Here is a 72089-nt window from a genome sequence, read left to right as displayed (position 1 = left end):
AGAGAGGAAGAACAGCAGCCAGTGAGAGCTGCAGAGCTACGTGCACTTTGACTGCATCCAATACTTGAGGTACACTGAATTGGCCAGTGGTCAAAATGGACAAAGATGTCAGATTGATGTTTCTATTTTTGCTGGTAAATTTGCACCTGTGGGCTTACCGTTGATTGTATGGAGGATTTCTGCATGCATAGCAGGAGAGATAACAATAAACCTGTCCTAGAAAATAGATGCATTTGTATGAACATGCAATCTATTTGAGAACTCTTTCCCTCCATGCACAAAACAGACCCAAAAGATAATTAGAGATAAAACTACTCTGTGGTTCTCAATACAGAATACAATTATGAAACTGGTAAATACGACTTCCTCCAAAGCAATACTAATTTCTTTCTGATTGTGATTCATAATAGACAAAAGAAAACCTGTATGTGTACTGGCCAAGACAGAATTAATTTTCTTCACAGCGGCACACATGCTGCTGTGTTTTAGATTTATGGCTAAAATGGTGCCGTTACTATGTTATGGCTACTACTGAACAGTGCTTGTCCAGCATCAAGGCTGTCCCTTTTTACCACTCTACATTCCGTCCCTCCCTCAATCCAAGCAAATAAGCTGGCTGTGGGCAAGAAGCTGTTAGGAGACAGGGCCAGGATAGCTTACCTAAACTGGCCAAAAGGTTAATCTATATTCTACAGCACTATGAACAGCAATAAAGAGGAAGAAAGGAGACAGTTGCCTTCCAATATGGTCATTGTTAATGGCTGGGCATCAGTCTGACATTGGAAGGTGACAAGTAAGTGCTTTTGCAGACCTCTTTCCCCCACCCCTTTCCTTCACCTATCGAACATTCTTTACCTTGACCCACAAGTGTTCTTGCTGTTGGTTTTCCTATTCTCTCCCCTGTCCTGCTGGAGGAGAGAAGAGTGAGCAAGTGGGTGCTTGGCTGATGGTTGGGGGCAACCCACCACAGCATGGTAAGGAGAGGCTGATAATGTGATCAGCTGAGCATGAAATAATGACTCCGTATAGAAATTGAAACTATTGTCAGATTACTCTGGTAGACCTGCACAGTAACTTGCCTGCATTTCATAAACCTCTTAATAAATGCACAGGTGGCATGTCTCTGGCATTAGCATCTTTTGTAAAACATATACCCTATCATGAATATTTCTATCAGTAGTTATCTGGCAGCTGGATAATTACTGTAGTCCAGGAAGCTAAATCATGGAGAGCATGAAGTATAACTGGTTTTCATAGTAAAACTTGGTATAGATTCTGACTCACTGGTTCTGGTTTTCATATGTATTGAATTATATATGCTTATTTTAGGGCTGCAGATAAAGCTCTACTGAATTGACCTCTAGGGCCATTGAAAAAACAAATGTGTGGGTAATACAAGATAAGGAATTTTAAAAGCCTTTACCTTATTATTCCAGTCAAACTGTGATTCCTTTTAAGTCATTAATACAATAGATATGACTGGTTTCATATCTCCACATAGAAGGAAAATCATAATAACCTAAGAATGATTTTGTAACAAGCTCTGCAGAATGAGCTATTTGTACATTAATGGCTCAGTCTTGACATTTAACATTATTACTTGCTAAAGAATGAATATTTCTGAATAGATTTTTTTAATTTCCCAGGAATAGATGGCTGGGCTATGTTATAATCTTACACTGAATCTTATGAATTTGTGCGGACATTGTGTTCATAGGATTGCAGAGCTGAACTCACTTTTTGAATGGTAGCGAGTATTCCATAAAATATACAAAATTGCCAACCTGGTAATTATGAACCTTTCAGCACAGAAACAAAACAAAAGGTAGCACTTACAGATAACCTCACTGTATCACTGAATCATGCAGGAGGAGTTCCAGTTCTAAAAGCCTTTATTTTTCCTTTAAATTTGACTAATCCTTTAAATTATGCCTCCAGGAAAGAAGTTTGCAAACTCAGAAAGAATAACATCGTTGTAGATACAATAAGACATAATAAGGTAGTGAGAGGACAGCGTTGTTCCTGAAAATATTAATACTTCCTAATGAAAACCCTGTTGCATGATTTCAAGCATGGTAGAAGTAGTTTAAAATTGACTTGACCCCCATATTGAAAGGACTGCAATCATGAAAGCATTATAGGTGTATCTTTGTTTTATCATTTGTCATGTAAAACAACATACTTTGTTGTTTTAGTTCAGCCCTTCTCTGAGCTTTGTTGGGTAGGAAATATTTCTGTGCTATGGCATTGCTACCACTGTCTGGATAAGCACCAGCTGCTCTTTTACATGTGCACCTCTACATTTAAACATACAGTCAACATTGAGACATGCTTTCATGGCTCAGTCTTTCCACCTGCTTAGTTAGACTACTTAGATGAGCTTTTGTAAAAACTAGAAATTGATGTCCTCATAGACTTCCCTAATGCACAACAAAATATCAACATCTTTGTTGTGGTTTAAACCCAGCTGTCGACAAATTACCACACAGCCACTCACCATCCTCAGTGGGACGGGGAGAATTGAAAGAATGTAAAACCCTCAGGTTAAGATAAGATCAGATTAATAACTAAAGTACAGTAAGCTACTACTACTAATAGTAACGATAAGGGAAATAATAAGGGGAGAGCATATAAAACTAAAAGGTGAAAGAAAAAAAATCCAATAAACACAAGTTTTGCACAATACAATTGCTCAACACTTGCTGACCAATACCCAGCCTGACCTGAGCAGCGATCTGAGCCTTCCAGGTGACTCCCCCCAGTTTATATACTGGGTGTGACATGCTCTGTGATATGGAATATCCCTTTGGGTAGTTTGGGTCAGGTGTCTTGTCTCTGCTTCCTCCCAGCTTCTGCCACCCCTCCTCACTGTCAGAGCATGAGAGACTGGAAAGTCCTTGATCGGGGTAAGCATTACTTAGGAACAACTAAAACATTGGTGTGTTGTCATCATTATTCTCATGCGAAAGCCAAAACACAGCACTGCACCAACTACTAGGAAGAAAATTAACTCTATCCCAGCCAAAACCATGACAATCCTTCAGTTTGAAATACTGGTTATGGAAAAGCCAGTTCCACTCAAAACACAAATTACCAGCAGATTGAATGAAATAAAATGTGGCAACACATCCAATGTCTTGTTTTGGCCATGGGCCACTGCCCCAGATACCTACCATAACTGGTGTCAGTAAGATGAAAGCTAGGAAATACAGAGTTCAAAATGAAGCTGAAGCAGGTGCTCTTTCTTTGCAGGTATTAGCTACTGTGACCCTCATCCTGTCAACAGCTCCATATAGCGCATGAGCATAGGTCGGTAACATATACAGAATGTATCAACACTCATTTGGCTAGAGAACAAAAATAGTTTCAGGAACACTGAAGCTAGCACCAAATGCCTGGCTTACAATCTTCATACATCACACCATCATCTCACTTACAAAATCTGTAATGTTGTGAAAATACAAGCATGTGTGATTTTTTTGCATGCATCAAGACTTCCAGAATCAATATAGAGGCCAACTCTGAGGCAATACTTTGAACTAGTTACAGAGAGCATGACAGCCCAAAGACAAAACATCATCACAGACCTGAAAAAATAAACCTTGAAAGATTAAGTCACTGTGGTTTATTAACTGTCCTAATTCCATAGAAGCATGACATTGGCACTGCAGCCACCTGTAATGCAAACCGAAAATGAATGACAAGTTCAAGTTAGAACTGATGCAAAACATTGTGTAAGTAAACCCAAAGCTCCTATAACCAGCTGTGCTTAATTCCTTGAAACAGTAAACTGCAAAACTGCTTGCTCACCATATTTCCCTTAATGAGCATTTCCTTTAATTTTCATTTTTATTCTACTGTTAGTTCATGTATTAAATGAGGATTAGGAAGAAAAATGGAGTGTTTCCTAGCACTACTAACTGTGTGCTCTTCTGTAGTTCAATTATTCATGCCTGCACATAAAAGAGAGAAAAACAACAAACAAGTAGGTATTAAAAGCAGAAAAAGCACTCGGCATCTCTTCAGACATTTGTAAAGAGAACTTACAGGCACAGGAGCTTGATGACTAACTCTTATAAAAAAGCAAGTGAATTTGGTGTTCACAGAAGTAAAAGACCTCCTTTGAAAGTCTCACTTTGAACTCAGATCCAGAGAAAGTATGTAAATTCTGATATTCTGTAGGTTTATTGGTCCTAAGACACCTGCTCTCTAATCTTTTATTTCTGACCTTATCTTGTATAGAAGTCATGATCCATGCCAGATTGTCTTATTTTATAAGAATCATGCAGAGAAACTGGAACACTACAAGCATCCTGCAAATATAAAAATTGAAGTAGAATTTACAGATGAAATCGGACCCAGTACCCAAAGTTGAGACATGAAGATCATCAATTGGCCATGAAGTTTTCTAATATTTTGGCATTGTCCTGGGTTCAGCAGTAGCAGTTCTTTTTCTCCTTCTTAGTACCTAGTGCAGTGCTGTTTTTTGTTTTTTTGGTCTGGAAACAGTGCTGATAATGCCGATGTTTTCAGTTGCTGCTCAAATGTTTGGTCTGGCCAAGGACTTTCTGAGCCTCATGCTCTGCCAGGGAGGAGGGGAGGCCGGGAGGAAGCAGAGACAGGACACCTGACCTAAACTAGCCAAAGAGGTATTCCATACCACAGCACGTCATGCCCAGGATGTAACTGGGGGTTACCCGGAAGGGCAAGGGACTGCAGGGTTGGATAAGGTATTGGTCGGTGCTCGGCTGGGGGGAGTGGGGCGAGTTATCGGTCGGCTGGTGTTGAGGTGTTGTATTCTTTCCTCTTGTTATTTCCTTTATCATTATTATTATTGGTGGTAGCAGTAGTGGTTTGTGTTATACCTTAGTTACTAAACTGTTCTTATCTCAATTCGTGGGAGTTGCATTCTTTTCGATTCTCCTCTCCATCCCTCCGGGAGCAGGGGGAAGGCAAGAAAGGGGGGGAGTGAGTGGATGAGCTTTGTGGTTAGGTTTAAACCATGACAGGCATAAATGAGTGAAGTTTTCCAGAGTATTTTGCTGCAAGTGCATACATTTCTCGGAGCAGAACCCAGTTCCAGTTGCTCTCAGAAATCTGTATCACCTGCTTTCAGACAATTTACTAGTATTTCACTCTTTTTCTGAGGTAGGTTCATGGGCTTTAGGAATTATGTGGAGAGGTAACATCTGCTACTGCCCTAACAGAATGAGAGCAAAAATTTTGCTTCTTCGACACACAGAAAAAGCTTTTTTTTCTGTATTCATCATTAATCATCTCTCTTTGTGTGAAATTTCTTGCTAGACTCAAAGCAAATATACATTTAAAATATTTATGTTGCAGTGACTTAAGTTTTTTATCTTCTGTAGTAAAGCTCAAGCACCCGAGATATGTAGCCTGTTTTAAAATTTTAACACAAGCTTTTTAATTTGGTTGTTTTTTTTTTTTCTCAGCTCTACAATCTTTTGTCACTTTTTTAATACAACTGGTAAATTGAAGAAATCATGAGGTTCCTATTTTTATTTTTTTTTATGTAAATAAGCCAAAACACTCGTGAAAGCTGTGAGACAAAAATGCACTTAAATTTGAATCCTGGTTTCACGAGTGCCTCTACTGAAACTGTTACAAACCCGGAATCACAGGTATTCAAAGACTTCATTGTAATTGTATATATAATGTTTGCCTGCTTTTTTTTTTTTTGCTTTTTTTTTTTTTCTTTTTCTGGATCATAGCATTATAGATGGATGATTCACAGTGACAGTGTTCCAGTCAGAGCTGTAACCAGTTTGCAAATGGTTTTAGTTATGTTGGATTCATTGTGATGAAGTCTCAAACAAATCTCAATGTTAGTTTTCACAAAGGACAAGCATCTCTCACCCACGCGTTTAGGCAAATATTCTTTCAGGCTTTCCTGAATCTTCATTGCTTAAAAACCTGTGTAATTTTGAAGCTTGATCTGCAATGTGTCAGTTTGTTTTAAAAAGATTCTTCTTTGAGTTTTGCACTGGGTGAAAATTTGCTTGCATCTGTAGCAATGTAAAACCAAAGTAACCAACCTTGTTTTCACAGCTTTCACTGAACTTAATTGAAAAATGATGTAATTCGCTTAATTGGAAATGGTAATTTAAAATTTACAAAAGCAATCTAGATAAATTGAGCACAAAATCACCACATTAAATGATAGCTTATAGGTATATCATTAGCTGTCCTGATACCATGGAAGTTAATGTAGAAGTCCTAAATGCAAACATAGCTAACTTTCTTTAATTTTTAATATTTAAATAAACTCTGCTGGCCAGAATCAAAGCCAGTTTAGACAATAATAGAGGGAAAAATTGAATTGCACAGCACACATGCAGCAGGTCAACATTTACCTCAGCTTTGATGCCTAAACATCATGTCATAAACAGCTTGTTTAAAATTTTTAATATCTTCCATTATCTTCCCTCTTTTTCTCTTTTCATATCCTCTCCATCACTCAGCACTCTAATACATTTACCTTTTTTATGCTTTTCTCAAGCATTTATTATATGCTTCTCACATGACTCTTTTTCCAGACTTTAATTTGTAACTTGCTTCACAAGCTCTCAAAGTCTCATCAACTTGATTTAATGAAGCGTTTGTGAGAAAAATTAAACACAAAAGGGAAAAGGACTTTGTCGTGGTTTAACCCAGCCACACAGCTCATTCTCTCACTCCCCCTCTTCTTTCCCTCCTTCTGCTCCTGGAAGGATGGAGAGGAGAATTGAAAAGAATGCAACTCCCACAGGTTGAGATAAGAACAGTTAAGTAACTAAGGTATAATACAAATCACTACTACTACCACCACCGATAATAATAATGATTAAGGAAATAACAAGGGGAGAGAATACAACACCTCAGCACCAGCTGACCAATAACTCACCCAACCCCACCCGACCGAGCACCGACCCATACCTTGTCCAACCCTGCAGTCCCTTGCCCTTCCGGGTAACTCTCAGTTTACATCCTGGGCATGACGTGCTGTGGTATGGAATACCTCTTTGGCTAGTTTAGGTCAGGTTTCCTGTCTCTGCTTCCTCCTGGCTTTCCCTCCTCCCTGGCAGAGCATGAGACTCAGAAAGTCCTTGGTCAGACTAAAACATTTGAGCGGTAACTAAAAACATCAGTGTTATCAAGTGCTGTTCCCAGGCCAAAAGTCAAACCACAACACTGCATCAGCTACTAAGAAGAAGAAAAATAACTGCTACTGCTGAACCCAGGACAGACTTTCAAAATTTTCAAGATCAGATGACAGTTTGTTCTGCTTCAGAAATGCTTCTTCTGAATGGCTAACAGGGATTCTGTTGGAACTGCAAGCTAACTTTCAATGGATGATGTCATTTTTATATTTTGTATTTCTTCTGGTTTTCAACTTTTTTCATTTTATTTTTATTAAACCATTGGTAGAAGTCCTTGAAAGCCGGTTCTTTTGCCATTATTCTGAAATCCTAGCCATATAACTCACTTACAAGTTGTATGTCATTCATAACATCAGATTACTATTAAATTCATCCTGCGCAATAAAGATTGTTCTAAGTACATGAAGCAAAAAGTTTTTGAGACAATTAATGGAAGTGTTGATAGAAAAGTTTTTGTTTTCCATCCTTTTAGGTATATAGAGAACCAAATTCCACTGGAGTTCACTAATGAATGATTAATGTAAATGCATAGAGTAACAGAAGAAAACTGCTCCTTATTGAACAGAAATACTAGCAACATCTTAGGTAGGAAAGCTAAGTATGCAATTATTTACCACCCCAACATGTATGCTTGTAAAGAAAATAACAGTATAAAATTGTTCTTATTGTGCTATGCTGAAGGCCTGGATAACTCACAAATCTTTGCTTAGCAGAAGGTTCTTCTCTAGAGGCCTATATCTGCTGGCAGCAGGCAGCAAACTGGCTCTCTCCAACATTCTGCTAGTCTCTAATAAAAACGTTTTAAAAAACTGTACACTTTGATGTCAAATAGAGCCAGGCAGATGTCTCAGAATGAGGGTATTGGATGAATGTAAGAAAAATGGGCACATATACATGGCATTGCATACCAAACAAAAGTTTTTGGCAATTGTGTGACTACAATGCTAGCCAGACCCAGAAGCAAAATAGTGAGAGGATATTATCTGTTGACTACAATTTAATGCAGAAGCTCAGTAATTTTCCAGAAAACTTCCACAAATCAGAAGCTGGATTAGATAGTTGTTTATATCATTACAGGAGGGCTGCTATGTTTATATCATTACAGGGGGTTCAAGGATACCTTTTTTTTGGTGTTAGAGTGAAATCTGGCAAAGCTACTTTCCTTTAATGATGTAACGTAGTGAGAAATAAAATATTTCCAATGCTAGTTTGAAAATAAAAGTTCACCTTAGGCCCAAAATAATTAATGAGAGGATACCATATTCAGACAATGGGGAGTCTGGACCAACAGAACCAGTTTACTGTAACAACATGGCTGATTCTACTGCAGATCAAAAATATGTAGTGTCATGCAAGATATTTAAGAAGAAATATAAGGAATTGTTTTACCTAAAGGTTTGGTTATCCATAAATTCTCTTCTCTGTAGCTATTTGTCCCCATAAAGAGGTATTGTTAAATGGAATTTGAGATGACAGAGCACAGTAGATGTTAATTTAATGACATTTTCTATTTACTGTGCATAAGAAACACATGTTTCCTGGCAATTCAGTACAGTTGTTCTTAAGATTTCTGTCAAAAAATGAAGACATCATGATGGCAATTGTTCTTGGGTTTTTTCAGGATTTTATTTCTGACTTTCCTACTACAGGCTTACTAGGTTTTCACTCTGCTTTAGGAGTGAATAAGAAAGTAGGACTCAACTTTTGTCTTAAAATTATTCCCTGCTTTTCTGGGAAGAAGCCAAAACGATCAGGCTCTCAAATGGCTTGTCTTATTGATTCAATTATCACTTCCTGGGCCATTCTGTGAGCTGAACAATGGAGCTATACAGCCTTGATTTTCATCAGTTCAGTTGGTGGAATGCTTTTGGTGATTTGAGCACTGTGATGAACAAGCCCTGAAGTACTTTAGAGTGTTGCTCTATCTCTCCTAGGAATGTTCTTCTGCCCAGAACTATTGCAGTATGTTGTGCAAAATCTTTGTCCTTTCTTAAACCATATGCGGATTCCCAAATGCTGACTAAACAGGCAGCTGCCTACATACAACAGATGTAAAATCTTTCTATACCAGTCTAAGAATAAAAGGGCATTTAACTGGAACAGAGAGCTTTACTGCTTTTGTTTGCTCTTGCAAATATTGACTGGACGGTTCAGCTCAGGTCATACTTTAAAAAAAAACAAATTTCCTGGGGTATAGTCAGGCCACATTTACTCTTCAGATATTTTGAATTGTGTTTTTTTACTGTCCCTTGGGCCAAATTATCTGACCACTTCCTGACAAAACCAGCCAGTTTGAGCTGGCCTTGTTGAAGATTAGCCTAGAAAAGTTGTTTATTTTCTTACTTTTGGTTGGACACAATTGGCTAAACTATATTTATACCTGATAAAGATGGGAAGCAGAATAGAGCCCTAATACAGTATGCTAGGGTCTTAAGAAATCATTCCAAATTAGAGCAGCTCTAAGGCTGCCCTAGGCCAGCTTTAAGCAGCAAACCAAAGCATATGCAATATAGCATATATACAGTTCACTTTTATTGATCATTAATTTCCTCTGCAACAAGAGGATTTAGGCTGAGAAGATAATTTGTTTCAGTGTACTGTACATGATAGGAGTCAGCCATAAGATGAATTCTGCTGCGTAGCCACAGCACTTCAAAGCCCTTTACCTTCCGTATCTTTAATGTCTGACTTTTACATTGAATTGCTGTAGTGTCAGTGGGTTGGATTTCCTCACGCTGACAGATCTGATTTTACAGTCAAATGCTTTGCCCTCATTCCATTACTTTTAAAAATGAGAAACTCTATTGCTCTTTATTTGTGGACAGTAATCAGCTTCTAAACCACCCCACTGTACCATAAAGATCTGCTGAGGTATTGGTATCTGGGTCGAGTGTTAATGAACATGGAGAATTAGCAGATGACGACTCTGGCAGTAACTGCTGACCTGTCCCTGACCAACTTGTTCCTCTGATCCTTTCCTATATATTTAGATACTTATTTAACTTTTGCTATATTTTACCTCTCTCTCTTCTCCACGCCACCTTTTTTATTTTATAGTTGAAACATCTGTTTCCATGTTTCCTGTCTTTTCAGATTATCTTCTGTGAGTTGAGTGTAATGGCAAACAGCTTACTGATATGAGGAAAACCCTCAAGCACTAGAACTTAGCTGTGCACTGCATTTAGGGAAGTGTGACTTTGACATTGGTAGTTTAGGCTGACTGAAGCTTTATGAATGGCATGTGAATCTTCTGCAATTGTAGCCTTAAGTATTTGAAATATTAATTGCAATGGATTACCTCCATATGAAATTCTCTGGAGTAGCCTTTCATGTTTTCATGTTGCAGTTAAAATTATACTACTTTGACATTAGTAATACTTTTATTTCCCCATGGTAACCATTTCTAGATATTTAATAACCTTAAGAGGAGATTATTATAGGAAAATTACATAAGCATATACTCTTGAAAGCTTAAAATTATTGGGATCATTAGAGTGGAAAGAAAGGCCATGCAAGAAACCTGAAAAGAATAGCCAGTACTGATAACGGTTTTCTATATAAATTATTTTAATTTAATCTTATCCAGAGATTTTTTTAACAGTTAACATCATTAAAAGACTAAGCCATTCATCATGAGTTATATGTTTATTTTTCTTCTGGTGATATACATATATATGTGGTAATAAGGCAAACAAAAGTAGCCTACTACTATATTTTTCTTCACAGTTCTCTCCTTTTCTATACCTTGGCTTTCTCAGGTGGAAGATCAATGATTTTCTACTCTCCTGCCATGTCTGCAAATTATTAGTTATCGAACAACAGATAAACTGTCTGAAATCACAAATTTGGGCCTCTTAAATATGATTATTCTGAGGGACTTTAATAGATCTTCCAACTACAATGTTTACATTTATGTCACTTTTTTGTAAATGTTCTGAAAAATTAATCCAATTTCAGGAAAATTTACCAGAACAGTCACTTCAAAGAGAGAATTGCAGAATATTATTACAAAATGGAAGTTTACCCCTTATAGCTATAAATATTCATGCCTGACTAAGCTGAGTATACTCACTCAGGAATGGGGCAGAATCATGTGATCTATGTGCTGAATTATCTCAGATTCAACTATTCCATGGTGAATATTGTATAATTATGTAAAATACTAACTCTGGTCTGTCTAAAATACTAAGTGAAAAATTAAATGCTTGAGGAACTCATGCAGTATGCCTGAGTTTGTCAGTTTTATTACTAAGGTTTGTTTCCTGAACAGCAGAACTTCCATTAGGAAAATACCACATCAGGACAGACCAGGGACCTTTGTGTTGATAAACAAGAATCTGGAATTAAAAATATTTGTTACTCATATTCTCATAATCATAGTGAATGCTGCCCCAGAATCACATGACAATACAAGTGCAGAGAAGCCTCAGGAGGTCTCTTGTCCAAGCTCCTGCTCAGAGCTTGGCCAGCTCAGAGATCTGAAAATATTCCAGGGCTTTGTCCAACCCGGTATTGAAAACTTCCAGGGGCATAGAACAGCATAATCTCTTTAGGCACTCTGTTCAACTGCTCAACCTTTTTCGTGATCTAATCTTTGTGTGTATTCCATTCAGTCTGAATATCCCCCTGAAATCTCTCATCTTATGCCCATTGCCTCTCATCCTCACACTACACAAAACTGTACACACAACTGTGAAGAGTCCGACTCTGCCTTCTCAATAACTTCCCCATGTGTTATACCAGTCTCTGCTATAACTGAATTGAGACAAATATCACAAAGTGGTATGATTTCATAGAATAATGGAGTTATGTTAACTGTGAACTTGATGCATATTTTTCCCTTACCTCCTTTTACTATGTTAGATATAATTCCTTGTCAATATTTTTGTGTGCTATGTATAAAAGACATACTGGGCACAAATATATGTATGTGCACATACATAGGAGAAACACCTCTCTGGAGTCAATCTATATTATAGAACTCCATCTGGAGTTCAGCCTTGTCTCAGATGAAGCTACTACATATACAAGACTGCACAGAAATGTATGTGATGTTTTTGGGTTTTGATCTTTGGAGACATGATACCATCAATGCTTTCTGAAGTGTGCTCTGCTGTAGTTCAGGATTGCATTTAAATATTATTTTATTAGATAGCATTTTATTCAGAGACTTGTTCTCCTGTTCAGACTTTTGCATTTATCAGTAAATTATACTATCTTGAATTCTCTGCCTGGAGACTACAATCTCCTTTTCTCCCACCCCTCCCATCCTCTTGAACTTAGGAGCCTTCTATTGTTTTATTTTTATTCCCCAAAGTGTAAAAAGTCCTGCTTTGTTGACAGATTTACTGAGCTGGGGGACATCCTTGGTGATCCAAGTAATGCTGCAGGTTTTTCACTTTAACAATTATTTTGTAGTTTTGGAAAGCATAAAAACAATTCATACTGTACACCAAGTATCCCTCACCCAGGTAAAATATTGATTCTTTTGTGGTACCAAACAAAATAAAACTGAAGATGATGTTGACTGCTCCAGGCTAAACATTATTATTATTTTTTTTAAAGTTACCTTGAAATGGAGAAATTTTTTGAGTTGTTTTTCTTCTTAGATATATTCCTCCATCTCTTTGGGAGATTATGCTACTAACAAATATATTCTCCCAACTTTTTAAACATGATCAGGACTTCTCAGGACAAGGACTTTAAAAATCGAGGCTGGTGTGTTGCATGACATGGTCAGTATGACCTTGTCCACACCATGTACAGAATCTTCCTAGACAGGATATGTTTGAGAGAGAGAAGCTGAGGAAACTCCTATCAACCAGCATATTTTTTTTTTTTATTCATTGGCAATAAAAAGCTGTGACTTTAAAAGTTCATTCAAAATTCATCCTTTTGCATGTCTGTTGTGGTGGGTCAAATTGCCCAGCTGGATTGATGTACAGGATACTAACAAAGCAAGTTTAAATATTTTCTTAAAGATTGGATTTAAGGAGGAATCTAATATCAATTTTTAGGAGCTGGCATGATTGTTAGAGTTATTCTTTCTGTATAGTATATAGTATAATAGACATATAATTATATAAACATATAATAGACAAATAATATACTGTCTATAATAATTATAGACAGTAATTAATTTTCAGTGCTACTTGGCCTCATAATAGATGGCCATGATTTTGACCATAATTTATTATGAAGATTTGTGGCAGACCTCAGGGTAGATTCTCTTTTTTTTTTTTTTTTTTTTTTGCTTAAGCCACATCTGTGCTTTATATAGTCACCTTTGTGATAACAATGCATATCCCAATGGTCCACAAAGGAAGAAGGAGCTAGTAGGAAAGTTCTAACAAAGTAGCTTTATTCCTTCAGCATTTGAGAGAGCTATCTGTTTCGAAATAAACAAAGGCTTACAGAATACATTCTATTAGTTGCTGTGAACCATCACAGAGAACTGATTGTCTCTCAGGCCAGCCTACAATAACTAATCGCTCTGGCTTGTCTCCAGTACTATCCAGAAAGATTTCTTCCTTAGGCAATGTGATTTACAGTCCAATCTGGCTATCCAGACAGATATTCACTCTCCTGAGTAATACAGAATAAAACCTGTCTCCTTTATTCAACCTAACCTCTTTTTTGCAGAGGGAACTTCTGTAGAGATACTATTAGACTCTGTCTAAACTTTTTATTGCTTCCTCAGCTGGGGATGCCAAAACCCTCTCCATTGATCAGACAGTCCTCCCACAAAGGCCAGTGGGATCACAGTGAGCCAATGAAAGAAGAGCTGAAAAACTACATATCTTCTTAGCCATCTGAGTGCTCTGGGCTATAACAGGTACTGTAGACAGCTATCAGTGTTTATTATTTGCATTCTGATAGCATCCAAAATGGGACCTGCTGTGTTCACACCCCCATAAAGTCAGGGTTGAAAGATTTCTTTCCCTTTTTGGTATTTCCTTAGTACCATCAGCATTTCGCATTGAGTTCTTGACTCAAAGCACTTACAAACACCAGAAGCCTGTGCTTAGTATGTATAAATAACCTGTTTTGGGCTGACATTTTACACTGTGAATTTCACTTTTCTAATTTCTTTTTTTAAATAATTATTTTATATTCTAATGATGTTAAAACTCTACTGTTTGTGAGTTTTAATGAATAAAGAACTAGAAGTCTGGTGGTAAACCTCCATCATCATTAAGATGTAGAAAAAACATCTAACCCCACAACCATGGGACTTGCATTGTGATGTTTTTCTTCATGCACTAAAGCAAATAGAGGAAATGTCTACAAAGTTATGCAGCCAGACAAACTAAGAATGATTTACTGTGTTTATTCATGCTGATTTCATTAGTTTTTGATGTGCATTTTGTAGAAAATATTCCATGAACAATTCCAAAGTAGAAATCTACTGTACAAGAAGGATGATAATAAACATGACTCATTAAGTGGGCTTGTATTTAAACTTAAAATTGACCATGAGAAAATACAGTTTCCTTCTTGTTCTGTTGCCTGGTAATAAAAAAATTAATTGAACCATTGATATGGTTCACTAATCCAAAAAAAAGAAGCAGAAGGAGATTGGTGGTTAGCAATTTCAACAAAACTAACAGTGAGAAGATAAGATGATTTGCAAGGTCAAGTGAATGTTCAGAGATGAAGAAAGGACAAGCTTTACTAAAGAGAAAAGCATAAAAGTCCTTGTAACTCAGCAGAGCAATAAGCAATGTCTTTATTATTTGACTGGATCAACACTCAGCATGTTGTGCCCTATCTGAATCAGCAGCAAACTTCCCACTTTCTCTTCCTGTGCACACTTTGGATACTTTGAGATGAATCACCCAGCCCTAAGACACTGATGAGAAAAGAATTACTGGAATATTCATTCCTGGTGTGCTTAAAACTGTTTTTACCTCATGAAGTGTATATAGCTTCTAATTTCCTTGAAGTTTATTTAATGTTTTCAAAAAAATAACATTGTGAAATACCAGTGAAGGAAGTTACATTATACATAGAGCAAACCACTTCATTGTCATTATCATCATCATCATCATCATCATCATCATCAGGTACCTGAAGCCTGTGTGCATTGAGACAGATTTAATTATGGAAAAGGAGAACTAATTACTAACACAAACAAACAAATTATTTAAACATTTCATATACTTTTTTCTTTTCAGCAAACATAAGGCGAAGTGAGTTTGTACTGTCTCCACTCCCATCCTCTTGTCATTTACTTTGCAACTTCAGCACTCTCCTCAGAAGATTTTTGTAGTGGGATGTCTCTTCCCTCTTTCTTTAGATTTGTCACTCACCTGCTCATTTGTATGTGTTCTTGCTGTGCTTTCTCTGAAATACGTGTAGGACATTATTTTTAAAGATACTTGTTTGCACTTCAAAGAATCTACACACCAGGGTTTCCAGCTGGAAAATAGCTCAAGAAAGACTCATAATCTAGAGCTCGCTCTTGAACAAAAAAAAAGATATTGAACTGAAAATTTATCCTAGGTTCTGCAGTAGCAGTCATTTTTTCTCCTTTGTGGCTGGTGCACTGCTGTGCTTTTGTTTTTCAGGCTGGGAACAGCTCTGATAACACTGATGTTTTTAGTTGTTGTTCAGTAATTTTTAGTCTGACCAAGGACTTTCTGAGTCTCATGCTCTGTCAGGGAGGAGGGGAAGTCGAGAGGAAGCAGAGACAGGACACCTGACCCAAACTAAGCAAAGAGGTATTCCATACCACAGCACGTCATGCCCACTGGGGGCAGTTATCCAGAAGGGCTAGATCACTGCTCTGGTCAGGCTGGATATCAGTCAGCAGGTGGTGAGCGGTTGTATTCTCTTCCCTTGTTATTTCCCTTATCATTATTATTATTGGTGGTAGCAGTATTGGTTTGTGTTATACCTTAGTTACTGGACTGTTCTTATCTCAACCCGTGGGAGTTACATTCTTTCGATTCTCCTCCCCATCCCTCCCGGAGCAGGGGGGGAAACGGTGGGAGTGAGCGAGCGGCTGCATGGTTCTGGTTTGCCAGCTGAGTTTAAACCGCAACAAAACTAAAAGTTGAAGTGAATCTTCTCAAACACAATGTACAACGCACAGCGTTCACAAAGTCTAATAATAAGCTTCATTATTTCTGCTCAACACTCAGCCTTTATTTTTAGTGAGGTCGGTAACTGTTATATTTTTATGTAGCAAAGCATTGTATTTAGTGAAAAATATTGCCATTTTTGCCATCAGACTGTCTGTCCTTAAATATTAAACACTTGCCAGAATGTGAGTCCTGGTTGATTTAGTATCTAACAAGGACTTATGCAACGTACTTATCTTCAGCATGGGCTCTTTAGTCCATGAGGGCTTGAATGTGCGCAGAGGAGTTGAATGCTAATGAAACTGGAGAAACAATGTGCTCTGCAGAGCTCAAGCGCTGGCTCGGCTGCCAGACAGACCTGGTTAGCCCAACTGGCACCTGCAGTAGATGTTCCTCTTTAGCAACATTAAATCTGCCATTAATCTGAAGGTTTCAAAGTGCAAAGCCTAAGTTTCTGGTGGAGCTTGAAGAGTGTTACTAACAGGAGAAACTGGTATAGCCAGTCTTGTTAGGATGATTATATGTATAAAAATGAAATGCATTTTTTGTAGCAGTTATATTATCAAAACTGCTCTGATACCAGCTCACGAGCAGGTACCTATTAATGCCCTGCAGACACAAAGCAAGTCACATTGACTAAAATGGGTTACAGTGCAAAAACGGAGTGCAAGACCAATATGTATTTTCTAAGAGGTTGAGACTAAGTCTCCACAAGAATAATTAGAAGCTGCCATAATTAACAGCATTAGCTCTTTTAGACCGTAAGTATTTATTCATGCCTTGAGGTTCCACTGAGTCAGTGTAGACTGTGTAATGAGTAGTGCATGGGGAGCTGGATCAGGGTTCAAAAGGATCAGGTGGCGTGATGGTGGGTAGCCTTTTGGTATGGCTTCAGACAAGTGTGTGTCATTGACAGCCATCTTTGCTGCTGTGCCAGAAAGGTTAGTGCAGAAAAGACTAAGAAGGAGTTCCTTGGAAAATTAACTTCAGAGTAGTTAAATTTAGGGAAACTAGCTTCATGGAAGTGATGAGAAGGAAGCAACTTGCTTTTTTTATTATTAATATTTTATGACTTGGGGTTCTTTCTCGAGTCCCAGCCATTCAATTTGTTGGAGGAGATGAGGTCTCACCCTAACAACTAGTGCATGGAGTAGCCCTAAATCAGAGGCTTCCATGAGACTAGAGCAACTTGTCTGCGTTGCTGTGATGGAAAGCAGAACCAGACTCTGTCCTTCCTTTCCTTTCCCAAAAGATGTATCATAAGAGATAAAAAGGAAACTGCAGCCAGCAAGAGATCTCCTCATATCAAGTGGTGCCTGTGGTGGCACCAAAAAAACAGTGAAAAGTGGAATTAAAGGAACACTGTTTGTGAAAGAATCTTCCTTCTAAAGGCTTATTAATAATGATTGAAAGGTAAAATTCCATCAAAATGCATAATTTTAAGTAGCTGCTACTGGATCTATGTTTAGGAACTTTATTACCTTTCTGATCAAGGGATTCTCCACCTAAAATTTCCCCCTCAAAATAAATAAGAAGTCTCCTGTACTTTTCAGAATCAATATAAAACATTTTAAAAAAGAATGTGGAATGTTGATAAATGTATGTGAGTCAAATGCTGCATATATTTAACTGAAGATTTTCTTAATAAACACTTTTCTATAGAACAGGAACTTTTAGACAAAAATTAACCAGGAAGATCATGGAATAAAAAATAACCATATTAGTCTAAATTGTTTATTACAGTGAGGGAAAACCTGGCTTAAGATTTAGAGGATCAAATACATCTTTACCTTGCCATTGAAAAGAATAAATAGAAAATAAGGACAACGCTATGTAACAGAAAGCAGAATTTGGTCCACAGCTTCCCTGCCTGCTAACATGTTTTCTCCATGACACGTATTCTCAAGATGACTTTACTCCAATTTTGTGACATTTTAGAATCCCTTCATACTTTCTCCAAGCATGAGCTTGGTGGGTGCAAAGCATAAAAGAATGAGCACAAAGACCTATTCTCTGCTGCTAGGCATGAGATTTTATGAGAGACACTAGACTTAGGAATGCCAGATGCCTTTCTAAATAACTGACAACTACAATGAAGTGAGGGCAAAAGTCATTCCCAACAAAACTATATTTAAAACTGCTAACCTGCACAGCCTTCATATTCTAGGAAACATGTCTGAGATTCATCTTAAAAATCCTGCTGTATGTTTCCAAGTTCAGTCATAGGCTCCAGAACATTTTTAAATGAGAGGTTTCCTGAGCCAGTTACTGCACAAACCTAGCTATACAGAAAGTTACATTGTAGTGATGAAAACAAAACATCCTATTATAGCAAAGCTAACTTAGAAACCATCTGCAGCCACAAAACTTCTAGCTGGACTTAAGCATTGGAAAGATTTAGTTTCATTTATGATCTAACATTGTGCTTTGCTCAGAGACATATCAAGAGCCAGATTAGCTGTGGATATAACGCTAAATTCCAGTCAACACATAGGCAGAAGGAACAAGACCACTATCCAAAGGGTCTGGTGGTTATAGGCCAAACCGTTACGTGGGCATCAAGCTCAGAGGCCAAAATCTTCACTGCATGAATATGCCCTGCTCCTGCCAAAGTCATTCAGAGCAGCACGCCAACATTGCAAGGCAGAGTGGTTGACAAAGAAACGAAGACATATTTCTGCAGAGAAATCTTTCTTATGTTCTTTACGAGTATTGTTTCAGGGGGGTTTTATAACCCTGCAAAGCTGTGGGATATTGAGAAAATAGATATTGGATGAAACTCTGGTTCCATTGAAGTCATTGGGAAAATTCTTACTGACTTCCCCAGGGTCAGCTTCCATCTACAGTACGGTCACTTGTGTATTCTTTCTTGGTGACACCCAAATAAAATGTGCTCTGCTTACAAATCAAAATATGTTTTTCTTTTTTTTAAGCTGTTAGCTTTCAGCTCAGCATGGGAGCAGAAATACAAGCTGTGCTCTTCTCTGCATCTCCTATTATTACCTGTCCACAGTTAAGCATTAGCTGGCAATTTTGTGGCTGATACACAAAGCAGATGAAAATCCAGATTGTTCTTCCAAATTTGTTATAGCTGTAAGCTGCCTTTAGTGATGGTGGAAGAATAGTAAGCAGATATGTTATGTACCTTCATCCACATTGCCAGATAGGAAGCCAAATGAAATCAGTGGTACGAACTCCCACCTATTAGAAAATTAATATAACTCCACAATGTTACTGTAATTTAATTCCTACAGTCCTGTAGCTGGGTTCACTGCAGCAGCTATTTCAGTGTACCTGATCTCTGCAGTTTTCCGAATTACTTCAGTGACAGCAGAACCAAGCCTTTGATAGTTAACACCAGTACCTGCAGAAACACACAAGAAGAAGCTGATAGTTTAAAATATTTTTTCAAACAAATGTTCCTTTAAAGAACTCAAAGTAGAAGAGTAATATTCATATGTATGAGCATTTTTATAATAACAGTGATCTGTTGAGAGAATTCTGCTTTATCTACTGAGGACAGAGAAATGGAAGGTGAGAGAGGATGAGTAGAGAAAAAAATAGAGTATTCAGTGTATGAAGAGGAACAATTTTTCTTCTGCAGATTGACCAGTAAGCAGGAAATGTCTTGTATTTGACTTAAGAGTATACGTCAGGCAATTTCCTTATACATGGAAAACCTTAGTCTTCAAGTTGTATGCAGGGCAGACAAACTAGTTGGTCTACACCTCAATCTCTATAGCTATTGAAGATCATCAGTATGATAACCTGTGAAGGATGTCAGAAACCTTATATTTCCTTCTGTGATAAATGTTTCTAACTTGATTTCTGTCCTGTTTGAACAAAGTCAAGTTTAAATGTTTTCTTTTGCCACAGAATGTTAACATCAAGTTGACATTATATATAGAATAATTTCACATCAATCCTCAAAAAATGGAAACCAGAATAAGAGGAAATAAAGCAAATCTTTCACATTTTTTAATCAAAAATATTGCTAAAATTGAGTCATTCCCATATAATTTATATTTTCTTGGAAGAACAGTTCTCTTAAAATCTTTTGACCTTTCCTATTTAAACACATTAATTGTTCTGCTTTTCTTACTTGTTTCTTTTTGCATTACTACTCAAATAATTTCAAATTGTGATTTGTACTTATTTGGCAACACAAAGGACTGAAGCCAGCAAGATCTATTAAAAGAGCCCTTTTCAGAAATTATGTCTTATTAACCTCATCCTGAGGCATTTTACTGTGATCTCTTTGAATTAATTTAATTAGAAAAATGTTGTTCCAGAATTAAAGTACATTGAATAATAGTCAGTTGTTTTGGAAGCTGAATGACAAGAAACAACTTCAGCCCTTTTTTTCAAGCTACTAATCGTTTTGTTTATTTAAATTAAGAGAAGTGTATGCATACGGACATGTTATGAATTCTCAAGACTATATAGCATTCTTTCTGCCCAGCAACAAAGATTTTTTTTTTTAATTAATTACTGTTTCTTTTCACATATTTTTGTAAATGGAGAGAAAAAAAAATTAAACCATAAAGTATTAATTTATTAAAAAAAAAACCAAAACAGAAAGAAAGGCTGGTTAAATGGCTCTTCAATTAATTGGAGGCCGTTATCCTGCTTAAAACAAGAGTGTAAGTCACAGACACGGCCTGTCCTCAAAAGCCAGAATGGTTATTATGATCCATCTCACAAGGAAATCTTAAACAGTTGGCAGCCTTACTTTTAATGAGGATACTTGCTTGTTGACAGGCTCTGGGATGAAGCAGTATCGTGTCTGTCCAAAACCACAGAACATTGTGCCTTGAGCTGGCATTACAGCAAAACCCTACTGATTCAGACCTGGAGTGACAACACTTACTGCTTTCTTCTATGTGAACAAGGAGCACTGGAGCAGGCACAGTACTGACATGTAACCAGAACCAGCATCTGAGAAGGGCATGCTCTAAATCAAATCAGAAAAGGAAAGCACAAGGATTATTTCTATCTTACAAATGGGAAATGCAGAAGGAAAATAAGAGCATTGTGAGAGGACTCGCATGGTCTCAATGTGCCTAAATACCTGAAGGAAGGGTGCAAAGAGAACAGATCTGTAGTGTATTTACTTTTATTCTCTTATACTACTACAAATCAGGAATATGTGACTGAAACCAGTGTGCCACCAGCAGATGTGAAAAACAGCTGCTGATGCCCAGTGGCAAGATGAGAGGCAATGGGCACAAAATGAAACACAGGACACCCTGTCTGAACATCAGGAAACACTTTTTTACATTGAGGGTCACTGAACACTGGCACAGGTTTCCCAGGGAGGTTGTGGACTCTTCATTGGAGATATTCAAAAACTGTTTGGACATGATCCTGAGCAACTGGCTTTAGGTGTCGCTACTTGAGCAGGGGGTTTGGACCAGATGATTCTCAGAGGTACCTTCCATCCTCAAACATCCTGTTATTTTGTGATTCTGTCTCATCAGCAAATCTGGAAACCAACCCTGCCACTGCTCACCCTCAATCCAATGGTGCAGGATTAATCTGCATCTCTGAGTTTCAGTTATTATTTGTGGAATAGTTTATTAACTCATTTTTATGTTATTTTTCAGGGAACAATGGGTGCTTATTTAATAGAATCCATGGCTTAATGAGAAGCAAATATTCTGATTCTTATATATACTCAGATCTCTCTATGCTGCTCTGGAAATGCAGGGGTTATACATGAGCATGTGCTGTAGAAACAGCTGACCTTTTCACAGAAGTGTTCCCTCTCATTTTTCACATCTGCTTATGACACACTAGTTTCAGTCACATATTCCTGATTTATAGTGATATAAGGGCATAAAAAATAAATCTGAATGGTTTGGTTTGGGGTTTTTTTATTTAGCTTTAAATATGACTACGAATTTGGCTCAGTAAATTTGTGTCATATTTCACTAGCCTTGCAGATTTTACTCTCGTGAATGTTTCCTGTTTGGTTTTTTTTTTCAAGTTGTGATGCCCTTTTTTTCTTCTTTATCAGTGTTACATAGATAGGGGCATATACAAACAGCTTATCTGCCTTTGCATGCTAGGAAGACTTCATAATGGCTTTGTTTAGATCCTAAACAAATAAGAATATCTTACAGTTGACATATTTAAATTATTTGAATGCTATACAGGGGAAATCACATTCTTCTCTGTAAGTGCAAATATTCCTTCTAAATCAGTAACCGGACAGAGAAACATTAAAAAAATTGAAGCAGTGCTAAACCAGATAAAATATTAAAATATGCCCTCCTGTAAACAAAATGGTGGGTTGTTTTTTTTTCCTATATTCTTCAAATTCCATATCTTGCTTTGTAATCTATATTTACAGTGAGAGGAACCATAAATTATGACAAAGAAATCTTCCAGGAGTAATACATTTCCCTGTGCTCTGCAGCTCTGAGAAACAGCTGACTAACATAATGGTGGATGTGATGTGGTAGGTGTAAGCAAAGTTAAAAACCATGATTATTCTGTAGTTAAATATGGGCGCAGGAAGGTTTTATTCATATCCATTCCCACAGGGTAGATTCTTGGATGATAATTCATTGGTTCAGGTCCACCATATTTAAAATAATTAAAATACTCAATGCTTAATTTTAAGTCCATTTAAGTCTGCAAACAACAGAAAATTATCTGCTTGATCTATGTTGGGTTGCATTTGACCACAGTAGCTAGGAATCACTTTAAAATATGCTTCTCTCAATGATATTTTATCTTTTCCCTCCAATTCCCAAATGTCATGGAAGAGTAAGCAGAAATATACACTGTTATTTCCAGAGTGCTATTAAAGGGAGATGAGGTACCTTGACCAGAGGGAAAAGTATATTTTCTTTTTATTATATTTGTGACCTTTCTTCTTTTTCTCCAAAATATTTTTTTATGAAAGCACTTATTTCTAAACTGTAACCATTTTTCACCTAGGCATTTTGCAGGCATGATGCAATTTACTTATATTTTTATTTCATTTTTAAAATAACTTTAAAGTATTTTTTTAAAAAATATATGTACATTTATAAGTTCATTTTCAAAAGGAAAATACTGGTTTAGGGACATTTAATTTAGATTTAAAATTATTTTTTGAGGAAAAATTGCAGTTCAACTGCATAAAAAATTATTCCTAATACACTTTGGAGAAAAGGTTTGTATCAAGTGTACTAAAAGGGAAACATCCTGAAATGGCTATCAGATCATAAAAGTAGTTTCCTTCCTTTTTTTTTTTTTTTTCCTATGGTAGTGCTAAAGCAGTCAAAAGATGCAAAATGTAATCAGCGACTTCTATGAGTATGGTTTAAACTGTGAGAGTCTGAAAAAAAAAAGGGGGAAATCATGTTCTCAGGAAGGGCATCTGTTCAGGCCCAGTGAAAAAAAGAAATGTAAAAAGCAAATGGGAAAGAAATCTCCTAGAGATGGCTGAGATGGCTTGAGGCAGTGCTCTTCCCCCCCAGCTGGAGACTTTCTCTCAGAGTAGCATAGTCCCAGCTCTGAAAGAAAATGTCAGTCCCATGAAGATAACCTGCTTCATTCCATCAGAGGCTACAGTGCTTGTAGATGCATTTTAAGGAAGGCAAGAGAGAGTTTGTGAAGGTTTTTTAAAATACATATTTCTTAGACTACTACTGTTTTATTTTAACATACTGCATACACACACACAACCCCACCACCCCCCCCCCCCCCAAAAAAAAAAAATCAAAAAAAATGCAGTTTTAAAAGAACTTTGGCGCAATTATCATATGGAGATAAAACACACAATGTCAAAAGAGGTATCAGGAACACATGTTGGGGAATAAGCTTTGAATCAGAAAATGAAACACAGACCCATAATCATCTTTTCAACATGTAAAGTGCTAATCAGAAGTGAAAATACTATTGTAATGTGACTGCTGGAAATTATTACCAAATCATTCCTTCCTATTAGCTAGTACTCGCTGTTCTGCTAGTTGGAAAGGTATGGGGTTTTTTGGATTGCTCAGCTACAGTAATTGCTGCCAGATGGATGCAATTTTAAGATCATTATTTGTAATCCTTCCTGTGCCCTCAGTATTTTATCTTGAAACAACTGCAATTAAGATGTTCCTCAGAAGATTTTTGCTGAGATACATTCTTTTCTTGCTCACCCAGGTTAAAAAGCAATCAAATTAATCATTATACAATTTAGCTAAGGAATATAGCTTTGTTTATGTGCTGCTATTTTTAACATTTAATTAGGAAGAGTCAGAGAGCTGGTTAGCAGTACAGTATGACTGCACAGACCATTAAGACCCAGATGCATACCTAAGTACACTATCTTGTCTTACTATGTGCAGGTGGCAATTACCTGAGTAAGCAGAGCTCTCCTGGCAAAAAGCATGTCAATAGCTAAGTGAGGGGAGATTTTGATGGTGGGACCTGGTTCCTTTGTCAGATAGACAAAGAATGACTCACGATGTGTCACTAGGGATGGCTGTTTCGGGTATGCTTGCTTTTCAGAGCTGTAGGGCCAGAATTCTAATTTATTACATCTATAGTATGTATTCATAATAAGTCCAGATGTGATTTTATTAGGTGAAAGAAAGAGACAGTGGGCTTTTGCTAACACCTCAATGTGTTAACACTGGTTATTTCTGTATTAACTTCCTAATCCCATGACACTGATGTGACTGGACAACCTTCCCAGCCAGATTACAGGTCTAGCTGTTGCTGTTAAATCATCATCAATATATACACATTATTGACCAAAAATGACCAGGGGTTTATAGACGGGTGTAGTAAGATTTTATCCTAGCGATACACTCCCTGTGTTGTATTTGTAAATGCTGACCAATGAATAGCCATTATACAGAATAGCCATTATACAGATACCAAATTCAACTTACATTTCATTCAGCAATAACATTTCTATCAACTAGATGAGGAACTGGATCAGACCACAGATCTTTAATAAAATCATGTGTTACAGAAACAAACAATTTGCTGGTTATACTCCAAGAAAAACTATGATTTCCAGGCATGTTGACAAATCACTGTTTCAGCTCTGTGCCCTCTGAGCTTATAATTTTGGACTCCTTTTTCACTGTCTCCACACAGTATATTTCTTATAAAAATTATTATCACAGTTTGGCAGAAAAAAAGGAGTTGATGGAGGCATGTATGGTTGAAGGAAAACCTCTTTGTTAACCACTAATGCCTACTTTTGCCTAACATTGAAAGAATGTGAATAACTAAAATTAAGTCCTTAAATACTTTTATTTTTATTATGGATTTTATTTTTTTTCCAATATTTTTAGCAATTGTTTTGTAAAAGCATAATGCAACAAGAGAAAACATAGTTTCAAATATTCTCAAATAACAGCTCACATGCCCCAGCCTCAAGGACTTTGCTTAACACAATACATTTCATCAGCAGAAAAATTACTCAGTAGGACATAGATTCTGATCTAATTAAATGAGCTGGCAAAGGGGAAATAACCAGTGTCCTTATTCATCTGCAAAACTATCCTAACAGGCTTCAGATTAGGGCTCTTAACAGGGTTCGTCCCAGCTGTTATCTCCTTCATGACTCATCCAAAGAATATAATCAGGCAACAGCTGGAGCCTGGACTCTGCCTTCTTCTATAGTGTATTGGACGCCAAAACCAGGAGCAGATACTGATCCTGAGTTTCTCGAGTGATACTTTCTCGGTTGGCACTATTCCTAGTTACTGCAGCCGCACAAATCCTTATCATGCATGAGTTATACAGTCTCTCAGGTGACTTAACATGTGCAGGGGTTTTTTTGCCCTTGTTCAGGCCATTCTCCCATTTAGGCAAACATGAACTTTGTGAATCTACATGGTAGAGATTGAAATGACTCTCATTCAGCAAAGACCTTCAGTGCATGTTTAGCTGTACATGTTAGGTTCATCCTCATTCAGGAGAGTGTCATTCATAAGGTGAATTTTGAACACACACTTGAGTGACGTACTGCATGATGGCTGATATTGCTAAGAAACCTTCTAACCTTTATTACTTGACTGAGCTGCAGGATTCTAAAAAATTATGGTAGATCTATAATGTACTGAGGTTCTAGTTAGAAAGGCATTTCATGGCATTTTAGGTTTCAGAATTCTTTACCACAGCCTACACTGTCAGAAAATATTTTGACTGGATTCAGATTGGAAGGGTTTAATTAAATCTCAGTTTAATGTGCTTCTGTGGAATATGAAACTTGCTTCACAAAGTAAAGGCCAGAGAATGAAAGATGGCAGGATGTCAGATGGTTATGTAAGTCATGAAATCCAAAGAGCACATTAATTTACTATCCTGCAGAGACTGTTTATACATTCTGTTTATATAACAAGACAGTAATGATGTTATCTCACTTTGCTTTGTTTTGAACATCCAAGGTTAATGTATTAAAGCAAAAAAAGGTGAGTAAGTAAGGATTTTTCCTGGGCATTGTATTGAATGAATTATTTGGAATAAAGCTTTATGTTGTTTTTTTATTTTGGATCAGTGTGCTTACTGTTCATCACAACCAGTAGAGTAAATTGGTGGAGATTTCTTTCAAGCAACGACAACATGAATGTCATTTGAAAACTGTCCTCCTATTGCAGAGGACAAGATGAAAATGAGATGTGTTCAGAAGATGTCAGTGAGATCCCAGTGTCATAGCTGGTGCTAGGAACTGTATCTGATAATTTTTCTATGCTCATACCTACTATGATATTGCATTACTTAAAAGTGCAATAGCTTCAAGGTAGTAGGCAAGTTTCAGAAACAGTCTGAACAAGTTACTGTCTCAGCAGATTTAATTACTGAGTAGAGTATAAGAAGGCAGGTAGCCCATGGCAATGGCTTTTTTTCTTTGTGGAGTTGCTATATGCATGCTATATACCTCTAGAACACCTATCTGTAGCTTCACAGCTTCAGGTGTGGAGCTGTGAGATATACTACAGAGTTACGGAGTAACTTCTCCAGTGGTTCAAGAGTGAGAAATTCAAAGTGCCTCTAGATACTGTCTTACTGCAGATCATCTTCAAGGCAATCATCTGGGCAAAGGTCCTAGATAGATCCTTTCTTTCCAACGTATATCCAGAGATGTAAAAATCCTCCTCTCCTGTCCCATTTTGATCAGAGCATCCTCTCCTACTAAGAAACCTTAAGAGATGCTAAGATGTGGATTGTAATATACACCAAAGAGAAGCTGAAGAGTTCAACAAGGACTCCCTCCTTTCAGTATAAGATCCTGCTCCTGCATTAGGATCAGGATAACATATTTAACTGATAAAGTCATCAGGTTGCTAGAAGGAGCAGATTATTTAAACATACATATGTCAGATGAAATAGGGACTTAATAGATTCAGCATGAATCTCTGTTCCTGTTGGTGCACAGGTTAGGACGTGCAAGGTAGTCATTGCCTTACACTTTTTATCTCACAGCCCTTTGGCATCAAAGTGGAAAGTCCTCAGCAAGGTTTCCCTGAGTTTTCTATCCTGTGCTATTTCTTCTTTTCCCTCTTTGTGGAAAGAATGGTATTATGCAGCCCTTCTCTTATTCTCACGCACTTAAAATATTCAAGTGTAAGGGCTTAGGTTTGTAGCAAGCCCAAGGATAAGCAAAGAGTCTTTATTTAACAGGACACTGATGTTGGATGAAAGAGACCTTCTTGGTTCAGCTGCAGACTTTACGTACAACATTAGGCAAGTCACTTTAAAGATCCTATGATTCCTATCCTTGTAAGTAACATAGGGATAAGTTATTTCACACACACTATTAATTGATGTTTTGGTGTAGCAGGACACTTAGAATTTGTGAACAGATTTCTGATGTCTTCTGCTGAAGGATTATCCTTCTCCCATCTAGTCAAGCTAGTAAAAGGTGTCTTGAAGGGAACAGACATTCTTACAGTTGTAGAAAAAAAAGTGGGCAGTTAAGAGTAAATCCGAAGTAATTTATACCTGCTTTTAACTTGGGTTATATAGAGTCCATACAGTTTTCACTACCCAACCCAAAGCTGAAAACATGTGAAATTTTCCATCCAGCATCAATGACTGTCACAAATCTTCCAAATTTTCTTGAATGAAAACATGTGCCAAGTAGTTTTAGAATGTCATCAGATTTTTTGGTGTGTTATAAGACAATACCTTAATGACTTGGTCCAAAAAAACCAATTGTGACCTAACAACCTGAACAGCCACATAAGTGCCACAGATCCTAGCTCTGTTGGGGCTGAACTACTCATTCAGAAGAAAGTTTGTCTGAGTATTGAATTTTAAACAGACAAAATCAATGTCAGGTCCTTATCTTCTCCAAGATTCCAGTGGGGTTTGCTTCTCATTTTAGAACATCAGTGTGTGCTAATTTAGAGTATGGACAAAGTAAAGAGTAAAATGTACTGAGATTTTGCACAAAAAAAGAGTGAATGTTCAGTTGTTTTGTACACATTTCTAGACAGGATGCAATTGATACAGCTAGTTTTAGAATTAAATCAATAGGCATCTCTTTGTAGAATCCAAGGCACTGTATCACCCCAAAAACTTGAAAGGTGCTTATTAGAGTGCTGCTCTCCATTGCTTTTGCTTCAGTCAACCTTAATCGAAGGGACCCAGGTGACAAAACAGTGTAAAGTGATGGAATCTGCAAAGTAAGGTGAAAACAGAAGGTGCTTGTTGAAAAAGATTCACAAGCTGTCCTTGAGGGCTGAATTTTTCCATTTCCTAAAGAATGCCCAGTAGAAGTAATTCAGTCTGTGTCATGTATTCCAACATAGCTCAACTAATACTCCTTGGGACTGGCTAGAGAATAAATCCATAAGGTAAAAGAGTAATACATCTTCCAAGATCACTCGAATCTCTATTTATTTGCCCAAGAATTATACCTGCATATTAGTAACACCAACATTTAGGTTTAGTACGTCCCCTCTTGCAACTGCACTGACTTATTTCTCATCTTCTAAGCAGGATGGCTGTACAGTTTCAATTTTATTCACAATTTACCTAGGTTGAATCTGATTTGGTGGCCTGAATTCTGATTTAATGCTATAGTTCCAGTTCTTATTCACAATAAAGACCTTTATAGTATTATTTAAGAGACATATGGAATTAGGAAGTAAACAGATTCAACTACTTTAACAAGATGCGTTCAGCCATGAATACATGCTTGAAAGTGTTACATAAAACTGTTGATTTCCACTGGAGGGGCTACAACTTAGTGTCTCTCCTTTTGGCCATCAGAGCCACATAAAAGGGACTTAGTATAAATAAACCTTTGTGCTCTATTTCTTCATTGCCAGTATTATGTCATCCAATTACCCTTCATCCTGCTGTGTGACTAGATTTTTTTTGTCACAAACCATTTTTAAAGTCTCCAATGATAAAAAAAAATTTCCTTCAAAGAAGTCAAGAATAAGATTGATGTCTTTTTTTTCATTAATACAAGAGTTTAAATTTAAAAATCCACATCCCTCACGGCTCTAGTTAATTGTACTTTGGAAATGGGATTTCAGTATTTAACTTTCTGCAGTAATAATGAAAACTTGCCTGTACATTGAATGATTTTTAGATTTTTTTCCCCTAGTATTTCATCATAATCTTTTTGTTACGGGAATCATAAATACAGAAAATATTTCAAACCAGACAGTTGAGACAGCAAGCAACTAAATAACTCTGGAAAAGAGTGCCTTAATGGTGCAAAGATGCGAGCATGTGCTGAAATGTATGCATGAATAGTCCCATGTGTAGTTAATTGCCTAGATCAGCACATAATGATGATGTAGCACCACAGTACAAATAAACTAAAATGATTACATGGACAAAGACTGTATCTTTTAATTTTAAAAAGATAATGATTAGAATATTAAATTTCCTTCCTGCCTTTATTTGAAAGGGTTCAAAGCAGAGATAACTCACGCAGCTCCTCCTGGGCAGCTTATTAACTCCGTCTGAGGTCCTCCTTAGCTCTTCACATCCCAGCAGCCTGCAGCTTAGGAAGCAGGCACCCAGAGCACTTCTTCTCCTGTCAATCCATTCCAGTTTTATACCCCTGGTTTAATAACCATGGCATGAAGTGATCTCCATCTAGGACACCCTTTCCACAAAGTCTCTTCCTTTCTTCCCCATCTTTCTGACAGTTTATTATGACTGAAGTGGAAATGTTACATAAAACAAGTTGTTTATGGAAATCTTATTTCTGTCACATGAACTCTATCCTGATATGATAGGCATTCTATCTGGCTGCAAGTATTAAATATATTAATTATACATGTCATTATACAGTTCCTCTCTTATCACCACTGGCTTTTATAGTCCTGATAAAATATACTCTGAGCAGTAAAATCGTTGCACCTTAGCACACTTTAACATTTATAACAATCTGACATAATAAGGATACTGTCATTGCAGAAACACCTTCCTACACCCATGTGGGTACTTGAAAATCTGTGCTTTTTCTATCATCTCACATAAATATAGTAGCTTAGGAACTTTAATGCTGTGCCTTGATTTTTAATGATAGGCGATGTCAGGTACCATTTAAAACATGAGTTGAAAAGGAGACAATTCAGCTTTAACTGTAATGCAGCTTTTCCTTTAGATGTAGTCACCTGCTCTGCTTCTCTGAACTGGGAAAAGTGTGAGAAAATAGGAAACAGCTGAAATTTTAAAGTAGAAAACATTAAGATCCTATCTTGGTACCCCTTTCTCTCACTTTAGGGTATCTAAAGAACCAAAAAATATTAAGGTGACAGACTTTGGTGTCAGTCTCACTCCACCCACAGCTATTAGGTATGCAAGATTTCTACAAATCGGAACTAAACTCTGGCATGTAGTGGCGGGTCTAATCTTCTGTGTGTATAAAACCTATGTATAGCTTGCTCTCTTGCACTTTAACAAGTGCTGGTGGCAGTGGTTCAGTGGCTGTCTTCTCAAAGCAAAAGGCACAGGTTTTGGAGCCCAAAGAAATGGGCTCAATCAGGACCTAGCCAATCTTATGCTCTTGCCTCTAAATTGCACCATTAAAATAATGGATAAGTCTAGACTGCCCTTCTGGATTCTGATGCCTGAGTGTAGAATGTCTGTACATGTTAAGAATTCTAGATTTTCACATACAAGGAAAAATTGCATGTATGTTTTGTTTAGAATTTTAAAAATAAAGAAAATTAGCTAAATACTACAGGATGTTGATGTTTTTGAATTATGGTCTAGAGTTTGAGGATACAATTGTTAAAGGAGCACCATTGCCCTGTTGTTCAGGTAAGTGTCCAAAAGTCAGAGATCCATATTTAGGAGAACCAAGGTGCCAGATTGAGTGTTTACATATTACCATGCTGTGCAGCAGATCTGGATTTTAAAACCGTAATCAGAGTGGTGAAGCATTCCCTGTATCTGAGCCACAGGAACAAAGACTGGTACCAAGCAATCAAGCATGGCTCAAGTAGCAGCTCTGAATCTTTTGTGATGTTTTGCTTTGTTGCTCATTTGCTTTAGGATTGACACAGTCCTGGCCATTGTCAGAGTGACAAGAATGGCTACAGCAGTCTTCTATTTTGGTGACAGCATTTTGGAAGAGACCAGGGAGTTTTGCAGTGGTGAGACATAGACTCCAGCCCCTTTACTAATACAAGAGGAAGATGGACTTCCTCCTGAATTCTGGCAGCAGGACCAGGGAGAAGGGAGGCCTGTGCACACCCCGTCGACAGGGCTCCCCTTTTAGGGAAGCGCTGCCTGAATCTGGCTTTGCCACGGCTGCCCGCTGCCTGCCACCCGCCCGATGATGGGGCGCAGGACGGAGGAGGTGTGCTAGCCGCGGCGCCTGGGGGAGGACCGGAGGAAGGCGCCGTGCCTTGTGGCCCTGGGGCGGGGCTGCCGTACCGCCTCGCCTGTGCATTGGGTCTCGATTCATACATAAATATAGCCGGGGTGGGCTCGCCACACTCCTCTCCCCCTCAACTCCCAACCCAGGAAGAGAGGGGGGAAGAGAAATCAGATGGGGGTGGGGTGGGGTGTGGTGTGTGGGTGTGTGTGTGTAAAAAAATCCCAGTGAGGTCATTTCAATGAGAGCGCAGGAAGCGATCAGACAAGGTCGAGTTTTCCGGAGGAGGCGCAGCCCCTGAGGAGCGCGGTGCCGTACGCCGCCCGCCGCGCTGCCCGCCCGAAGCGGCGCCCCTCCGCGCCGCCCCTCCGGCACCTTGGACAGCTCCGCGGCTCTGGGGCTGCGCTCGCCGCCGGCGCGGCGCTGCGCGGAGCTGCGAGAAGCCCGGCTCGGCCCCTCGGCAGCGCCCGCCAGCAGCGGATGCGCCGCTCCGCCCCGGCTGTCGGAGAAGGAACAAAAGTTTGGGGGCGACTTACCGCTGCGGGAGCGCCGGAGGAGGAGGATGCGCGGTTTCTCCGGCTAATCGGGAAGGAAGGATGACCAAGGGAGGATGTGCACGAGCAGCCAGATCATCGGGAGCCTCCTGGTGCTCTCCGTGCTGGAGATAGGGTTAGGGGTGTCCAGCGTGGCCGTGGGGGCGGTCAGTTTCAGCCTGGTCCTCACAGAGCATAAACCTCAGCTGGGAGACTCTTCTCCGGTATGGAGCGGGGTGTGTGTACGTTAGCCATTTCACTCTCTCTTTAACTCTTAATGGTGGTGATCAGACCGTGCGAAGGCATCCCCCTCCCTTCCCTTTTCTTCCCTCCCGCGTGTGCATGCCGTGCCGGGAGCCTCGTCGGGTCCATTTCCAATGTGCATGGGGTACAGTCTGCATAGTCCTGGGACGAGGGGGGAGGCGCGGTGGCAGAGATGTATGTGTGTGGTGGTGTTGGGGGGGGAGAGAGAGCTCTTCTTTCTCACTTCTTTTCATTTTTCATTTTTGCTGTGGGCAACTGAACTTTCCATGAACCCATTCTTACACCTGGGAAAGCACAATGCTTTGAGTGGAACACAGGCCATAGCTTACAATCTTTAAATTGATTGTGAGTTTGGTTTTTTTTAGAAAAAGAACAGCCCTGTCCCTTGTGATGAGACTGTTGAAAAGTGTTTTAAAATAATGTCAAGGGTACCTCAGCTGAGTTCTGAGCTTTTGGAGGAAAAAGAGAAAATTGGAGGGAAAAGGCAAGCTATGTTCTCATGATCTGGGCACTCTGAGCTTCTTGTAAAATGAACAAAAAATGAAACGCCAATAATGGGTTAATAGAAGCAGCATGTTATTATCACAGAGCATTTCTCACTTCTCAAAATTTTTTCTTATTTTTTCAGTTTGAGAGATGCATGTTTCTAGGAAGAATGTTCCCCCAAATGGCTATTTATATTTATGAAACAAAGAGTAGGAAATATTGAATATTCAGCCTAAACATGAGTGGGCATTTTTTAAACTCCAAAACTGGTTTTGGCCAGCTTGGCTTGAGCAGCAGTATTTCTAAAGGGATTATCTGCCCTCCTTGAGGTAAGATGGTAAATGCAAAATGCTCTTGGTTATTCATCATCATAACCTCCTGTAATTTATAAATTCATTCTGACAAAGTGCTTCATGTAATATTCTGATTGTAAATAATTATTAATTATTGACAACAGTCATAAATATTTTTGGCAGTATGTAAGCATACACAAAAATTCTTTACTGCAGAACAAGTAGGTGAAAAATGAGAATGAAGACCAGATAAGATAAGAGTGTGGTCAACAGGTAATGGTATTAACAAAATCATTTCAAAGAGTGAATTTTCTGATTATTGCTAATGAAAAAAAGATTACCCAAAAACGTGTCAATCTGAAGATTTAATGAGCAAGGGCAATATTCTGGGTTTCACTGAAGTCAAAGAGTTTCGACCACTCAGTGAGATCATTATTTTAGGCAGTGATTGCATTTTGTGACAATGCTATCACAGCTGATACCAGTTCATGACGATGCACATTTCCTGCACAACTGCCTCATTCATTTTTATGATTTCTGTTACCCCAGAGCTTGTCCTAACAATAGATTAAGATCCTATTGCATTAGATGTTGGCTCTGAGGACCTTAGTATCAAAGCAAGAGACAGATGTAGGGTAAAGAATGTAAGGGAGTATAAGCAAATGACAAACCAAAATTGATTGGTATAACAGGTGGTTGCATCAACATACCAGCAGTCTGGCTGATTTCAAGCTGTTTGTAGGCAGAGTTTTAGAAAGGAATATGACAGAGGAAAATTAATTGATTTTGCAGATATTTCTAGGAAATTCTTCCCATATGTGAGGGCAGAGTCAGGGAAGGGAACCCAAAGTGACTTGTTTGAAAATGTAACAAGTGGGTGAAGGATGCCCATAACCAGAGCGAGAAGAGGCAGTCAGCAGCTGCTATGAACTGAGCAAGTAAATGAAGGTTGGGTAGGCAAAGAGAGGCCACAAAGAAACTATAAAGTGGAAGAAAACAGTTTGTACCTCATGTAGTAGAGGAAATGAGAAATCACAATGGCATGCAGAATGGGCTAACATAGTTACTAAGGCCTACTTACTTTGTCTTGAACTAAAGATCTATGGTCTAAATTCTCACCATAATGGCACCCTCTTTGTACCACTCCAGCAGTTCAAATTGTCTGATAGGTTGTATTCTTATGATTAGGGGACTAGCAGGTGAGACAGGACAAGAAAGGGGATAGAGATCTACCATTCCAGGGATGCTTAGGGCAATGGATAATTAGGTTCAAATTAAAACAACTGAAGAAAGGCTTGTTTGCACAATTCTCAGAATTGTCCTGCTGCAGAAATGGCATAAACTGCCTTTCTGCTCACTAGATCTTGCACTGAGCTCATGTTGTCTTCATTAAAGAATATGTCTTGCATGAAATATGGCGAGGTTTTTTTGTCCAATTCACACTCTTGAATCAAGATTTTCCTTTGAGAAGTGAACATTAAGGAAAAGAAAGGGACTTTAAAGGAACAAAGCATGCTTTTGACAGGTTAGGATGCAAAACACTGAATTTAAATTGAACAGTGTTGTATCTCCTGTTGTAATTTACCTGGAAATATACTGGAAACTTTTGACCCCGTTCTATCCTTTTATGTGGGTGGAACTCAGCAGAGACCCAAGTTCATAAGGAAGTAGATGAAGACAGCATCACCATGGAAACCTTAACCTGAAACCCTAAAATTTGAGCATCTTAAAATCATGCACATTCTATCTCTTGTATTTGCCTCCCCATAACACTTTGCATTTGAGGCAAAATCAGCTGTCTTCTTCAAAGAGTTGTTCTTATTGTTCACTCTCTCCATTCAACCAGATAATTTAGAAATGTACCTAACTTTAAGCATGTAAATCCCACCCATGGGATTGGAGATACAAGTGAAGTTAAGCATGGGCTGAAGTGCTCTGATGATTGCATGCCCTGCATTATGTGTAAGCAAGCCAGGGAAAGTGGAACAGACAAGAGTGAAGAAACAGAAATCCTAGACAATGTCTACATAAAAAATGTATGGAAAAAGGAAAACAGTTTCTAAATTTGTTGTTTGCATTGGAGTTGAGCTAGATCGAGACAGCAAGAGCTGTTTAAAAGTAGCCAACAGAAAACAACTGAAGATATGACTGGCTTCTCAAATCACCTGAAGTCAACTATCCAATTTATTTTACATGAGGTCCAATCTGTTCTTTTTAAAATAGGCCATAAATGCTAAATTGAAAACAAACAAGAAAAATCAACAAACAAGAAACTCACAAATAAACCAAAAATTCAATCCCATGTAATGTAAGGTAAATGTGGCTTTGATTTCTGATCTTTCTGTTTGTTATGATTATATTGCTATACTTCACAGGTTGTAGTCAGTGTCTCCCAGATTTCTTTTTAGCCAAAATTTAGGCATATTTCTCCAACCCACCATTCCATTTCAGCTATATGATACAACAAACATAATAATGGTTGCATCACTATCACTATGAGTAGTGACTATGTATTCACACATATGCATATGGCTCTAGTTCTCATTTATTCTGCAGTGGTGAATAAATTCTTGCTATAAATGAGATTCTCTTGCAGAGAGAGAGAGAAAAGCCACACCTTTAGCCAAATATGCCATCTATCTTCAGGTGCAAGAGAACCTGATGATTCACTTATGGCTATATACCTCAAGAATAATAATTTCTTCCCCTATAAAGACAAATATCTGTAGTTATTTGAGAGATCTGTGTTCTCTGGGTGTTGGTCAGTCAGTCTGTCTGTCCGTCTGTAGAGGCAGAGATATTGTTTCCATGATGTGTGATTTTAGCAGAGAGGAAGTCTACCTGCCCACTAAAAATCTGCATTTACAGTTTGGCTACAGAAATTTGCTCCAAGTTGGCACTTGAAATATTTGATTTTGATGCTTCTTTTTTTTTTTTTTTTTGTTACCCAGGTTTTAAAGGAAAAGAGAGAGTGTCAGTCAGTATGAAACTCTCCCAGAGCAAGAACATAATTTTAGATTGTTAAATCAATGTTGGTGGCCTAGAATTATAAAACATTAAATTCTTGCATTTAGTTTTACTGCTGCCAAGTTTCCTTTGGAAAGAACAGTCAAATTATTTCTTTTTCTTTTTTATTTATTTTCAAAAGAACACTAAAAAATTCACTTTATTGTTTAAGATGCAGACAAAATACAGATGTGATCCTACTTTAATTTGACATATGCATTGCATTTTCATCAAACTGACCATATTTCTGGTTGGCTCCTGCTCCTGACAAAAAGAATCACAGCACTGCCAGTGAGCTTAGTGGAAGCTGGGGAGAGTTCTGTACCTATAGGTGAGGGAGGATGCATCAAGTGTGGAATCTTCTCACCTTGCATGAAACCAGGACAATTCCCTCCAGTTGAGTGAATTTCTCAGTCTTTCAGTAGGTTTTCTTTATCATTCAGGCACTCCAGAAACATAAACCAATCTGGAAGACAGTCTGTCCAAACGTACTTGTAATCCCTGGGTTGTTTTGGGGAGGATCTGTTGAACATAGACTGACTTAAGCATATACTTAAATGTTTTCCTGAGGTAAGACTTTAGTTCACCTGCAAGGAATAATCTTTATTACTTTCTGAGACAAAAAAATATCATACTCTAAATGTTTTATAAAAAGAAAAACCAAACCAACCAAAAAGCTTTATTTACTGTTTACTATTCTGACAGGACCTGAGCAAGGAAATAAATATCATTATTTTGTGCTGAGAATTTCAGTGCTTTGCCAGACGATCAGAGAATTTTTGAATCACTGATTCAAAGATTTCCAGGTTCAAGCACCCACTTTAAAATTTCCTTGAGCATTTCTAAAAATCATTTTCCATTTTTATAGCATCTCTGCAGGCCTAGAACCAGATGAATGTAAACACTAATCACAGGGACTCGGATGAAATTTAAACTGCTTGAATGTGGCTTGAATCAGTGGGAACTGTAGCACCACCTGAGCTGATATGACCAAACAGCACACTACCAGGTCCAGGTATTAGCTCAGATTAGACATGTTTTAACACTATGTCTCACTTCAAACAGCAGAGGCCCCCTCTCAGCATGACAGATTTGGTGGCACATAGGGTTCAGCTGTGGCAATGCTGTTGCTTCTGCTTCTGGTTCTGGATGAACTGCAGCCAGCTGGACTTTCCTATTCCCACAATCCCTTGCATGGGACAACAATATCTTTAGAAGTTTTCACTCCTCTTTTGCAAAGATTGTGTTTCTTTGTGGAGGTGATGGGCAAATTCGCTATCTAGGTTCACATTTTTTTACCCGTTGGTATTTTTATCTAGTTTGACACCTTTGTTTTCATGAACTGATTCTGTGCCCTTTATGCCTACTCTAAGAAAACTTAATTCTTGTTTTGAAATACTTCCTTGAAGAAGAGTTACAATTAGAAATAACTCCTCCACTCTGTTCATCCATTAGGGATTTCAGCTTTTTTCTCATCTGGATGGAGTTAAAGTAGCAAGATTATTAAATTGAATGGTTCTTTCTAAATATTACTAACTTCAAAATCCTGGGTATTCTCATGACAGTCACGTGTTTATACAATTTTAGCGTAAAACTAAACTTGACAAGAGTAGATAGAAGTAAAAATACTGATTCTGTCCTGATGCATATTCTTCCAAGTAGAAGATTATTTGAATAGATATGGTATGCTTGCATTTTCACTTTGTTACTATTCAAATTTGGAATAATTTCCCTTCCTCTATTTCATCAGATACATATGGATGACCCAGAAACCTGGAGGGCTTTCCACAAAGTGTATGTGGTTTGGGTTTCTTTATCATGAACAAAGACTAGGGATCAAGCATATTCAACTGTTTACTATTTTCTTCAGCCTCTCTCCAGAAAGATTTTCTATAGAGGCAGTTTTCATTTTCCAGGGAATTGCACACACTATTGCTTTTGCCTCTTCAAAACAGAAGAAATAAAGGTTTCTTGGAGTCAATATATAAAATAAAAATAGTTCCTTTTCTTCTGCACGATGGAAACCAACAAATATCTGGCTTTCTGCAAATATAAGTAAAACTGAATCTTTTTTTTCAGACTACCAGTAAGAAAGCCCCTTTTTTCCAGGAGAAAGTGAAAGAGGTCAAGTCTTCTGTTCCAGAATATATGTAGGGATGGATCCAAACAACAAAACTTGAATCTAAATTGAGATTTCAACCTCCCTATTGAAATTTCTAGGTATTTTGATCTGAGACTTTGTTTCAAGCCCATATTTAATATAAGGTAGATTAAAGCAGGCTCAAAATAAACCTTCTCCTTTTCTGGGAGGTCTTTGGTTCCAAAGTTCAATAGACCAAAAGAGAGATTTTCAAATATGCATATTGAACATAAACAGGCACAGCTGCAGCATGAATGGCAAAGACTCCAGAGAAAAACAGACACTACTGCATCAACTTAAAATCACACCAGTGCTATCAGAGGGACTCTGACTCTGCTAGGTCTCTGGCAAATCTTTACTGAAAGAGGAACTGAGGCACACACAGCCCACTGAGTCTTTAAGTAGCCTTTGTGCTTTGTAGTATCTTTTTTGAAGTTTTTACCAATCGCCTAAAACTGATTCTGCCTGTATTTATTATTGGATGATACATTAAGTCTCTACCTCCTTTGCTAGTCTTGACATGAAACATAATGTATCATAGGAGGTATGAATAAGTCTGAAATCAAAAAGTAACCCCAGATGCAATGGGGACTGGTTGAACAGTGAACTATGAGATTTTGGACCTTTTAGCCTCTCACAGTTTTTCTAATGAAAAATAATTAAAACAAAAGTCCAGCAGTGAAGTATTTGTTTCTGTAAGAGAATAATTGCAGTTAGTTCCCTCTTGAGTTCTTTAACTAGAAGACACCTTATTCCTTGTGTATATGTATAAATGTTGCATATGTACAGAGAGAGAAAATACATACAGGGTATACATACAGGCCCTGATACAGTAAAATATTATCATAAAGAATCACAGAATTATACATTATCTCCAGTTGAAAGGGACCCATAATTCCCCACCAAATCCAACTCCATGTTCCTTGCAGGACCCCCCTAACACTAAATTATATAACCAAAAGTGTCATCCAGACACTCCTTGAACCCCAACAGACTTGGTGCTATGATCACTTTCCTGGGAAGCGTGTTCCAGTAACCAACCACTCTCCCAGCTGAAGAACCTCTTCCTAATGTCCAACCTGAACTTTTCCTGCTGCAGCTTCATTACATTTCCATGGGTCCTATAGTTGGTCAGCAGACGGAGTAGATCAGCACCTCCTCCTGCACTTGAGGAAGGTGTAAACTGCAATGAGGTGTAAACTGCCTTCTCCAAGCTGAACAAACCAAGACCTTGTCTGTTCTTCATAAGTTTTCCCTTAAGGCCCTTCATCATCTTGGTCACTGTCCTCTGGACACGCTCTAATAATTTATGCCCTTCTTATATTTGAAGTACCCAAAACTGCGCAAAGTACTGGAGGTGGGGCAGCACCAATGCAAATATATTGTGGGTTAATCCTTCAACTGGCTAGCTGTGCTGTGCTTGATACATCCTAGGACACTGTTGGCCTTTTTGGCTGAAAGGGCACACCATTGTCTTTTCAACTTGTCATCAAGCCAGACCCTCAGATCTCTTTTTGTGGAGCTGTTTCCAGCCTCTTTTCCTGCAATATTTATGTATAAGAAGGATTACCTCATTCTAGGTGCAGAATCTGGCACTTGCTCTTGTTTAATTTCATATGATTGGTGACTGCCCACCTCTGCAGTCTATCCAGGTATCTCTGTAAGGCCTCTCTACTTCTGAGGGTGTTCACAGCTCCTCCTAGTTTACTATCATCGGCAAACTTAATGTACATTCAACTCCTGCATCCAGATCTTTACTGCAGGTAGTTCTTCAGATACTTTGACAACTATGGAATACAGTAATCACCCCTTGTTTTTGAGAAGCCAGTACCTTAGGGCCTGCAGATTAGCTCATTCACTATTCTTTGGATTTCAGCTGGGAAATACCTTAGGTAATATATAAGTATATGGCACTACATAATAGTGGTTTGGAAGGATGTATTTCCTGTCCTTGAAAAACAGTAAAGAACAGCAAAACTTCCAAAACTTGTGGGTTCTCACGCTGAGTGAATCTGTAATTTGCATGTTGCTCCTTTGGTCATATGCAAAGCTACTATAACTTGTCAACTGCATTCCCTTCTGTCTAGCAAAACTGTACAATGGAAATAGAAAGTCTTCTTCATTTGAAAACAGTGGTAATAAAATATCATTGGCTCTAACAGGAGAAGAATTAGAGCATACTTGAAGAGAGAGGTGACCTATTATTTCAGCTTTGAAGGTAAATCATCAACCCCACAGCGTTTTCAACTAGTTAACATACACATATTACAAGTTGAAACTAGTTTTGATAGTATCTTCCACATCCTTTCTTTAAGCTCTGCAGAACTCATTAATTTTTCTCTATACAAAATTCTCCTTTCAGTGCTATTCAATCACTACAAAGAGAAATTATGTTATTAATCATCTGCTTTATCAAGTCTGACTGAATAGAACTTAATTACAGTGATATCTTTTTTTTTTTTTTTTTTTGAGGCTTCTTCATTAATGCTGAGAAATACAAAACATTACATGTGAAAATCTGAAGCATGCCTTCACTTGAAATCAATATGCAATGGCAGGACTGGGAGTGAAACTCCAAAACATCACAGAAACCTTGAGTGAAAACTTGCAGTTCAGGAGTGATATTTCTGAGCTGAAATCTCTCCTTCCTGTCAGAAAGGGGTAGAGGAAGCCCTACCTGTTGGCTTTTTGATTGTTAGTCCAATAGGTGAGCTGTAGTAGCAACCACCAGTTGTATGTCCTGGTACGTCCTGATCCATTCAGCACCATGGTGTACATGACCCAGCCTTCTCCATACTCAGACTGGTATGAAGTTCACATCCCATGTTTAGTGTAGAAGTAAATAATATACAAAATTTAACCATATTCATTGTGTGCAACTGATTCAATGGACCTAAGAGTAAAAATATATGTTAAGGTTTATTCTTAGCTATATGCATGAACTACTTTATTTGGTGGGAGATAAACTATGTAGTAAAGCACCACCTCAAATGAGATACTGAAGTTGGAAAATTCTGGAGGGTAAATGTGAGGTACAAGCAATATATTACAAGGATCCTGAAATCACGAATGATGTATAGAAACTGCAGAATTCATATTTTTTTCTTTATGTAACAGTCAGGCCTGTTTGGCGATTTAACCCTAAATTAAGGTCAAGCAGAGCCTTTTGCTAGAAACACCATCTCCATGCAGAATGAATGTGGGAAAATCCATTTTCAAAGCTATAAAATTAAGTCCCAGTAGGGGCATAGGGTTAGGTTTACTGAAAATAAGAAGCACAGATTTCTTAATAAAGAAGTTTATGAGGTATCAAAGTAATCTTCTGACCGTATTATAAACACCTGGAGAAGGCTTTACTGCTTTCATCCAACTACTTTAATTCCTACCACAACTGTTTCCTCAGGGACTACTTTCTGACTCCCTCATTAAACTTTCTTTGTTAGGGGACAAAGAGATGCTCAGAGGATGTCATCTGTCACTAAAGGTCACTAAAAAGCATTAGCGTCATTGTTTAGGATGTTTCTGGTTTTGTTAATTAGTTTTTGCTTAATGCTTGATGCAACAATTAGTACATGAGCTTGTGAAAGGGAGCTACATGAAAAGGTACAGATACCTTCATGCAAAGTGAGCTATCTAGAAACAGGTTTTCCTGCATGCTCAGTGTAGCTGCACTCATACTTTACACCTGCACCCACAGAGGTGCATGAATTGCATTCTTGCCCAGAGTTCCAACAATCCATGTATGACCCCCTGGTGGTACAGATGGCAGGATCAGGCATTAAGTACATCAGCAGCTTGAAAGTAGGTGATTTGGATCACTGACTAAAACTTGCTAAACTCATCTAAACAAACCCCAGAAGAGTAAAAAGTAATCTTTTGCTTACAACATTGATTTTGTTTTGTTTTGGGTTTTTCTTGTATTTTGTTTACCTAAGCAGCTTAAAAGTAGGTTTTGGTTGGTTGTTTTTTTTTTGTATGAGTAATCATCTTTAACCTGGCTTCTCATTCCAGTCTCTTCTTCTCAGATAAGTGTGTTTATGTTTTAGTTATAGCTTCCTGAAATATAAGGTTTGTGATAAAAATGCTGACAACTGTAACCACTGCCTAACGTACCGTTGTGGTTAGCAATACAGCAATTCAGCAGCATGTAAACTTGAGATCTTAAATGATGAAATAACTGTTGTTTTCTTTTTGCTTTTTTTTTCTTTGCAGTTTCTGCTCTGTGGCATATGTGGAATATTGTGCGCCAAAAAAAAATCTGGACTTGTTGTAAGTTTTTCCACTGCATATATAATACCTAAGTATATATAGAAAGGCATACTTATCTAACTTGAAATCCTGTTACTGGGGGCTTTCTGTGTCCAAGTGTTTCTGATAAAAAGTCTGTACAATTGCAACTTGGCAGTCCAAAAAAGCAATCAGCACTTTGCATTAATCAAACAACACAAGGCAGTTCTGAAATAGCCTGTTTAGGTCATACCTATTTAAGCCATGTGTCCCTATTTATCCCAGTGTGGATAAACTTGGATGGAAAACCATCTGACAGAAATTTATGCCAAGTCAATAAACCCAGGACAAAAGTTAAAATCATAGAATCATAGAATAGTTAGGGTTGGAAAGGACCTCAAGATCATCTAGTTCCAACCCCCCTGCCATGGGCAAGGGCACCTCACACTAAACCATGTCACCCAAGGCTCTGTCCAACCTGGCCTTCAACACCGGCAGGGATGGAGCATTCACAGCTTCTCTGGGAAACCCATTCCAGTTCCTCACCACCCTCACAGTAAAGAATTTCTTCCTTATATCCAATCTAAACTTCCCCTGCCAAAGCTTTAATCTGTTACCCCTTGTCCTATCACTACAGTCCCTGATGAAGAGTCCCTCCCCAGCATCCTTGTATGCCCCTTTCAGAGACTGAAAGGCTGCTATTAGGTCCCCACGCAGCCTTCTCTTCTCCAGGCTGAAAAGCCCCAACTTCCTCAGCCTGTCTTCACATGGGAGGTGCTCCAGTCCCCTGATCATCCTCGTGGCCTTCCTCTGGACTTGTTCCAGCAGTTCCATGTCCTTTTTATGTTGAGGACACCAGAACTGCACACAATACTCCAAGTGAGGTCTCCCGAGAGCAGAGTAGAGGGGCAGGATCACCTCCTTCAACCTGCTGGTCACGCTCCTCTTGATGCAACCCATGATACAGTTGGCTTTCTGGGCTACGAGCACACACCGAAGCTGTTCATTTTCTCATCGACCAACACCCCAAGTCCTTCTCCACAGGGCTGCTCTGAATCTCTTCTCTGCCCAACCTGTAGCTGTGCCTGGGATTGCTCCAACCCAGGTGTAGGACCTTGCACTTGGCATGGTTAAACTTCATAAGGTTGGGATTGGCCCACCTCACAAGCCTGTCAGGGTCCCTCTGGATGGCATCCCTTCCTTCCAGCATATCAACCGGACCACACAGCTTGGTGTCATCGGCAAACTTGCTGAGGGTGCACTCAATCCCACTGTCCACGCTGCCAGCAAAGATGTTGAACAAGACCGGTCCCAACACCAATCCCTGAGGGACACCACTCATTACTGGTCTCCAGCCAGACACTGAGCCATTGACCACAACTCTTTGCATGCGGCCATCCAGCCAGTTCTTTACCCACCAAGTGGTCCACCTATCAAATTGACGTCTCTCCAATTTAGAGAGAAGGATGTCGTGTGGTACAGTGTCAAACATTTTGCGTGAGTCCAGGTAGATGACATCAACTGCTTTACCCTTGTCCATCAGTTCAGTAGCCCCATCATAGAAGGCCACCAAATTGGTCAGGCAGGATTTCCCCTTAGTGAAGCCATGCTGGCTGTCACCAACCTTGTTGTTTTTCATGTGCCTTAGCATGCCTTCCAGGAGAATGTGCTCCAAGATTTTGCCAGGTACAGAGGTGAGACTGACTGGTCTGTAATTCTCCGCATCATCCATTTTCTCCTTCTTGAAAATGGGGGTTATATTTCCCTTTATCCAGGCATCGGAACTTCACCTGACTGCCATGATTTTTCAAATATGATGGCCAGTGGCTTAGCAACTTCATTCGCCAGCTCCTTCAGGACCTGCGGACGGATTTCATCAGGTCCCATGGACTTGTGTACATTCAGGTTTTGAAGATGGTCTCAAACCACATCCTCCCCTACAGTGGAACTAAGATCTTCATTCTCACAGTCCCTGAGTCTGCCTTCCAATACTTGGGTGGTGTGGTCAGAGACTTTGCCAGTGAAGACTGAGGCAAAGAAGTCATTGAGAACCTCACCCTTCTCCAAATCCAGGGTAGCCAGTTTTCCTGATAGCTTCCGGAAGGGGCCTACTTTGTCCCTAGTCTGTCTTTTATCCGCTACATACCTACAGAAGTTCCCCAATAATGTCACTGGATTCAATCTTCTGTCCTTCAGAAACCAATAGTGGGCTGCCACATCAGTGAGGCTACTGTCCAAGTCTGATTTTAGATATCATAGCTGTTCACTGAATAAGTTCTTTTTGCAATCAGAATCACAGATAAGCCAGTTTTAAAGTGATGGTGGGTGTTTTCTCTCTCTTCTAAGAATCAGAAGTACAGTAATTTTTCTGACTGCAGAAAAATGGTGTTATTACTTCACAAGTCATAGCAAAACTTCATGTTAAAGACATGATCCTATTATAAGTGATATCTGGTGTAATTTTCTGCCAGCTTGATTATTCTGCCATATACAGATGGAAGTCATATAAAACCAGCACAAGTGTGAAGGGAATTAAGATCTCTCTTAGATAATTTTTGAATATCAATGTGTTATGCTAACCCTGTTACAATGGCAATCTCATTTCTTAAAGCATATGGACCATAAGCTGACTGTCTCATGGTCTTATAAAATAATCACTTCCCAGTGGACTGCAACATACAGCCTGAATGCCACATGCCTGACAAAACTCTTATCCCAGTTATGTACAGAAGTAGTCTCTAAGGCTTCATAAATTTTTCCTACCACAGTAGATAAGTATATATACAAAGCCATATTGAGTAACATCAAAGATCCATCTAGATCAACATCTGACAGGCCATCAGTTTCAAAGGAAGTAAGACAGCGGTTTAACAGTATCTTCATAATAAAGTCTTTTGCTCTTGAGTCATTTATGGCTCAAGGACGTCCTGAATCAGGGTGGCATCTTTGTGATTAAAGTGTTAGGAGGTCTTCAAACATATCTCATTAACAGCAGCCTGTATCACATCCTTCTAAAGTTTCCAGAAGCATTTTAACCAAGTTAAAAAAACCAAACAAGCAAACTATCACATAGTCACCACACTGACCTTCTGTAAGGTTTCTTTGTTGTTTCTCTTGCTTCTTTGTCTAGCACATTCACCTTGAACATTTTTGATGTCCCCACAAAAGCTGTAGAAAGCCTTCAAACTGCTCTCTGATTGAACAAATTAGAACTGAACAGGAGGCAGAGTCAGATGGCACACAAAGCAAGAGAGATTCACTAAAAATGCATGAGGCATTCACTCCTGAAGAGTGGTGAGAAACTGCACAATGGAAAATTATGACACATTCTGTCATGATATAGTTTTGGATGAACTGCTAGAAATCAAAAGATTTGTGTCCTACTAGTCCTTCCATTGACTAAACTCATGACCAACTCATTCTACCCAACTTTATCTTACATGCAACATCAATCTTAACTCTAGTACACCAGAAGGTGTTGTATTCCCTTGGGGCTCTATGGGAGCTGAGAAAGTTAAAAATTAGTGTCTGTGCAGTGTTTTGCAGCCCATGATGCTACTGAAACATTGAATTATGGCTAGTCTCATTTTTCATATGAATGAATCTGTCTCTGAAAAATGTTACTATGACATAACCTCTCTCATCTTTCCTAACAGATGATACTTTTTTCTGCCTGTTGCATCTGTGGACTAATCGGAGGAATCTTAAATTTTCAATTTCTTCGTGCTCTGACAAAGAAGTCGTCTGCTCTTTATTCTTTGCATCTTACCTCCATGTCTCTTGCATGCATTGGAATTGGTGGTTGCACCCTTTCTTCATGGCTCACTTGTCGGCTAGCCAGCTATGAACAAAGGCGAATGTTCTCAGAAAGAGAACATTCATTGCATCACTCCCATGAAATGGCAGAAAAAGTGAGTTGTGAGTCCTCCCTTACTTGTTCCGCTTCTCCTAAAATGCTACTGTATGTGTTAACGTGCACAATGGGCAAGAGATGTACTCAGTTTTCAGTTTTATATGAGAAATTGCTTCTGGGAAATTAAATGCTGCAATTCTGTGTAAGCTTTATTATGTTGCATTATACAGAGCTATTTTTAGGTAGTGGATATTTGAAGTACATCCATTTCAATGAAGTACATCCATTTTCAACATAATTCCATTGTATAGCTATTCAAGGGTTTAGCTGCTAAATATAGTACTTCATAAATAATGTGAAGCTTTATTAATATGGATTATCATGTATTGTACTGTGAAAAAGCACAGAATGCTTTCTGTAACCACATCATTGCATGCTTCCAGGATTTAATCAATTTCTTCCTCTCCTAACTACTCAGCTTATAAAGTAGGTTATTTAAACGCAAAAGCCACAGTTCACAAACCTGGATGACTAAACCTAAGCACCTAAGGGCATATTTAGATACCTAAATGAAACTGGTCTGATCTGCAGCACCACTGAGCATTTACTGCCTTTCTCTGTTAAAAATAAGCTTACCAAGGTGTCTAGGTCTATGTTTAGATTCTGAAATTTAAGCTTCTGAAACTAAGCAAGTAGGGTCAGAAAATTAATTTAATACAATTCTTGAAATCAGCTCATTGGATTTACAGATCTGTCTAATATTTGAGGAGTAAAATTTTAACTGACACCTTGTGCTTTACATTTGGACTTTGTATCCAATGCTTTTCATTTGAGAAATGAGTAGAGAAGGGAACAAAAGTCAAGTGGACTGCCCAACTAAACCTCCAAGTGCAAGTTTGTGTTACAGTTGAATTCAACAGTCCGTATTGTATCTACTGAGACCTCTGAATAGCAGATTGAGGATTAATTCACTCAGAATGTAGAATGTTTACAGATTCTCTGACAAAACATGACATAGCAGTTAACAGTCCATGAAGTAAAAAATTACTTGTCAGTATCCTTTGGTTTCTTAACTGACATGAGACTCCGAGTAGAAATATAAAATGAATTTACCTTAGATGTTTGAAATGTATTTTTAAAAGTTTAATAGTACAGGCTAAAACTATAACATAAAGTAGGGTGATAAAATCAAGAGAAGAGATACATTTCTCCCTCTCATTTTAAAAAGAAGCAGAATTCTGGTCAGCTATGTAGGCAAGTATGACTATTGTCTTACAGATGGTAGGTTAGACCTTGCTTTTCAAGGAGGCTCTTTCCTCAATAAAGACAATGATGAAGCCCATTTGAAATAAAAAGAGAGAGAAAGTAACAAAGAATTGGCCTGGGAAGAAAAACACCTGCCAACCCTACCAATTTGGGCTGAAGATGACCAAGTATAGCAGCAGTTTGCTGTCCTTTCCTGGACTGTTTTAACCTAATGAACTTTTAGACACATAGTAGAGAGGACTGCCAGACGTCCACTTATCTTGGGTGAAGGGCCATGATGCACGTGCAGAGCAGCCCTATAGCACATGCTCAGTGAATGTGGGATGTGCCTCACCAATGGAGGACTTCGTGCAAGTGTGTTGTAGATTCAAGTATGCATGTGTAGACGGTCTGATCTGGGACTTCTTAGACCTACATACAACCTGTGGACTGCTTGCTGCTAACAGGTTTGAGTACATTAGCTCAAGTCATGCCCCTAAAAACTAACGAAGGCTACTTAAAAACTTACATTAAATTAGGCCCTGATGTAGAAAATGGCTTTAAAATGTTTTATATATAAGGCTATTTTATATATTTCTACTATATAGATATACGGTAATATAGACATGTACTGCATGTGCATTTATTTGTGCTATATTTATTGTATAATTGTTATATTTATATTAGAGGTTGAGGGGTATTGAAATAACCGACCTGCCCAGCTGCCCGGTGGTGCCCCCGACACCAGAGTTACCTCCAAGGTATGCTGAACACTAGGGAGCTACCATGTTGCTATGTCACTTCAGGAAGGGCCACCTCTAAGATGAAGTCATAGTTTCAGCTCATCAAAGTTGGCTGATACTGTGATGTCACTCTGAGTCAGGAATGGTGCTTCCAGGTAGTGACATAATTCCACGTGGTGAACGCTGTAGTCTGGAAGTAAGTTGAGTATTTAAAATATTCACCCTAGTAAAAGATCCAAATGCTCCTATTTGGATGTTTCAACCATTGACTCACTCTGCTTCTAACCCATGTGCTCCTCCATTTCTTGAATTCAGCAGCATTTTTTAATTTATTAATACATTTATTTTTGTTAATAGAAATACTGGGGAATATAAATGGTTTTCAATATTTTCTGAAATTATGATGATATTCTAATAGCTGATGTCTCCAGGGGATTCAAGTGACAAAGCTGACAAAAGGAAACTTACATGTACTTACAAATAGTCTTCTGACAGATCAATACTATTAACATGTATCTGACTGATAGTTAATATTAAATGGCTTTGGTATTCCTGGTCTTTTTCCTAGCTGACTGATATCTTCAGCGTAGATCCAACAAAAGCAACAAAGGCTTAGGCACCTTTAAATAGGCAAAACATAGTTCCTTGTTTCAGAGCAGATAACCCCCAAACTGGGATTCAGAGTTCAGTGTTAGGTATGATTATTCCTCTTCAGCATATGAGAATGCTGCAAGGCACCATACAAAAGATCCAGCACCATCATCTGACAAAAGGAGAGGTGGGTGCTCGAAAACACTCAAAATTTGGTAACTTTAAGTCCCTTATTTTGTCTGAAATTTATGTTTGACACAAGAGTATTAATTGGCAAGGCTACTTGGTTTGATAGCCCTATGTTTACTTTGTAGAGAGGAGTAGGATATCCTTTCTTTCAAAAACTGTACAGGGAACAACTGAGTCTTGTGATCTACTTTAAAATGTAGCAGGTAGCACATGAGGGAGAAGGCGCCAGTGCTTCCACCTTATGTTAAACTCTTAAGTTCTGGTCTCTGCCCCACAAACTATTTATAAATAAAATGTTATGTATTAAAAGAAGAGAGAGAAAGAGTCAGACTACGAATTATGACCCGGTCTGAGAATTTCTTCTCTTTACCAAGAATCTCAGCTACTATTCTATAGAGTCAGGCTCTTTCTGTCTTTCTCTCTGTTTATCCCAATGAATCTTGCTTTACTTTTTTCATAGTAATTTCCACAAGAAGGAGGACAAACAAATCCTTTTTCTTCAACATTTTCTCCAACTGTACCTAGAAGGTAGAAAAGGTGAAAATAATCTTTCCATGCAGAGGAGAGCTTTTGGTTCTTGTGCAAATATTTTAGAACTGGTCCAACAGTGGCACCTCTCCCTCATCTACCTGAATTTTTAAAAGAATAGAAAAACTGCGTTGTTATGTGCCCATTCCTCTTGGCATAGCTGGATGTTCTCTGTGATATGTCATTGGACTCAGGTAACAGATCATTTCTGCATCCAAATTCAATGTGGTACAAAATAAGCCTAAAGCCGCTCAGAGTAAGGTACTTCTGAGCATAAACCACTTGTGGCTTAGCAGCCTTCAAGGTCAGGGAACTGCTTAATTAATGTAGCTGTCTCCCAGCAAACAAATCTTCCTTTAGGTGCTTTAGGATTCTGACTCATGATCAGGTCAGTTTACTCCAAGATGACTCATCTGCCACTTGGGCGGCAATTGATGAACTGCTGAAAATTGTAGTCTGGCATATTAAGTGCAAAACGAAATCAATTCCATCGTAAACCCCTTAGATCCTGTTTGGATCTAAACCTACTTGCTAAATGTCTACCCCAGCTAGCATCAAATGGCATCTGTTCGTAGCACGTCAGCACAGAAAAAGGTTTGAATGCAAGCAAACACCATCTTCTTCCTTTGTAGATTAGCACACAAGCTTGATTTGATGCACTTTCAAAGGACAATGCCACAAAACTTGCACAGATGCCATCAAGGCTGTACATGTGGTCTGAGAGTAATGTCCAACTCATTCAGTGTCAATGGGTCTATTAGCTTTCAAATGTATTTAATTTATGTAGGAAGAAGCATGATTTCTTTTTTTTACAGTGAGATTTATCATGCCAAATAAAAGTTGCAAAGTTTTTCTAAATGTTTGAAATTTGGAGTTTGTTTTTTTTTTTTTTTTTTACAAACTCAGCTAATTGAATTTCAAAAACCATAACATAATTGTAATATTGATCAGTCTTTTCTGTTCTTGTTCCAGGAAATGACAGACAACCTAAGCAATGGTGGCCCACATCTGATTTATAATGGAAGTATATACTAAGAGATATTTAAAAGTTCCATGGAAAGAAATGGGTTTAGAACTTTCTTCAGGAAAAAAATAGACTCCAAGGAATTAAGAAAATAGAACTATCTTAGCTTTTATGGCCCCAATGTTACAACTGCAGAACAGCACAGTTGCATTTTCCTTTTAGAACCATGTTCAAAATTTGTCTCCTAAACATTTTGAGGATATACAGTATTTATTCATTTCCTGGCTACTATCTTTTCTTTTTCTTTTTCTTTTTCTTTTTTTTTTTTTTTTTGTCTGAATAACTTTTCAGAATTCTGTCAGTATTTGAAACAGACTCCTCAAGACTCTTCTTCTCAAAAACACTCAAAACCAAGAAAAAATTAACCAAACTGGGCTACATTTAGCCTGGTCACAGCATTTCTAAAGAGAAGAGAAGAGGGCAGAGGAAGGATGGCTCAGGGGAATCTTTTTCTCCTCCCCACTTAGCAGCATCTGGTGTAATACGATGGCGTCAGATCATCTGGCATGGTACCAGCAACACAGCTGCACAGTCCTTTTTCCAAATGCATCCAGCCTCAATTTTCCCAGTAGATCATATCAAAAGAGAGTGCAAATTACTCTTCCAAAAGGCTCCCATTTCACATTCAGAGTGTAAATGAAGTGTGCTGAAAACACCACCAATGTCTTTGTTTTGAAAGACAGAATGCTCTAAGAATGCCATAAATCAAAATCTCAACAATGCCTTGTTGTAAAGAAATTGTAAATATTTCCAATTTGTGAATGAAGTATATTTCGTAATTTGTTCATAAAAGATAACAAATAAAATTAAATCTAAGTCACAGATTTTAAAGAGTTTTTCTGGGGGTTTTCCTCATTAGAAAAATCCTGCAAAGATGAACATGCTTGCAGTTTTGCACAACACATTGAAATGTTCCTAAAGGGGGGAAGCAAACTCAGAAAGGAGAAAAATGAAGCCTCAACAAAAGCATAGTCGAGGTCAGAACACACTGGCAAGGTCTGCACACCCGCAATAGTTTGGGGTCTGTTAGAGCAGTATATATGTTAAGGAAGCAGCTTTAATTGACCCCAAACTTTATTGTAACACCTATAGGCTCATATAGCTGTGGAAAATAGAAGATGTAATCTGTAACAGAGCATATACAGAATAATATTAATATCAAACATTTAAATAAAATCACTCATATCTTACATAGTGAGTCTTCGTGCTGTAAAGCCCAGCACTTCAACATGAGCTTGAGATGTGAGCATTATTGATGACTAGCAACATTTGGTGATTTGTACCCACGTTCTCAGACAAGTGTGAATAGTCTTTTTGTTATTTAAGCCATGCTATAAAATCCTCCAGAAATTACATTAAATTGTTTTGTGAATCTGTATGGCATAAAATGATCTTTATTTTAATTATCTTAGGATTTTCTAAGTCTGTAAGGGAGTTTCCCATCTAATTGCAACATATGAAACATCATCACTGTGATTTAAGTCTTTCCAACTTCATGCAAATTAGTTGGCTGGTTAAGCTTGTAAGTCAAAAACTGATCCACCTTCTAAGGCTTCTCTTCACTTACCTACTGTCTCAAAGGGCTTTTGAATCTTCTCAAAGGCTGTGATATACTAATACGTATTATGTACATTAGCAATTGCTAATGAGACTGTTGAAGTTCATAAAGAATACAGATGCTGTCGCAGCAAAAGTATTAGATGCTAAGGCACCTCTGCTCAAGGAAAGTGCTTCTGTTCCCAGGTCCTACCAGCCTTTAGACTGTCTCCCTGCTACATTCCAGCTTTGGGCTCTTTATAGGTGCTATTGCTTCCTCAGCTAGATGCTCCTCTTCCTCAGCACTAGGAAACATGAGATACATCTGTCCGCAGTATGTGCCCCTTGTGAGAGAACTTTTGTTGCAGCCCCGGACACAACTCCTCCAAGGCAGGACTACTGTCTAAATGGGCTGCAGAGTTTCACACAGGTTGAAGAAATACGCACTGGACATAGAATCAAAGGAGGTGGTTCTGTAAGATTCCCTTCCTAACTGCATCAGTACAAATCCTTACTATAACTTATGAAATACAACCACATCACTTCTGATGCTTTTCAGGAGGTGCTGAGAGTGGAGGGATCTGGACTCCAGAGAACAAAAGATTCAGTTGTATAGGGGTTTTCTTATTCTTCTTTTGCTGCCAAGCCTGTAGAAAAACTGGCTGGTCCCTGCATTAATAAAAGCTTTGAAAAGGCAAAGCTAGAATTCAAAAGACTTAGGAACAAATGCGATGAAGACTGCTTCTACATGAGACATACAAAGAGGATCAGAACTTTGAAGTTCAAAGTAAATTACAATAATACAAGGAGGGGGAAGGGGAATTCTAGGAAATGCTTCACTTCATTTAATGAAGTTTTGTTCCGTAAGTGCATACGGAGTTCAACTGTAATGGAAATATTTTCTGTATGTTTTCATTACCAGTACAGTTGAAAGGACACTCATTCCACTTATCCAACTGTATGAAAAACAAAGCTTTCAGTTTTCAGAATGTGACCAGCAAACATTTCTGCGCCAATAGCTTGTCTTGCACAATCTTTAATATATATATTTGTTGCATTCAGACAGATTCCCTTTGGATGGTCTAGGGAGGTAGGAAGAAGCAGGTCAGATTCAATAAGAAATTTATATGTAGTAAGCCATAATCACAAATAGTCATACTAAATTTTCCTTGAGAGCGCGATTTTTGAAGATATACAGGGAAAAGAGAGTATAATGGCTTACACCATTTTTAATCCTTTCAGATCCCAGTCCTAGGCAGGTTAAGGCATTTAAAGTAGCCTTTTATCATTAAAAGCTTAGAAATCTAAAATCAGACTGATATTAGACTACCATATCATTGTAGATATTACTGCATAATCTTTCTGCGTGAAATTATTCTACCCAGCTTTCCCTTCCTGTATCAAAGCGATATCTTTAGTTCCACTACAAATCTCCAACAAGTTCCACAAAGCTGTTGTGCATACATCTGAAGACATATTTTGAAGACTTATTTTTACAACGTGTACAGGGGTGAGCTGGCAAGGGGCGGGGGGGGGGGGGGGGAAAGGGGCAGCGGGGAAGAGGAGAAGAAAAAGGATTAAAAAAAAAAGGAAGAAAAAAAGAAAAAACCTAGGTTTTTTTTTCAGTAAAAGATAATTTGATTAAAGTGAAGATGCTAAACCCACCCCCACCCTAGCTTAATATCATCAGCCTGAGGAACTCTGAGTGAACTTGGGAAGGTCTGAAGCTTGCTCAGAAAGGTCTTTATTCCCCCTAATGATAAAATTACAAAAATATGATTCAAAACTCTGAAGTGAAAAAAGGAACTGGGTGAGACAAATCAATAGCTGGAATTTCGTCAGAAAGCTGTGTGCCTGGAGAGGCTTGCTTGGCTGTGAAAGTGCATTCTGTTTCAGAAAGAAGCCGCTTCGATTTGGAGCAAAAAGTCCAGAGGGCTGCACCAAGGTCTCTCTCATAATCTCTATACAAAGTAGTCAAAGAAACATTGAAGACACAGGATAGACACATCTACTTCTGCTAGGGAACTAGCAACAAGCTGGGCAGAGCAGCCTAACAATTGCTCTCTGGCTCCCTCAAATGAGCCCTGAGCACATTTAGAAGTGGCAGTTTTCTTGTTTTTCTCCTCTTGCATTGCATTTGATTTGCTGTAAGGTATCTTTTATGTCCTTGAACTACCAAGTCACAGCAGAATGCCTTCATGATTTCCACATCAGTGTAATTTTGCTTTGTAATCAGTAGAAGTTGTTTTTTTTCCTCAGAGATCCTTTCTGAAATCCAGTTTAAATCCTGCCATAGATTGCAAAATGCATCTTTCTAAAAATATGTGCAGCTATGGCATGTTGAACAGGTTGACCACACACACTAGTTAAAAATAATGGCATCCATGAAAATAGATGAACTGGCATAATGTGCAATGGGAACAGGCTAGGAAGGCAGGCAGGAAGAGGGACCACAAGCACAACTGAAAAAGCTTTGAACTGTTAAGTGTCACTACAGTGCTGCATATAATTCCACTGACAGAAACCAGGTATATGAGACTACAAAACTTCTCTGTACCCTTAAGAAAGCATAGGTTTAAACGGAGCTAAGAGCTGTTAGGATTTCCTGCCCCCTTTCTCTCATCCCATTACTAGTAGCTAGCGTGAGAAAAATCAAATGATGTAACTGGGACAGCAAACTTGCAGCTCCTCTCCCACATAATTAGGTAAACCCTTCTTTCACTCCCTCACACTTCATGCTGGTGCAAGCTAGGAGGTAATTTCTTTTATCTTCCCTTATCTCTTTTCTGTTAAAATACAGGCATACCACTTAAATTGTTCAGTACTGAATAAACTCTCACCTTCCCTGTCCAGAGAAAGCAAATACAGATCATTGCCTTCATTTTACAGCAAGACTGCAAGCAAGGCAAATCTAAATCTAAACCATGAAATCCAAACACCCAGATGGACAGTATTACATTCCTGTGGTTTGCTACACTTACTGATATCATTGCGACCTTCCCCCTAAGTCCAGACATAAACTCCAAGAATGCTGACAGCTAATATTTTCCTGAGGACTATTTATTAACTGTGCAGCACCCTGGAAAAATGCGTGTGTCAGAGCTCCTTTGGTAACCATTAAACATAAAGGACAATAGCTTAATATTGATGCCCACACTGTGATGGCAGCAAGAGAGATCTTGAAATGGTTCAAGAGTTCTGGATCTAAATGCTACAAAAGGCGTGGGATTCTCTACCATTGAACTTATGCAAGGGATTGTTTTGTTTCTATTTCATACCTGCTAAAAATATTGTATAAAACCACAAATAACACTGTTAAGTTTGTAAATTAAGACATTGAAACCTGAAGAAATACCTGAATGGATTTTAAGACTAGAAAGCACCTTATGACCACCTAGTTTTGACTTCTGTATAGCACAGGACATGATATTTCATCTGGCAATTCTTATATTATATAACATCTGGGTAAGCAATATATATGAAATCTGATTTATATTTAAAGACTTCAAAAGCTGTAATCTATCACCTCCCTTTTTCTAGTGAGCAGAAATTTTCCCACTTTAAAGTGATGTGTTTCTATGCTGATGTTTTTCTTCATTTCCTAGGCACTGGCTTTCTCTGTAGTATTGTCTGATAATGTTAGGAGCCTGGGAGAAACTGGGATCAAGTCATGTGTTAACCTTCTCTTGGGTGAACTTCTTAAATTGCCTCACTGTGGAGCAGATTTCCAGACATTAAATATATATATTTCACTTCTTTCCTAAACCATTTCCAATTTTTCAAAGTAAAATTATTCTTTCTTGTGCATAGGAATTGTGACATTATCTTCAACTACTTATCCCATTTATCCCTGTTGCACTCGACTGGCAGCCAGCAGGCTAAGAGCTCTCATCTCTTTTCTCTCCCTGATTGCTTCAATCTGATCTTTATACTATAAGGGTATTAAAATGGAATAAAATTTCATGCTCTTTTTGCTTTCTTTCCCCTGTTTCCTCTCAGAAAAACTGCCTGTTCTACCCCTAGGAGTAATGAGGAAAAATAGGAATTCTTTACGTTTTAGAATGTGCCTCCTTCCCTGATTTCCATCAATGGATAGACAGATCTTTTGTGCGTATTGCAGGCTCACAAGTTTAGTTTAACACTGATGGCTGTACAACTAGGATCTTAAAAGGTTTACACTGCACAGTAAGGAATCCTTCAGAACCCCCATAATGCTCAGATGCGGAACCTGCTATGGTGTAGTTGTATTAATAAGGCACTCTTGACCTGAGCTAATTAGCTGTGCTGAGAGGTAAGGCTGAGAAACCTGAACAGAGAGCCACATACATATGAATATATTGCTTCTGCACAATACAGATAACAGCAATGCACTGTATGGCACAGGCACACCTATAGTACTTCAAATCCATGCCTAGCTCTGCAAAGAGAGAGCTCTGCTCTTGCTGGGTTTCAAAGCCAATTGTCAAACAAAGCTGAAGGGCTACACAGAGATTACATTTCCATCTGTCAAAAGGAAGATGCTTGTTTTATGTTAAATGGTGTGCTCAAGAGGAAATTACCTTTCTTCCCCCTTCTTATGATACCTGTTAGCTCTTTCAGACTATGCTATGGACTTGGGTCATAACAGCCTTCTGGCAGGTAATGCAGCCAGGATGAGCACCCAACAAAATAGTCTCAAGGTTATATAAATAGTTATATGTTGCAATTTGCCATTCAAGAAAGTGTTGCAACATTCTTAACTCTGTGGTAATTCTACGGCTACAGTAATGAGCTTGTGTAGGTATAAAGGAACCAATTGCATCCCTGTTGTAAGACTGAAAAATCTGGGGAAAAACACTGTTTCTGAGAAAAAGGGTTTAATGATGTATTGACACATCATACACCTAATGACATTAAAAAAAATAAAAAAAGTAAAAGAAAGGTGGATATGTGCTTAATTTATTTTTTTGTGTCATATGTTTGGGACTCCCGAAAGCTGTATAGTATCACATTCAATATTTGATTTGAAAATCACATATGCAAAAAATAATGCAAAATATTCAAAATTAATTGTTCACACTTTATGAACAAAGGGTTGTTTGCATGTGCACCTTGGGGCCCAATTTCTTAAATACTAAATTAATGTCCCTTTTGAGGACTACATATAAATATGTGCTTAAGGAACTGCTTCCACTGAGAGCAATGGGACTACGACTCATGCTTAAAGTTAATCTTGGACAACAGTCTCAAACAGGGATTCTTTTGTGAATGACAGCCTAACATTGAGACGAGTCCAGTGACTGGCAACTACTCTTGGTTTGCAGTCATGAGAATCAGGCCCTTAGTCCAAATCGCCTTGAACCCTGCAAAAATAGCAAGAAATAAACAAAAGGATTTCTACTATTAGCACCCAATAGTGAAAAATGCACAATTCTATCAGTCAGTGCAATCAGACCTGCCTTCCCTGCACAGTCCCCTGAGGTAGACTTCACTGTCCTCACTCCCCACTGCACCTACGTATTGCAGTCTGTAAGTCTACAATACTTGAAAGTCTTTAACATGACTCTTTTTTGTCATTCTCCCAAATATGTTGCTCTTAACCTTGAAAAAGGTTCATGCTTGAACTCTGAAGGTTTATTTGGCAGGATTTACTTTTGATTTCAAATAAATGTACATTCTGGGGACTTCCAGGATATTGTGTCTGTCGAGGAATGGAAACATAACAGATGCCACCAGCTTACTGCAAAGAGAAGAGGTTCTGTCAAAACAGCATATTTATTTGGAATTAAGAATTCAATTTTAAATCTTGTTTTTTGACGACACTCATATCTTTGGCATTTACATTTCCAATGTTTATACTACTGTCTTAAGAACACTTAAGTAGAACCTTTATTTCCAAATAAGCTTTCATAACTTGGCAGGCTTATGCTCACTTTATAAATATAAGAACTTTAAATCCTTTTTCATATAAACATATGTAATATTTCCTACCAAAAGTATGTGACAGCCAAGAAGTTCAGTTATTCTCAATCTATAAATTTGTGAAAGACAGCTCATCCAAAATAATGCATTAGCCCAGGCATAATTACAAATTACAAATATACATGTCCCATAAGGGCAAATAAATAAATATCCTCTAAGTACAAAATAGCAGCAACTTGCCAGGAAATTTATACTGCATGTTAAAATACCCCATAGGTTCATTGGAACAGAGTTGTGGTGAAAAATGACAGGAGACTTTTTCCTCCTAAGAGTGTTCACAGTTCTCTACTGAGCTGGAAATTAGCAAAAAATAAGGGGGAGAGGGACACCCCAAGTTGTCCTCTTTGCTGGTATGCACACAACAGTAGGGAGGAGGTTGCCAGGGAGGGTTCCTCTTGTCAGCAAGCATCTGTGGAATGGTCCAAAGATGTTTGACACTGATGTAAGCACCTTGATTCTGCTCTGAAACACAGAACAGAAACAGAATGAAAAAACCCCACAATACAAAGAAGTGTATTTTTCCAACAGATGTCCTCACTACAGGGTGACACATGAAGAGCCCACTGACTGCATGGGGGTGACTGCAGAAGCAGATGCTATTCACTGAGGATGAGCACAGTGCTGGTTTAGCTCATATTTCTTTACTGTGAGGGTGGTGAAACACTGGCACAGGGTGCCCGGAGAAGCTGCGGCTGCGCCATCCCTGGCAGTGTTCAAGGCCAGGTTGGATGGGGCTTGAAGCAAGCCAGTCTAGTGGAACATGCCCCTGCCCATGGCAGGGGGTGGGAACTGGATGATCTTCAAGGTCCCTTCTGTGACTCTGTGATTCTATTACTCAACATTTTGGATCAGTCAGCAGCAAAAGATTAGGAGCAGGCCTGAGCACTGGTTTAAGTGTGTTGCTCATGGCTCCCACTGGCTGTCAGTATGGCTGCTGCAGGGACACTGCTTTGGAAGAAATGACCCTTGGCTGCCTGTGAGCGACCCAGGCTCACACCACACCTGACTCATCCAGCCATGACAGAGCTGGGAGCGTGCTAAAGCACACAATGTCTTCACAACAGTCTTCTCTGAATTTTGGCTTGAGCCTGGTTGTGCTGGTGAACCCGATTTCGACAACAGGGCTGGATGTTCTTAGAAAGCTTCCAATGTAAATAGCGTAACATGGACTTACACTGAAGCTAAGCATAATTTAAGACCATGTAAAATTAAATTCTACTGATGAGTCTAGTAAAGTGTTTAAAGGCATTAGGTTCTAATAAAAGCTTTAGGTGGCCTGTTGTCTTACATGCCTTGCTCCCAAAGTGTAATATCCAAAGTTTCTTTAGGTATTTGGCTAGTCAGGGAGAAAGGCTTTGCTCCTCCAGAGGAAACACTCCCTGCTCTCAGTATTCAGAGTTCTGAATCTTCACCTCAAATCAGCAACCTGTGAAGGAACCACATTTAAAAACTCATTGAGAGTTTAAAAAAATTTGAAAACTGCCTCGAGAGGACTTCATGGGTTTACATCTTAAGTCACACCTCAACAGCAAGCTCCTGTTTTGCTCAGCCTGAATGCATTCAAGCTCCTATCCCCATTTCTCAGGAGTGTTCACCAAACGTCTCCCTAAGGTTAAGCTGGGAGGCCCTCTTCTGTCGAAAAGAAGCACGTGTGAAGTACTGTACAGAAGAGCATACAAAGCAGCACAGGTCTGTGAATTACTGATTAGGGTGATCGGCTACAAGCCCTGAATTCTGCTGTCACCTTGTCAGACCATTACTTCCAGGTTTGGGTGTCGGGGGTTCTTTCCTCCTGTCGTGGTTTAAACTGATCCATACTGCTCGTCCACTCACTCCCCCCCGACCCTCCCCGCTCCCGGAGGGATGGGGAGGAGAATCAAGAGAATGTAACTCCCACGGGTTGAGATAAGAACAGCCCAGTAACTAAGGTATAACACAAATCACTACTGCTACCACCAATGATAATATTGATAAGAGAAAATAACAAGAGAATACGATACCACCGCCGAACGAGTTCGGCGCCCCCCCCCCCCCCCCCCCCGAAGAGAGACCATGCCCTTCCAGGTAACTCCCAGTTACCTCCCTGGGCATGACGTGCTGTGGTATGGAATACCTCTTTGGCTAGCTTGGGTCAGGTGTCCTGTCTCTGCTTCCTCCCGGCCTCCTCTCGTCCCTGGCAGAGCATGAGACTCACAAAGTCCTTGGCCAGAATAAACATTACTTAGCAACAATTAAAAACAATCGGTGTTATCAGCTCTCTGCTCAGGCTGGAAGTCAAAACACAGAGCTTGCGCCAGTTACTAAGAAGGAGCAAAACGGCTCCTGGTAAACCCAGGACGCCTCCACAACAACCTAGGCAAACCTGAAAGCAGAAGCAGACTACCGAAAAAAATGCCAGCATTACCCGGTGTCACCTCCCTCTCTAATGGCAGCTGCTGGACAGTTCAGCTTCAACCCAATCTTCTTTCCTGTTCTCTCAGCCACACAACTAGCTTGCTAAAGCCCTTGCTGATACTGCACGTTTGCGTCTCCTCCAGCTGGGAAGGGAATCTAAGTCACTTCCCAATTCACTCTTCTGGTCATTACACAAAATAAGGGCTGTCATCCACCTCCATCTGAAAAAAGACTACGAACGTGTTGAGGAGATCAGAGAGCTGAAACATGTATTTTTACAGGTATTCTCATCACGTCACACAGATTAGGACCCTCAACACCTGTTCTGCTTAGAGGCTGGCTCCTGGCAATGGAGCTGGAGAAGGAGACTTTTGAAGTGGGACAGGTCAGCCCAGTGCACCACACTGGGGAATAGGGAAACCTCTCCACATTAGTTGAAAATTCCATTTCAGACTTAACTTTTTTTTTTCTTTTTTCACTCTCAGAAGTAAAGATTTAACCCAAAACACTCAGATTTGTTACTTCCTCTTTCTTGACTTTGCTGAAAATCAGTATTACCTCCATTTAAGGGAGTTACATCATTACTAACTTGAAGCTTTTGTAGAAAGCTGTTCATGGAAAGCAATTCAGTGTTTAAAGGTTATGCTTATTACCTTTTTTTATACTTCCTAGTTAGAAAGAGACTGGATAGATTTTTTTCATCATTGTTGTAATGATAAACTATTTTTCTCAAAATTTTTGTGTCCTATTGTTGCTGTAGCACTATCTCATTCTTTGCATGCAGACAAGAGTATAAATCCTCAAACTGACTTCAGCAGACAGTTTTTCAAGTCTGAATTCTGCTTACCTACATGTAACTGTGTCCCACATTTTGGGCTACTGGAAAGAAAAGACCTCATTGTGTAGACATAAAAGCAGTACAGCTACTGTTACATGGCAAAGTATGACTATAATTACTCATAAGGTCTTTTCATAGGGAGATAAACTACCTGTCTTTAATAGTAACAATGCAGTTGTAGTTCAGTCTCTCCTATTGATGAGTACATACATAATCACCTGCAAATGCTGAAAAGGGAGACATGACTACAACAAATCATTGCTTTTGTATGAGGAACACCGAAAGATGGGGTTTATATTTTATTCAATAAAAGATAACCAAATATATATGTCATGCTTCTGGCTCAGTAGCTGAAATAACACTATGCAAAAATATTATGTTATAATAATTTAAAAAGTGTATTTTGTTTAGTAATGTCAAAGTACTTACTGAGTAGGAATTAAGGCTTACTCTGCATGAGTTGATACCATAGTACCAAACTGATATGTAATTTGAAGTCAAGATAAATACAGTCAACCTGATTGGCTCAAAGTCTGAAACTCAGCCACTCTCAGGACCCTGAGCACACTCCCTCCCTCTTGATGGTTTGGCTGCTTGAGCTAAGACCCAACCTGGACAAGCAGTTGTCAATCATTGAAACAGCTATAAAGAAAGAGCTCTCTGAGAAAAAGCTGGAAGAAGCCTCACCAGGAACTCTCACCTTTTCTTGGGAGATACATTTAAGTGGAGGCTCAACCTTGGTTCTGTTGCAGGGCCACATGTGTTTGGTCTCAAGTCTCTCTTGATTGTGACTCTGACCCTGACCCAGCAAATTCTAGGCTTGACCTCAGATTTGCCTCATCTCTACAGACCTGTTGGACCTAGTGGACCTCAGCTGACCCTGGTTATGATCATGGACATGCTCTGCTCTACTGGCTTGGGTCTTGTCAGACAGTACCCTTCCTGCACCCTGACAGTCGCTAGCAGGACCAATTGAATGAACCAAACATCTAATTTTAACTGCTGAGCAACATGCCTTACTGACACATTTACACATATTTCAACATAAAAATAGGCTTACAAAAATGGTATAGGAAACCAACACATAAATTATCATAATTTTAAAAGAAAAAGATGCTGTATTTCCAGAATGTTAGGTGTCTAACAAACTTCTTTTTTTTTTTTTTTATGGCAACAGAAAAAGCATTTTAACTGTAGTCATATAAGACTTCTATCACTACAGTAAGAACTTCCAGCATGCTTTGCCACATTGATTCAACAGGGCTATGACACCCTTTAGCTTATTAACAAAACGAAAAAAAACCAAACCAAAACAAAAAAAACAAAATCACATACCATGAGCCTCTCGCTAATCTCAAATAATGCCATAACAGTAGCCATCCCCAAAAGGAATGCTTCTTAGTTGACTTTGCAGATAGAATACTCAAAGGGCTGTTCAGCCTGGAGAAGAGAAGGCTGCGTGGAGACCTCATAGCAGCCCCTTCCAGTATCTGAAGGAGGCCTATAAGGATGCTGGAGAGGGACTCCTCATTAGGGACTATAGTGATAGGACAAGGGGTAAGGGGTTAAAACTTAAACAAGGGAAGTTTAGGTTGGATATAAGGAAAAAGGTCTTTACTGTTAGGGTGGTGAGGCACTGGAATGGGTTTCCCAAGGAAGTCGTGAATGCTCCATCCCTGGCAGTGTTCAAGGCCAGGCTGGACAGAGCCTTGGATGACATGGTTTAGTGTGAGGTGTCCCTGCCTATGGCAGATGGGTTGGAACTTGATGATTTTAAGGTCCTTTCCAACCCTAACTGATTCTATGATTCTAAGCTGCATGTTTAACTGATGCATTTCAGGAAACCAGATCATTTTCTTTCAGCATATTTGAGCTCTTTTATTGGTGGGAGCACTCGTGAATACCACAAATAGCTGGATATATTTACAATAAATCAATTTAATTAAAGAAAACAAAACCAAATATTTTTAAACCCATGCAAAATATGCTAATATAGATGTTTGCAAAGTGTAAATGTGGATAATGTCTGTGTGGTAAGTGCAAATTATCCTAATTGCACAATTCAATCAAGCTATCCCTAGATTCAAATTCATCCTTAAAACATATATGTGCTCTTTAAATTCTTTCACCATTAGCTCATTAAGCTCCAAATATAAACTTATATAAATAAATACACTTCGTATTTCAAGTCCCCACTCACGTCTCCTCTCCCAAATATGGCTAATAAGCACAACCCTTATCCTTGCAAAAATGCATGCAATTAAGAAATAACCTGTGGGAAGTTACACTGGTTTTAATACAAGTTCTCATTTATATGTCTTACAAGACTTATAAGAACACACAAGGGGAATACAGGGTCTGTGTATAGACTACATGCAAGACCAGCATTCAGCACAAGTAGTTACAATGACTGCTCTGTGCTCTGCTGTCCTGGTCTCAACACCTCTTCTCCTCCCATGCTCCACAGTAAGTGTGCCTTGGGCAGATTTCAGAGTGCTGGGAGCCCAGGAGACCTGTTCACTGGTGAGAAAATAATTTAAGCTAATTCAGAATCTTGCTGGCTTGCTCTCTTTGTCAAAGGCCAGCCTACCCTGTGCAGATACACTGCCTGTAGAAATACTTAAAAATCCAGCCCTTGCCAGTCCTTTGACACGCAGTTATCTAATAGCATGAGCTATTGAAAACAGACAGAAGCCCATTTTCAGAGTCAAGTGATCTGTGTGCCCAGGTGTTGAAGAGCTGTCATTTAAATGCTGTGCAAGTGGAGACTGGCAATGTGACATTTATGAATTCCCTTCAGCACCTGATCATTAGCAAATATCACAATGCAGCACTGAGAGTTGCAATTGGAGGGTCACACTATTTTTGGAGCACAGAGTGGTTTGAAAAAGTCTATTTCAATTTGCCAAGTACTGATGCAATGCCCTGTTGTGCTGAGTAAACGTTAGTCACACTCTGCCTCATCCACCATAAACTATGCAATCTGAAATATCTGCTGAGTAGCAGTACAACAAAAGTCATTAACTAAATATCAGTGAACCAACAGTAACCACATAGTGGCATCTAGGACATTTATTTCCTGATTCATGTTGAGATGAATACTGCAAAACTCAGCAACCACAGTGTTGCAATTTTTGGTGAAAGGTGGTTGCTACTTTATGAATAAAAATTAATGTTCAACAACTGTTTAGCTGAACAGCAGCATCCTGTTCAACATCTTCATTAATGATCTGAATGATAGTAACCTCAGCAAGTCTGCAGATAACAGAAGAGGAAGAAGAGTTGGGTTGAGCTGCCATTCATAGGGACCTTGACAGTCTCGAGAAATGGGCTGACAGGAACCTCATGAAGTTCAAAATGGAGAAATTCAAAGTCCTGCATCTGTGGAGAAACAATCCCATGCACCAGTACATGCTGCGGTACACCCAGATTCAAAGCAGCTTGGCAGAAAATGACCTGGTGGACACCAAGCAATGTGTCCTTGCTGCAAATAAGGCAAATGGTATCCTCAGCTACATTAGACAATGTACTGACGGCAGGCTGAGGGACGTGATCCTTCCTTTCTACTCATCACTGGTGAGGCCACAACTGGAGTACAGCTAACAACCACCACAGTCTCTGGAGAAGTCTCTGTACATGACAAATCCACACACTGGAGCCATAGCCTCCATCTGTCCCTGAAACAGGAGTATAGTGATGTGTATCCTATACTATCCCACCTTGCACCTGGAGAGTACCTTCCAAGCAGTCCCTGAGGCATCTAGAATGCTTCTGCTGATGGCTGCCTTCTAGATGTATAAAGACTTTATCAGACCATAGGACAGATTGAGGGCTGCTGCAGAGCACAGACATACCTGTTCTGCTTTCTTCAGCTTTTACTATTACGAACTTTGATTTAAAGAGTGCCATGGCCTGTTTGTGTCACTGCCAAGTATTTATTCTTCTGTAATGAATCTATCATTTAATCTAGAATCACAGAATAATTTAAGTCAAATGGGACCTTTGGAGGCCATCTGGTCCACATCATTATTGTAATATTTTAAGGAACAGGGATCCCACAGCTTTTCCAAGCAACCTGTTCTAATATTTGATCACCCTAACTGTAAAGAAACCTTTCCTTGTATCCAGTGAGAATTTCCCCTGTTAAAACTTGAATTTCCCCTGTTAAAACTTGAGCCCATTGCCTCTTTCTTTCACTGTACACTGCGAGGAAGACATCTTCTCCATAGGTAACCATTAGGTTGTTGAACACACAATTAATTCCACTGTTGGCTTCTCTTCTCCAGACCAAAAAAGCCCAACTCTCACAGCCTCTTCATTACATAGTCACTGTGCTTTTTTTTCCCTGTGTCAAATATGGCACAGCAACGTATGTCCTTTGCTCACTGAAGATACTAAAGTAATGTTTCATTAACCATATTTATTGATGGTGCAAACCTGGCTAAGTGGGACTCAACTGTATTGACTAGCCCAAGTGCTCAAGGATTGCTACCATGTGTAGTAAAGGCAGAAACCATTTCTAAAGGCCCAATACAGAATGTATTGAAATCAGAGTAAAAACTCTTGGCTTTTACTCAAGACACTCCCATTTTCAGACCCTTTACAACTTTTTTCACAATGGAACAGAAAAAGAAGAGTTCTCCCCACTCAGAGTCAACTTGGTACTTTTTAATAGGCCCAAGAAACACTTGAAAAGTGTTCCACTGCATTGTGCACAAATGAGAATTAGAGATAAAGTTCATTATTCCTCATGTACAGAACTGATTTACTTTTATTACACATTGTCTTCAGATCCCTCTGCAGATTTCTAACAGAAGGAGATCCACTGCACCATAATACCTTTTTACTCTACAGAAAGCTAATAACTATATCCATTTCCCTAGTTGCAATTGTTTCATGAAGATGCCACTCATATTTGCTGTCTTTTGTGCATTTAAAAATTACAGAAATACTTGCTGACTATATGTATTAATATAGGTCAACTCGTGAACTCCACCTCTAGAGCAAACAGGACCATAGCAGGCATTACACCCTCCCTCCATCACATGCAAGTGGCTTCTTCTATAGCTATTTGGTACATAAGTGACTGCCATCCTGTGTACAAGCCAGTAGTGGCAGAGCTGGCAGCATACTATCTGTTGGACCAGAGTGGACACTTAGAGCACTGTACTGTACAGATGGCAACCAAGGGCTACACTTATAGCAAACAGATACCTTTGCCTTAATGAATGTGTGTGATGTGGAAGGACAAACCAGAGTGCCTCTCTGATGGAGCAAGCATGCTGCACTGGTCTTTACTCAGATGAATTCCTTTGGCTTCATCTGAAATTTGCTTAAGTAAAGACTAAAAAATATCTTGGGATTTGACTATTGCTTCTCATTTGCTTTCAAGAAGATGGTGATGGTAAAAATAACGATGAGAACTCTGTGATTAATGTCACACTAAAATTTACATATAGAACAATACTGCACTTCAGAAATTTCTCATGCTCTTAAGGGATTTGGGTAAGTGAAAAGAGAATCTGAAATGAGAGCAGGCTTTTGCCTATAGTGCATTTTTTTTTTGCTACTTTTGCCAGCCTAGGGAACATTAAAATCGCACTTCTGTCATGACTCTCACAGAAGTGTCCCTGCTTCTCATGTTTTCTTCTGCTTTGGTTGTTGTGTGAATCGTTGCTTTGGGGTTTATTATTTTTATTTTTTTTTTTTTTACTATAACTGTGACTTCTGTTATCTTGGGATTTTAGCATGCGGGTGGGTGGATGTGACAGTAAGCAGTTGAATCACTTCAATGAGAACTCTATGCGCTGCCAAACTAAACCATGAACCCAGCAGGAAGTTAAGCAAGAACAGAAAATTTCCTCTTTAAATTAGGACAACCTGGCAATTGCTTAAAAATAATACTACATCTGTTCGTAAGCCCTGTCACTCAGAGGTATCATTCAGGCACCAAGTGATAAGTAGCACTGAATCACTCAGAGGCAACACTCAAATAGTTTCATGATAAGAGCTACTATAGCCATAGCACATTGGAGACTGCAGGTGTATTTGCTTCAGCACTTAAACCCGCTGTACTCAAATGCAAAAGTGACATCCAACTCTCCAGCACCAACTCAGAATAATGAATACTACCCTTCATTTTTCTGAAGGTAGATGAGACTGCTACTGCTCTTCGAAGAAATTCAATCACATCAAAGGTTTTTTTGAAGTAGTATATGCTGCATGAGAAGGGCAACAGAAAAATAGTAAACCTGGAATTGTTTTACACTGATGACATTATTTTTATGCTCATCTTCAAGCAGAGATTGAGAAAGAATTCATCTAGAAGAACTCATCTTTTAGGCAGATTTTCATATACCATATACTGATTAAAAACAATTAAAAGCATATCTTTAACAAAGGATATTCTGGCAAAGGAATACAGAATTTTTTGAGAATAAACAGACTAAATAGCCGAATGCTATGATGCTTGCTCAGCCTCTTTGGTTTACAATATGAGAACAGAATTCCCATCAGATTTGAGGGTCGGTTTTTTTTTTCATTCTTGTATGCTGGAAATACAACGAGAACAGAACAACTCTTTTTTTGTATCCAAACCTCATGTTTGATACAAACAAAGCCATATAATCACAAGAATAGAACTTATCACATTTTTGAACCTCAAAACCAATTTGAATCTCATATCCAGTACATTTGGGGTAAATATTTCACTTTTTCTGCTCTGCAAACAGAATATACCTTTAACTGCAGAAGAAAATAAAGAAAAAAGAAAACAGAATAATGTTACCATAAATACAGGTGATAATCTACCTCTTAAATTCTGTAGGTGAAAAGAAAAAAAAAATCCACTTTGCTGAATTCCTCATCCTTGTTTTTAATACTTCTCAAGTGCCAACTCTCCTGAAACTCACTTCGAAAAATCAGATTGCAGAACTGGGGCTTTAGTTTGAAAGCAGTCTAGCAGATATAATCAAATATCTTTCATTCATGGGCAGTTATTTCGGATCTCCCTCAGATTACGGACCAGGTGTCCAGAAGGATTAAGCTTTCCATTAAAAAATAAATAAACAAACGAGTAATTGTAAGAGATGCAAAACTGGGAATAACACTGCAAGATAAAAATTCCTGTGCCTCAGCAAAACCTGTGTAATTTCGAGAGTTTTGTCTGAGCAAGGATTTCATTACTTCTGAGCAAGTTCATTTCATTGCTAATGTCTTCACAGTTCTTCACATGATCTAAGAGGATATGAACACTGAAAGGACAGAGACCTAGTAGAACCAGAAGATTATTTTGTCTTCTGTAGGATCTTGAGGAAGTACAGGAGTCATAAAGCAGGATGGCAAAAAAGACATTTTCTACTCTTGAAATTAATGGCAGATGGCTTTTCTGGATGCAATCCCCTGTGCATCCTTAACTTCTATCTTTTCTGACAATATTAAAAAATGCTGGAATAACAGGTTACTTGGAATTTCTGAGTATGAACTGAAAAATAACACAGCTGGATTGTTAAAAGACACCTCATTTACCCCATTTACAATCTGCATATTCCTCTCATTTGGTAGCACAATTCATCAGAAGCATTTAAAATGCTGCAGAAGAGCCTTACTGTTCTTCACATTGGCATAGGCTGCTTCCCTCTCTCATTTCTATGGTAACATCACCTCTTGTATACACGGGAAAAGTCACGTTCTCACATTATTAGCTGTACTTTCAGCCAGTATTCAAACACACTTAACTCACTGCTGGAAACATGGAGGAGAAACTCAGCATCAGTTCAACAGCCAGATCTCCACAGGTCATGATGTTTCTACCACTGAAACTATACCTTCAAAAAACAGCAAAGCTTGAGAAGGGCACCACAGCCACCATCAGGTACCCTACGACAGGTGCTCTCATTTCCACAGATGTAAGGCAAGAGAGCTACTTGGATACAGTTCTTTCAGTAATATATTTATAGAAAAGATGTTTTCTCTCTAGAAGAGTGATTCTCGGTGTAGCCAACACTGACCATCAGCCAACAACCTACTTGGAGAATCAAGGGCCAGAGGCAAATTGAGCCAGTCCCCAGCTGTTAGGAGATGTCCATCCCAGACACCAAAAATGTCAATACAAATCAAGACAAATTATTAGCTGAAAAAAAAGAAAACATAAGTGCTGTCTTTTCCCATTTCTTTCCCTTAATGTTTCTCTAAGTGATTTTCTAACTATTAAAGATTGACCTAGTAATTCCTGACAAAACAAAGCAGAGTCATAACGCACATCAAATTTTCAGCCTCCCCTGAAGTTACTATGGCTCTCTTGGACGACAGCACTTTCCAGTATCAAGGCTTTAGTGCGCCATCTGGTGGATTTTCAGAATTTGGTACGTTTTGTTTCTCTACAAACCCAGTGATACAGAGATGCCTGATACACTGACAGGAGCATCTACCTTCTTTGGCCACTGACAGTACCCATCATCTCATCCGGTATTTGCTTAAATCAAATTTTTGCCTGAGGTTAACAACATAACTCTTCTTGAATTTCTAGTCAAATGAGTTTTTAATCCTGTAACTATTGTACATTTAGCTAATCCCTTATTAACTAGTCTCTTAATCAATTTTATATGTAATTGAATGGTGGCTTTCTCAAAAAAAAAAAAAAAAAAAAAAAAACCAAAAACTTCCATAAAACTAACCTAACAGAATTCCATATTTAGGGCCACAACTTGAGGCTCTCAATTACATTTATATGCTTAATTCTCAATGACCAAGCACACTAGGATTAGTCTCTATTTGGGATGAGAGTCAAAGACAGTGAAGCAAACCATACAACTTCAAACAAAACTGAGAGTTTGAGTACTGATTTTTCATTCTAAGTACCAAAGCAACAAGCATCATTAAAAATACTGTAGGTTTTTTATGATACCACATGCAAAATGTGAAGCCAGATAAAATATTTGGGGGGGGGGGGGGGGGGGAAGGCATTAGTTTTCTACTGTATTGACCTTTCCTTTGTAAATGTGAGGCATTTCTTTATTTCTCTTTTTTATAGATCCCAAGTTGTGTGATGAGGAACCTGGGATGGATTAGATTTCAAACCACACTGAGTCCTTTGAGCACACAGACCTAAGAAGGAGTGTATCTTCTACTCCAGCATAGTGCCACAGGCACTCTTCCACTCTGCACAAGAAGCTTTATATTCCATCACAGCTAAGACTTCCAGGGTTTTAATGCTGGATGGAGGCTGCCCTCTGAATGACTGAGCTGCAACTGACACAAAAGAGCATGAATGGGCAGTCGGATGAGGCTTCTACCCAACATATGATGTCAATTCAGAGACCTGGATTGAGGATGGCAATGACTGTATGGGAATAAAAGAAAACACCAGCTGAGAGGTGCTGGATATATGGCTGATTCTCCTTACTGGAGTCTGGCTTTCTTTCCATAAAGAGAAAACAAGGCAAACACAGATGAAACAGAAAGGAGAAGAATAGTAGTGACTGAAAATGCAGCTTTTGGTTTTGGTCCCAATTGTTACTGGCAACCTGACTGGGAGAGAGAAACAGGCTCAGCACATTTTATCAGCCACTGTGAAACTTGGCAAATGTACCAACGCTGTGCTGTTTTAGACATTGATTTTAGCTGCCTTTTTGGACACTGTCTGTCTGTCTCATCAGCTGAGACAGATTTTTAAATTGAAAACTAACATCAAGAAGTAAAAAGAAGATAAACAACTAGGGAAGATAAGGAAGACAAGAAATAAATGTGGTGATACCAGGATTTAAGTGTTAAAATCTGGGTGGTTTTAAGAACTGAACTGTTACTTGGTGAGGCAGCATTTGGATTGAGACTGTTCTCTTTGATCAGGACACCTTTTACAACCACGTAATGCAAACTCAAGTCATATGATGGGTCTGAATTCTCCAGGAGACTGCAAGACAATGCTGCTTTTGGTCCGGATAGGCTTTGTTGCATCAGCAAGCAGTGTGGCCTGACAGGTGTGGGCTCACAGAGAAAAACAGCTGGTGCTGGGACCAGGTATCTAGATTGAAAGAGTTTCAAGAAGCCTACTGGGCATTAGGTCTGGCCTGACCCCACAGACTTAACAACCATTAGGATTTAAAGCTCATTCTCCAGATTACTTTAGTTTGAATGGAAATATGGAAGTCCCAAGAGCACTTTATAAAGAAATCTAAAGCACAGTAGCAGGATAAATGGAG

At 38.7% G+C, this 72089-nt stretch overlaps 1 protein-coding gene across 4 annotated transcripts; it reads left to right on the top strand.

The window, feature by feature from the left end:
- Positions 1–32510: 32510 nt before the first annotated feature.
- On the top strand, positions 32511–51856 carry TMEM196 (transmembrane protein 196). 4 transcript variants are annotated; one of them, XM_065666286.1, is made up of 5 exons: positions 32511–32796; positions 42974–43030; positions 46645–46899; positions 48774–48847; positions 51110–51184. In XM_065666286.1, exons 1-5 carry the CDS (start codon positions 32650–32652, stop codon positions 51114–51116), a joined length of 540 nt encoding a protein of 179 aa, XP_065522358.1. In that variant the 5' UTR covers positions 32511–32649; the 3' UTR covers positions 51117–51184. The 4 variants fall into 4 exon arrangements, with proteins under 4 accessions (XP_065522358.1, XP_065522357.1, XP_065522360.1 ...); XM_065666285.1 differs by having other exon boundaries at positions 32511–32808; XM_065666288.1 differs by lacking the exon at positions 48774–48847 and having other exon boundaries at positions 51110–51856.
- The last annotated feature ends 20233 nt before the right edge of the window (positions 51857–72089 follow it).

The sequence above is a fragment of the Lathamus discolor genome, chromosome 2, assembly GCF_037157495.1.
Source record: "Lathamus discolor isolate bLatDis1 chromosome 2, bLatDis1.hap1, whole genome shotgun sequence".
Taxonomy (NCBI): Eukaryota; Metazoa; Chordata; class Aves; order Psittaciformes; family Psittacidae; genus Lathamus; species Lathamus discolor.
Note: the sequence above shows the minus strand (reverse complement) of the source record. Positions and strands in the feature narration are given on the sequence as shown.

Coding starts and splice junctions, on each gene's coding strand:
- TMEM196 (XM_065666285.1), top strand. CDS start 32,650: ATGTGCACGAGCAGCCAGATCATCGGGAGCCTCCTGGTGCTCTCCGTG. Junction 32,809..42,973: donor CTTCTCCGGTATGGAGCGGG/GTGTGTGTACGT, acceptor TTTTCTTTGCAG/TTTCTGCTCTGTGGCATATG. Junction 46,900..48,773: donor CCCATGAAATGGCAGAAAAA/GTGAGTTGTGAG, acceptor TATTTATATTAG/AGGTTGAGGGGTATTGAAAT.